Source organism: Equus asinus, chromosome 20 (genome assembly GCF_041296235.1).
Source record: "Equus asinus isolate D_3611 breed Donkey chromosome 20, EquAss-T2T_v2, whole genome shotgun sequence".
NCBI classification, from domain to species: Eukaryota; Metazoa; Chordata; class Mammalia; order Perissodactyla; family Equidae; genus Equus; species Equus asinus.
The window spans coordinates 10,708,889-10,780,977 of NC_091809.1; positions in this window are offsets into that span (position 1 = coordinate 10,708,889).

The window sequence follows — 72,089 nt, forward strand, 5'->3', positions numbered from 1 at the left end:
TGTGGCTTTCAAGCCCAGAGCGTGAAAAGGCTATATTGTCTGTTCTGCCACTTTGTCTTGAGAGGTTCACTCTTGGAACCAAACTAGCTCCTGTGGACACATGGAGAGTCCAAAAGTAGGTGATTTGGCTGATGGCCCTACTGAGGTCCCAGTCCATGACTATTATCAACCAGCAGACATCTGTGGGAAGACGTCTCCAGATGATTCCACCCCTCACTTGTTGAGTCACCCTCGGCATTTGCGTCTTCTGCTGAGGCCCCAGACATTGAGGAGCAGAGATAAGCAATCTTTGCTGTGCCCTATGCAAATTCCTGACCACAGAATCCTCGAGCATAAGAAAACGGTGGCTTTACATGTCTACATTTGGGGCACCTTGTTATGAAGCAAGAGTAGCTGGAACACCACTGTTTCTTGTATCCCAAGTGTTCATATTTCTTGATTAATTTTATTATAAGCACACCCTCAAGTTATAATTTTTCAAAGATGGTTCATTGATGATGAGTTTTAATATGTTTGATTTTTAACCTTACACTTGATATTGGATATAGAATTCTAGGCTTAAATAATTTCCCCTAAAAACTTTGAGGGCACGGTATCATGGTTTCCAGCATCCCATATTGCTAATAAGCAGTTTGATAGTAGTCAGATTTTTATTCCTTTTAAGGCAACCTATATTTTTATATTTATGAAAGTTTTGGGGATTTTTACCTTAATACTTTGAGATCAGAATCACCTGAATGTGTATCTTTTTAACTTCTCTCCCTTGGGGCACAGCTTCTCCAGGATTCTGTTTGGTCATCATTTCTGAGGAGACTCGCAAGAGGGGACCAGTGGGACAAACTATAGTTTCCCCTGCTGGGGCTGCTCAGGCCATGACTGATACTCATAATCCACCTCTCCCACCACACTTTCAGATTCCCCTCTCTTGGGGAGGCTAGCAGTTCTGCTGGTTGAGGTGGCTTGCGTGATGGGAGCTGGGAGGGAGGTAACGTAGAACTTCATTCCGGGGGTCTGAGATGTGGTTCCTGTGCCTTTAGCAGGCTGTGGTTGCTATACTTGCAGATTTACAGTTAAAACTGGGTGTGAGAGTAACAAGAGATGCCACCAGTGTATCACGTGGTTGCCAAAGTTATTCCTCCCTACCAGGATTATACTGCAGGAGTCCTTCTGCCTCATGATGGGCAGGGCCAATCACCCCTGCCATCATAGTAACTGCTTCTGTGACGTCTGGTCTCTTGGCAAGAGGAGTCCAAAGTAACCAGGTGGCAGCAGGAGCTTTAAGTTTAGTGGGACTCTGACTGTGTCCCCTTGGTGGAAGAATTTACCCCACAGGAAACAGAACCTCTAAACCCACAGAGCCTAAAGTTACATAGACAGATGCACAAACATGCCAAGGATGTTGAACAGTGTCACTCCTACTTCCATTTTTCGTGAACCATGTATCCTATCCCTTGGGGACATAACATCACAGAATGGCCACTGGTTTAAAGAGTATGCAACATTTTAAAGGATGACATACTCTTTGCAGAGTGTCATTGCTGAGCTGGTTCCTCAGCTATGCCTTTAAGAAGCTGTTCCATTGCTCTTTCACCCAGCAGCTTCTGGGTAGTGTGGCAAGTGGCAGAACCAGTGTATGCCATGGTCATGTGCCCGCCGCTGCACCATCTTTGCTGTACAGTGGATCCTGTGGTCTGAGGTGATGTTATGTGGAATCCCATGTCAGTAGATCAGATGTTCTAGGAGCCTGGCATGGCAGTACTGGCTGAGGCCCTGTGGGCAGGAAAGGCAAACCAATATCCGTAATAAATGCCATTTCCAGTCAAGATGAATCACTGTTCCTTCCCTGGTAGAAGAGGTTCAATGTAATCGACTTGCTTCCAAGTGACTGGTTAGTGTTAGTTTCTAGAACTGGCAGTTGGATATCCATCAGTGGTTGCAGCTAGATCAGCCTTGGGGAGAGGGAGCCCATGCAGTTGGTCTCGTGTAGCCTCCATTTCTGCTGTCATGGCTATTCCACTGCTCCTCCACTCATGCACCCATTGCACAAGCACACACTCGGGGCAAGGCCAGAGGCTGGCTGACATCTACTGGCTGAATCATCCTGTCCACTTGACTCTTTGGGGTCTCTTCTGCAGTGGATGCTTTCTGGTGGGTGTTAGCTAACAATGCTAAGATCCTCAGAGTCTGTGCCCACTCTCCTATGTCTATCTATGTATCTCTTTCGAGCTCTTTAGCCCTGCTTTTCCAATCTTTCTTCTTCCGAGCAATTAATTAACTAGGATCTCATGGTAAATTGATGCTGGGCCAGCCTGACTTATGACTTGGTGAGCCTGATAATCCAGCAGATGATGGGAAATTCTGGTTGTAAGGTCACTTGGTGTCCCGTGGTCAGATGCTGAGCCTCTACCAGGGCCCAGTAGCATGCCCAGAGCTCTTTTTAAGTGGTCTCTGGTTCTCTGCTGTGGATGGCGTGGCCTCGCTCCGGAGCCACAGGGTCTGCACCGCAGCTCTTCTACTGCACACGACATCCATTCCTAGGACACATCTTTAGCACCAAGGATTCTGCCAAGCAATGTGTTCTAAGCAGGGCTGCTTATTACCATAGTCTAACCATTCTGCAGATCCCTTTCTTGCATTGGGCCACTCAAAACTAGTATACTTCCATGTTACCCAATAAATGAGCCAAAGTAGTATTCACAAGCATGGTTTACGTTATTCTGAAACTTGAAGAGACCCCTAGTTATTGTGCTTTGCTCTTGGTGGTTCAGGTTCAAGGTTCAATAACTTATCCTTTGCTTTTGAGGTGATATTCCAGAATTCCCATGACCACTGGACCAAAACAGCTTCAACAAATAGCAGACCCTTGAATTTTTGTGGGTTTTGTCTCCTACTTTATAGATCATGTATCTTAATGAGGTATGCAGAATGTTTGCTGTTCTTGCTCATTAGGTCCAATTAACACGATATCATCAATATAGTGGGCCAATGTGATGACTGTGGAATGTCCCTCCAGACCACATGGTAACAGAGAGCAGGATTAGCATACCCCTACCCAGGGTAAGACTGAATGCATACTGGTGTCCACCCCATACGAATGCTAACTCTGAGCCTCTTTCATGATGGGTGTTGAGACAATGCATTTGCCAAGTCAACAGCTGCCTTGCACATATGCTATGTGTTGACATGCTCTAGTAAAGATAACACATCCAACATAGCTTTAACCAGGGCGACTACTTGTTAAATTTGTAGGGGTTTGCTATTGTCTGCTATGACTCATCCTGTTTTTGCAGGAGCCAGACTAGTGAGTTAAATGGAGACTACTACTCCTGCATCCTTTAAATCTTTGAGAGTGGCACTAATCTGCACCCTTCTCTTCAGGATGTTATATTTTGATTTTGATTTATTTTTTCGGTCAAGAGTGGGGAGACAAGGGGCAATTTCAGTGGATTCTTGGTCTTTCCTACTAGAATAGCTTTTATGCCATAAGTCAGGGAGTCGATTCGAGGGCTCTGCAGCCACTGTTTGTGCAGTGTGCATCCACTGGGTCTGCAGCCATTCCAGTGATAAATTCAGGAAGAGGGGCAGTGACCACCACGTGGACCCACTGTGAGACGGACTTGACCAGGACTGCATTTAGTTCCTCATCCCATACGCCCCTGCTCTGTATCACATTGGGGCATGATGGCATTTCAGGTCCTCAGATTCTGTCTAGGGTGATGGACACCTTGAAGCTGCTCAAGCTGTGTGAGTAGCCGAGAAGCTCATCAGAAAGTCATTCTGGGCTCGCTCCGACACATGATTTAGGCTGTTGAGTTTCTAAACTATTAAGCAGAGCTAAGACGATGTTATCCTGGAAAAATTTCAGAATAGCCATTACTATTCCCTTAACATGGCCATGGCCTTTTAATTAACTCATATTTTATTACTCAGTCTTTCTATATATCTGTCTTTGGTGCCCTTTCTCTGATTGTTTGTCTTTTTGTGAGACCGTTAACCATGCCAATCTTTTTTCTTTTTTTTTTTCCATTCCTTTTTTTTTTTTTTTTTTAAGATTGGCAACTGAGCTAACAACTGTGGCCAATCTTTTTTTTTTTTTTTTTCCCTGCTTTATCTCCCCAAATCCCCCCTGGTACACACTTGTATATCCTAGTCACGGGTCCTTCTAGTTGTGGCATATGGGACGCTGCCTCAACGTGGCCTGACGAGTGGTGCCATGTCCGCGCCCAGGATCCCAACCCTGGGCCGCCACAGCGGAGTGCGCGAACTTAACCACGCAGCCACAGAGCCGGCCCCGATGCCAATCTTTTGAAGAACTCTCAGGGTATAATTCTTCCCTTTATCTCTGTCTCTCTGTCTCTGTTTCTCTCACTCTTGCTATTGCTCTCTTTCTGTTCATCTGGTATGGTGTTGCATCCTGTTTATCTCTCAGTCCCTGGCAGTCCATGGTGCTGGGCACATATGGACTATCTAGTAAAATTTACTTCTAGTGAACACCACTTATTATTTACCAGCATTCACTGGGCACCATGAAAAATACAGAAATGAATAATATGTGGTTCCTTCCCATGAGGACCTTATAGTCCAAGGAAGGAAGTGTAAAGCAGCCTGGAAAAGGGAACTTTCCAGGGCTGCAGCTCTAGATCCCAATTTAAAGCGAAACTCAAAAGGAAAGACATGGCTGCTCCTAGGCATCCCAGTCTCTGAGCCAACAACCCACCAGGCCAAATGGGATGAAGCCCTCTGGCCAAGGGCTCCCCCACAGCTGTTGCAATGGGTCTCCCTGGCCCACTGCGTGCCTCCAGCGCTGGGTCTCAGATCTGCTGAGTCACCTTTTCCAGCAGCAGGTCAATTATCGTAAAGGCAGCTGTCTTTCTCTTGCAGCAGCTCCAGTGACCAGGCAGTCAACCAGCTATTGCTGATAGCAATCATCCTTTAACAGGTATTAAACTACCTCTGGAACCATTTTTAACAGTTTGAAACAGCACAACACATTTTTAAACAATTTTACTCAACCGTTCCTTCTCTGTATGATCTTAAAGGACTGAATTTACTTACCTTCTTTCAAAAAATTGAGCCCTTGCTCCTGAGAGAAACTGGAGATGATCATACAGCACAGTATTTGCTGACAAGCCTCAGGAGTTAGGGGGTGAGACTCCAGGGCATGTTTATCACTAATGCATGAAATTAGGAGAGGAATTTATGTTCCTCCTTCCTCTCTAGAGAAACATCAAGAAGGAAGAAAGGAAGAGGGAGTGTCGGTCCCATGTTTAAAAGTCCTCCAAAGGCTTCCCATCATAATTGGAATACATTCATGCACCGCCTAACGACAGAAATATGTTCTGAGAAATGCGTCATCAGGCGGCTTCGTCATTGTGTGAACATCACAGAGGGCACTTATGCAAACTCAGATGGTCCAGCCTACCACACACCCAGGCACGTGGTGCTGACCTTATGGGACCTTTGTCGTACATGCTGCCCAGCCTCGATGGGAACATTGCTACATGGCACGTGGCTGTAGAATCTAGACTCCTTCCCAGATCTGCTCCCTGCCTGCCTCTTTGACCTCATCTCCTAAAACTGTCACCTTTGTCTGCCCTGCTATTCTGGCTTTCTTTCTTTTTGCAGAACGGCACAGTGGTGTGCTGGAACAGCTCACACGGTTCCTGTGCATCTTTCCTGACTACATGTTCAGTGCCTTTCATTGGTAACTCAAGATGGTGGGAATATTTACACTGCAGAGAATGGCTAAGACTCCAAATCAAGCATCCCACCTTCCTCCCTCCCCCGGCACCGCCCCACCCTGTCCAGCGGGCCGTCCACATTGACCAGCACACCCCCCACCCCCTCCAGCACCGTCCACATTGACCAGCACAACCACCACCCCCTCCAGCCAGCCGTCCACATTGACCAGCACACCCCCACCCCCTCCAGCCAGCCGTCCACATTGACCAGCACACCCCTCACTGAACAAGCCAGACTCTTTTTGTCCTTAGGTCCTTTGCTCAGCTGTTTCCTCACCTGGAAGGACTCCCCCTCATTTTTACATGCCAGCTCCTTTTAGTCCTATAGCTCATGTGCTCACCTCCTCTGAGGGGCCCTCCTTGATCACTCATTCTGGAGGAGCTGCTCATTCCCCCATGATCACCTCTACTATTTTAATCCTCCGACTATGATTGTCAATGTATAATCCTAAAAATGCTAAAAACATAATTCTTACATAGTTAGATAATATGCCTGTGTCATCACTTTATTTAACTCATGAGCGACAAGGCTGGTTCAAAAGAAGAATGTGAAAAAATGGGATTTTATAGTCAGTTCAGTGGGGAAAAAAGAAATGCTAAAATAAGATTGTTAAATTAGATTAAAACTGGTTAATGTCAGTAAAAAACTAAACTTTAGGGTTATTATCTCTACTGGGGAGAAAATCATTTATTGTACCTTAACACTTCTAAGAAATTGTGAAATGTATGTGTCCTATTCAGTTGTGGAAATAGAGTGAGATGCCTCTTATTAAGGTCTAGATAATTTTTCATAAACAAAAAGAAAACATCGGCTAGTAATATGGCTTGTTATCTCTGTATGTGCTTTCTTACCTGGCTCCCAGGTTGCCTCCCAGCAGGCGTGCTTCTGGACCCCTGAAACAGCGCCTGGAGGGGAGCGGGACTCAGCACTCGCCTGTCGGGTGAAGACCCGAGAGAGGCGCTTGGGAGGAAGACCCGGGAGGGAAAGTCCGCAGCGCCCAGTGGCCAGAGCAGCTTGGGGAACAGGGCTGGTCTGAAAGCTGACCGGCCAAGCCCCCGCCGCCCCCCCCTCCAGGCCAGCTTCATGGGCTCCTCCCGTGCTGTCAGGAACTCCTTTCTCTCGCCTGCAATCCATGGGGCAGCGAGTCAGAGCTCAGCCCCATCTTATTTAACGTCTTTGTGCTTTGTTTTCCTCAGCTACGAAATAGGAGAAATAGTAGTAACTTGAGATGGAGTTGAGGAGGAGATCATGTCTGTCAAGTGCTCAGCGCAGGGCCTGGTGTGCAGCAAGCGCTCCTCGCGCGCCTTGGGCGTCCGCACTGACACGGGCTGTAAGGAAAGGAAAGCAGTGTGGGAACGGCCAGGGGTGCAGCACTCGGCGGCGGGAGGCTTGAGGAGGGAGAGATGACCTGGCCTGGAGGCCTGCTGAGCTGGAGGCGACAGCGGGGGAGGGCGTACTGGCAGGGGGCCTAAGTGTTGGCACTGAGGTGGGCCTTGCGGTGAGGGTGCTGGAGGGACTCCAGAAAGGGGTGATGTGAGAGGCTTCGTAAGATGGCTGTGGAGCTGGACTGCCCTGGTGAGCGCCGCCGCAGCCCTGCAAATTGCCAGGTATGTGACTTTGGTGGAGGGATCTGACCTTTCTGGGCCTCAGTTTCTCACGACACAATGGGGTAATGAGGACAAGTGTGACCCCATGGGATGTTTTAAGGAATCAGTGAGGTGACACGTGTAAGGCGCTGCAGAAGCGACAGCGACCAGCAACTGAGAAACACTCCTCACCTTGTTTCCTATCCCGCCACCAGAAAAGCTTGATTCGATTCAGAATGCGTGTCCTCCCACTTTTCTATTGATAATATGTTTTTGTCTTAATTTTTTTTTATTGAGGAACTGCAAGTCAGGTTACTCTTAGTTCTCGGTTCTTGTATCTGTATCTACTTGAATTTTGTTTATTAAAATTGAATTCTGATGGGACAAATATTGTCAGGAAATAAAACGCCTGCTCTGCCCCCACAGGAGGTGTTTGGATGTGACTTTGATTAGAGACAAGATCCCCAGGTGGTTCTCAGATGTGGGCCCCACGTCTCATATTTTGAGGAAATGAAGCAGCAGCTATGATAGGGACTTGCTGCTGCCGGCAGGCCGGGTCAGCGTACAGACCAGAGCTCCACGCAGCTCAAGAGATCGAGAACCCTGATGCTCTCTGCACCTGAGAGTCAGACCCCAGCATCTGAAGAGGGCAATGTGGTGACGTGTTCATTAATCAAATTCCCAGGTACCTGCCTCAGCCTGGGGTCTCCTCCTGAAGCAGAGCCGAGCTGAGGTCTTCTGTGTGAGTCATTTGCTATGGGGAGCGATCCCAAGAGACAGGAGTGTGAGGACGAAGGGGAGCAAGACAGGGAAGAAGGAAAGCCTTCTCAAATCGGGGGATTCCCAAATTGATCACCACGATGGGCAACTGGGGCTTAATTCTTCCAGGACCTTCCGAGGAACTGTGCATGTAGGATGCACAGAAGGTGTGTCCAGGGCTGCAAGAGGGCGGTTCCCATGGTTGATGGTTGTCCTTGGGTTGTAAGGACCTCTTAAGTCCAGGCTAAGGTGACTGACCTGTCCCAATTTGCCTGGGACTGTTCCAATTTTCAAGCTGAAAGCCCTGCATTCTGGGAGAACCCACAATTCTAGAAAAAACAAATGGTCTGTTATCCGGGTCCAAAATGACCTGTGTTGGTTTCTGCAGGACCCAGAACATGAACTACATCCAGGGCAGAAAATGTGCGGAACGCAGTGCAGCTGATAATGAGCTGCCAGGCCACACCTTCCCAAAGCTGGTTCCCACGGTAGTAGTTGGAGTAAAAGTTGGGCCACTGGATGTGAGGTGGGCACGAGAGGTGCCCAGAGCCCCGCAGAGAGAGGGAGAGTCTAGCGTGGAAGAGGTGAACCATCGCTCTCTAGCATGAGGACTGTCGACGAAAATAATCCATAACCAATCTATAAATGAAAATTTGGGGTGAGTTTATTCTGAGCTAAAATGTGAGGACGACGGCCCGGGGCCTTTCTTCCCGAAGGAAGAAAGGGTACCAAAGAAGTGGGGTGTACAGAGTGGTTATAGACCCCAAAGAAGATGTTTCACATAGGATTGAAATGTCCCTTTTACAAGAGTCTCGAGACTGCTGTGTCAGCACAGCAATTGAAGGAAGCAGCAGGTAGGTCTGCTGCCTCGGTGGACACAGCAGGATGGCAGGTCTGCTGTCTGCAGCTGAGTGGTGACAGGTGAGCTGGGTGGTCACAGGTGAGCACAGCAATCAGTTCCTAGCCTAAGGAAAGATGCTTATCCTCAAGTAAATGCCAATGGGGGAAGTCACACCTTTATCTTAAGGCCATTTGTTCTTGCCATAGGAAATGTTTAAAGCAGATATACAGTGCGTGCTCAATGTCCACAGTCAGGCCCTTTTGGAAAAAACAAGGTCAGGCCAAATTAGGTTTACACCAAATGGCTTCCTCATGTACTCCAATATATCCTATTGCTGCCATTTGTATTTGTCAGGACGAAGCTGTGACTCCAGAGGGCAGATCCTGGACCAGGGCTGGGCTCTCTAGGGAAGGAGATTTCTTTTTTCTTTGAAGATTGGCACCTGAGCTAACAACTGTTGCCAATCTTTTTTTTTCTTCTGCTTTTTCTCCCCCAATCCCCCCAGTACCTAGTTGTATATTTTAGCTGTGGGTCCTTCTAGTTGTGGCATGTGGGACGGCGCCTCAGTGTGACCTGATTAGCGGTGCCATGTCCGTTTCTGGGATCCAAACTGGCTAAATCCTGGGCTGCTGAAGCAGAGTGCAAGAGCTTCACCAGTCGGTCATGGGGCCAGCCCCGGGAAGGAGATTTTTGGCTCAAAATAAGAAAGAATATTTTAATAGTTTCTGAATTATCAAAACATCTCCATTGGGAAGATTGCTCCAATTCCCTCCTGACAAATGTGAGGCCCAGGACAGGAAATGATGTGTCCAAGTTCACCCAGGGGGAAGAACAGAGCCAGGACCAGAACTCCAGCAGCCCAACTAGCTTGAAGTCAGGAGATGTGAGAAAAAGAATAAGACTACTTCAGAAGGGGGTGAGTTCCCTGTTACTGGAGGCATTCAAGAAAGTCTGAACTTTTTGGCCTGGCTACTATGGGAGAGGATTCATGCTTGCTTTGGGGGACCTTAAGCTGCCCTCTCTCCCAGAATTTTGTTGTAAAATAATGCATCACAGTGGAGTTTCCAAAAGCACAAGGTCAGGAGAATGTAAGGGGGAGGTAGATGGAGAGCTAGAATGAAATAGTGAAGATTGAAGCACAGCAGATGGCACAGCCCAATGCTTATTCCTTCCACTCTCTGCATCGACTGGGTCAGTCTGTGCATGAAAAGTGCATGAAGTGTGAGCACACGTGTTTGTGTGCATGCTGGTGTGTGTGCTGGCGTGTATGCACGTGTGTATGTTTGCATGCGTGTGAATGTCACTTTGGGTACATGAGTGTGTGCATTCACAAGTGTGTGTATGCATGTACGTGTGCAAGCACTTGTGTGTGTGCGCGTGTGCATGTGCATGCATGCCTGCGTTTGTGTGTAAAGGAAGGGAACAAAATGGAAGTGCTGAACTGGGTTCAGATGGCTGAAACGATTCAAGTTCCGTCAAAGAAAAACTGAATCATTTTATATTGTAAATATTAAAGTCTAAAGGAATTTTCAATATAAGCTTAGGCCAAATGTGTGTTCACAGACCTTTTCAAAAGATGCAAATGAAACACGCATTTCAATTCTGAATTTTCACGAAGTGGATTTCAGACTCAGGCCCTGAAAACTGTGTTTCCTGCTGGGAGAGAAAGATTTTCTCTGCAGCACTTAGCAGTTCTCAAAGAAGCTTGCTCTGTTTTCGGGGCCATTGGAGAGTGAGAAATTGGCATCTTGGGGGTGAGGGAAGGGCCGGTCTCAGGGCCAGTGGGTCAGGATTCACTCATTTGTGCTCTTGTGCGTCTCTCCAATCTTTTAAAAAGGAGCAGGCAGGGGGCGGCCTGTGGCCCAGTGGTTAAGTTCACGAGCTCTGCTTCTATGGCCCAGGGTTTCACCTGTTCAAATCCTAGGCACGGACATGGCAGCGCTCATCAGGCTGATGCGGGGTCGGTGAGCCGAGGAGTCGAAAGAAAGATTTCTTAGACTCTCAAGATCTGGCAGTAGTGCTCTTTTATTTAGAGAATAGTGTGGAATAGCATGGGGACAGGACCCATGGGCAGTCAGAGCTTCTGCTGCTGCCGCTTCTGTTGCCCCTGCTGGCATGGGGACAGGGCCCATGGGCAGGCAGAGCCGCTGCTGCTGCCCCCGCTGGCATGGGGACAGGACCCATGGGCAGTCAGAGCTTCTGCTGCTGCCGCTTCTGCTGCCCCCGCTGGCATGGGGACAGAGCCCATGGGCAGGCAGAGCCGCTGCTGCTGCCCCCGCTGGCATGGGGACAGGACCCATGGGCAGGCAGAGCTGGTGCGTGGGGACAGGACCCACGGGCAGTCAGAGCTTCTGCTGCTGCCGCTTCTGCTGCCCCCGCTGGCATGGGGACAGAGCCCATGGGCAGGCAGAGCCGCTGCTGCTGCCCCCGCTGGCATGGGGACAGGACCCACGGGCAGTCAGAGCTTCTGCTGCTGCCGCTTCTGCTGCCCCCGCTGGCATGGGGACAGAGCCCATGGGCAGGCAGAGCCGCTGCTGCTGCCCCCGCTGGCATGGGGACAGGACCCACGGGCAGTCAGAGCTTCTGCTGCTGCCCCGAGTTGAGGGTTAGGACTAAATTTAAGGCATAGGTATGTGAGTCATCTCTTTACAAGACAAAGAATATGTAAAAAAGTTAAAATGGTATCAGTGCCCCTTTGGTCTGGCCATTTGGCGGTCCCACAACTTTTAGATAAGAATCAAACCGGATTGAATAAATGGCAGAAGTCACCACTTGAATTTTATCCTTGGCTAAAGACAAAGGAGGATTTGTGGGGGGGGAGGGTCAGTTACATGAGGTTGCGAGACAGTAACCAACTTAAGTTCTTGCCTCTGGCATTGACCAAGAGCTTCTAGAGATAAGACCATCCCCCCTTCTTCCTGGCACAGAGAGGGAGGCATCTTCACAGATAGAGGTTTCCCTTAGAAATGTAAATGTTTCCCAACAAAGGGGCAAACAAATTCCACTCCTTGGAGCCTGAATCTCATCTGTAGTTTTAAAACTAACCAGCCTAAAAATCCTCATCATAAGCCATTTTAAAATTAAGCAGCCTAAAAATCCTCATCAAGGCCACGCTGAGGCGGCGTCCCACATACCACAACTAGAAGGACCCATAACTAAAAATATACAACTATGTACTGGGGGGCTTTGGGGAGAAAAAGCAGGAAAACAAAAGAAGATTGGCAACAGTTGTTAGCTCAGGTGCCAGTGTTTTTAGGAAAAGAAAAAGGAGCAGGCAGCATCACATGCATGGGGTCTAATGTTACCCTCAAGGCTGCATTTCATAGCTTCTGGGGAAAGAGCTCAAGTGCTGGACTAGATGCCTGTGCTTTCGAGTTCCAGAAGTGTTACTTCTGCCGACCAGCTTTGGGCCTCGCCCAGCTGTGTGTTCTCTCTGTAAGGTGAGGATACGAAGAGAAGGCCCGACGCCCACTGCTTGGGGGCGTTAAATGTGATCATGGAAAATGGAAATCGTTTGTAACCTATAAAGTGCTCTTGGTATAAATGCCTAGTTCATCCGGGTGGACAGGCCGGAGCCCACCATTCTTCTCCCCCCATCCCCACAGCCCCCTCCTGGACTTCCATCCACTGCCCACAATGCAATGCGAGATTTTGTGCTGTTTCCTGTGAAAGCCCATCTCCACAAATGTTGGAAGAACTTTGAGTCTGGGGACAATCTTTTTCACTTAAAAAAAAAAAACAAAATTCCTCTATTCACTACTCAGCTTGTTGATTAACTCTCCCTATTTAAATACTGATGTTTATGTTTTCAATATTTACATCATTCATTCATTTTCGTGTGTTGCTAAGAGACAAGGCCACCAAAATTACTGTCACTTAAAAAACGGTATATTTGCTAACATCTCTATCTTCTGTAAAACAAGCCGTGAAAAGCCAATAGACGTTTCTCACAGGCCTCCTAATACTTCGGGCCTTTGGCAGTCAGCCACCTCACAGCGGGATCTCTCCATGGTGGGGGTGGAGCTCAGCACCTCTGGAGAGGCTGCCTGAGATGTCTGGAGCTTTGGGCAAGAGGAGAGGGTCAGGCAGCTCCTGCAGAAGGCAGGGAGAGCTGTTGGTGCAAGGAGAGGCCTTAGTGATTATTTTCTTTAGCAGGCTTCTTTATTATTCTTGGTAGGAAATTATACTGATTTGGAGCTAATTAATTTTATTCAGTTTTCATTTTCTTACTTCTTCCTTCAGAAACATCTCAAAGCCCTCTTTTACTTCATTTGCCATCAACTCTAAGTCAACATCCCCATATCAAGATCCAAGGAAAGCAGGTCAGGGAGCTTCCCGCACTGGGTTAGAATTCTGCGGCAATGGAGAGGCAGCAGAGGGAACTTAACGAGAAGCCCTAGAGAGTCCACTTTGTGGCTCATCCAGGGACACAACTCCATGTGATAAATGTCTGTCTGACTGTCTTCATGTTACAAGAAGTAGGGGAGAGAGAGGGAGAGAGCGAGTGCAAGGCCTCCCAACCCTCACAGCACAGGACGTTGAGGGCTCTGGGCAACTGGTCAGGTCTTTTCAGCAGGGTTCTTAATGAGTCAGGGACAGCTTATGATGGTCCCCAAACCAAAGCATTTCATGAGGAAAAGTGAATAGCATGTTCTGTGGCTATCCTCCCGGCCCCATCCTCCTCGAACCCCTTGCCTCTCTCCATCTTCATGTTATCCCGACCCACCCCTCCAGCACCAGGCTGTATGTACCTGGCATCTCTCAGCCCTGATGGAGGCTCACTGGAAGCTCAAGGATAGAATGTCGACGTTGTCTGTTGAGAACTGTACTCTATTTATTAATTTAAAAAAGCATTGTTGTTAAATTTTAATGTCCTTATATTAAACAGAGCATCATTTATGCTTGTGTTAAAACAGCAACATTCCTCTAACTATTTAGTATAAAGTTATGCTCTTTAAACCTACACTTCTTTCTCTTGAGTCTGTGTGTTCTTCATGCTTTTTATTCTGCCACGAATGCTCTCTTGTCATGTCCCCCGGCCTGTGAACTCTGTCCACCCTCGAGACTCAGTTTTGTTGTCACTTACTTCTGGAAGCCACCGCCCCCCCCCCCGCCCTGATCTTGCTGGCTGGATCGGTAGCCCCCAGTGCCTGGGTGCACTGTTTTATCACTCCAGTGCACATCATTTCATGCCATCTTATCTCCTTACGTGTCTGTCTCCTGCATGCTGCTGCAAGGTCAGGGCCTATGTCACATTTATTCTGGGTCCCCCGTCTCTGCACGGGCAGGCCATATAACCGCAAGTCATGAATGTTCATTAGATTGATATTGATGCAGCATTCTCAAATACAAAACGATGGATTTAAATTCATCAAATAAGAATGCTATTTATCTTCTCACAATAAGAGTATTATGGACGCTGGTTCACTGGGGAAGCCTCTGCTGAAGGCACTGCCACTCCTGCCTCCATCAAAGAGGCGAGTTTCCTAGAGTCTCACATGCGGGGCTCAGGGGAGGCTTAGGATCCTGCCACAGGTCACAGCTCTGTGATTGCGAGAGCCTTCCTTGCCTCTTGCTTTTCTCGCTAAACCTACACAGGATGACAAGAGGAACGACAACAGCTGGAGGGACGTTGTCTGTAGAAAGAGACAGAAGGCTGGAAAACATGCCACCTCCCCCTCCCGTTCAGACCACCCTGCGCCTGGAGCACACACCTGGGAACCGGATGGGGTGACGATGCTGTGTGGTGTGAAGGCATCATGTAGCCTCTGCTTTCACATCTCAGAGCAGATTATACATCCTGAAGACCTCAGCTGGATCAGAGCCTCTGTGGAAGCAGATGGCAGTGGGTGTTCCCTCTCCAGCCTGGAAGATGTGCACTGCATTCAAATCCTTGCTAAGGATGGGGACGTCTTAGTCTGAGTTCCCCCAGAAGCAGACCCCAAGGCAAGGATTTGCATGCAAGCAGCTTGTTTGGGAGGTGGAAGCGCTGATAGGGAAGTGACTTGGGGAAGGAAAGACAGCCAACAAGGGTCGGGACTGAGTTTCCACTGTGGGCAGCTGGAGCTTCATTGTGCTTGGAACTTGTATCTCAGAACTGTCTTGCCAGATGTGTGAGGAAACTGGGCTATGTATCCATCAGCTACACTAGTTGCCGTCTGACATGCCATGGGGCTCAGAGCAGGGTCCCCATAGGTGTCTACTGCAGACAGGGTGCAACGGTGGGCTCCTCGAGCCCAGCTGGCACAATGTCCTGTTCCCACCCTGACTCCTGGTTGGATCCTTGATAGGATTGCTTGCTGGAAGGGTCTCTTTCAGGCCCAAATGTAATTCTTACAAACAAATGGCTCATTTTAATCTTAATCGTCAGATCATCAGAGTTTACAAGAGCAAGGCATTAAAGCGTTCTTGAGAAGTGCTTGATAACCCAGCTTGTATTTGGGTAGTGATGACATTGGGGCTTAAAAATGTCATGGAGCTTCTCAATTGGTTTGATCTACACTACTTGAACTTTCTAAAAAATAGTTCGATAAATGAGTTGCTACAGAAGCTCCACAACATGGTACAACTGGATTGTGCAGAACCACAATGTGTGTCTCAGTGCAGTGACACAACTTCAAAGCATAGGTGTTGGAAAAGTTTGTGGGAACCAGAGGTGTCAGAGGTGGGCCCATCTGCTCTCAGCTTAAAGCATTTGCCCTACTTGTGGACATTTTTACTGAAACAACAGTGCATATTTATCAAGAACATGAAGAGAAGAGTGTGCACACAGCGCTCTCCTTGTATGTTAACCCTTCTTAACAATGAGCGTTTGGGACTAATGTGAACATGTTCAGTTGTAAATGCTACTCTGGGAGAATGTTATACTGTTGGTTAATATTTAAGCATTTGCTAGTCTTTGGGGACCAGAATGAACACTCAACGCCAATTGAAAAAAAAAAACTTCACAGTTGTATTGCACTTGCAATTAAGTGAGACAATATTTGTCAAACATGCTTTATAAACTGTGAAGTGCTCACCCTCACTCCTCGGGCTCTAAATCTTAGCTCACAGTTCAGCCCTAGATGTGAGTCACTCATGGTGGAGATTGGGGATCTGCCTATGAAGGTTCCAGGAAAAGAAATGCTGGCTTGGAGAGAGGACACTAGTCCAGATGGGGGAGTAACCTTGATCCCGGCAGGAGATCCAGAGGAGAAATGGGCTACACTTGTGTTTCCATCACTCCTGTGAGAGCTTGCCAAGTGCAGAGCCAAGGGAGCCAGCTCTGTTTCAGAGGGAGTCACTGCTCTTGTGATGTTTATGGCAGCTAAGGACACTGTAATGTATTTTTGATCATGAGCACATGCCCACAGGTCCTTGAGAGAGTGGTTGAATTTGAAATTAAAAACAAAAACCTAACAAATAGATCCAACCAGGTTTTCCTTTTTTTTTTTTGAACACATTGCTATTGCTGTGATGGCATGCTGGACAAATTGTTATATTTCTCCTCTTTGCAATCTTGTTCATCAAATTCCCTTCACTCTCATTATCTTCCACTTTGTCACCGATCACTTTCTTATAGCTCTCCTGACAATCTCTCCCAAGCCCACTGTGCAGACTTACTTTGGGGCCTTGTATTTAAAGGTAACTGAAAACTGTGCCACCCAATGCAGCTCAGGCTGTGCTTGATTTCAAGTTGAGACATCCAAGAAGGGCAGCCAACTCCCAACCCTGTGCTTGGCATGCTGGGTCTCAGGGGACCGCCTGAGGCGAGAAGGTGCAGCCTCTGCCCTCAGGAGGCTCACTTTTAGAGAGGCCAAACCAGCACCTTCCCTTTATCAGGAGGGCACCAGCTTTCCCTGAGACCCACAGCAACTCTCCCTCAGGCCACAGCTTGCCTCTAAAGGGCAAGGAGGCTAGGGAATGAAATGTTGAGTTTTCTACTCTTTAAAGATGAGAAAGACATGGGAGAAGGGGGTTAGGAATGGGTCTTGAGTAAACTAACTTACAGTATCTTCCCAAAGAGGATAATCCCTGTTTTTGAAATGAGGAAACTGAGGCTCAGGGAAATGAAGTATTTTGCTTATTGTCACATAATTGGCAAGGGAATGAGCAGGATTCACTGTGACTCTGTCTGACTAAAGAGCCTGGCTTCTAAATCAGTTCTTCTCATTCTAGACATCTGCTGACTCTGTCCCTGTACTCCCAGATTATTGCTGCTGCCCCCAGTGCATCACAGGAAAATTTCCACTTAAATACTGTGTGTTAGGTGTGACAAATAGAAACGGCAAGCAATAGGATATATTGGAGTATATGAGGAAGCCATTTGGTGTAAACATAATTCGTCCTGACCTTGTTTTTCCAAAAGGGCCTGACCTTGTCTTTTCAAAAGGGCCTGAGGGAGGCCATTGAGCATGCATTGTATATCTGCTTTAGATGTTCCCTATGGCAAGAACAAAGGCCCTTGAGATAAAGGTGCAACTTCCCACCCCCTCCCAACGTTGGCATTTCCTTAAGGATTAAGCATCTTTCCTTAGGCAAGGAACAGATTGCTGCGCTCACCTGTGACCACCCAGCTCAAGACAATAGACTTGTCTCCTGCTGTGCCTGCTGAGATAGCAGATGCACTACCTGCTGTGTCCATCAAGCACCGTGCCTACAGGGCAATCTTGTGACTATTGTGGGAGGGACATTTCCATCCTATGTGAAACACCCTCTTTGGGGGTATATAACCACTCTGTATACCTCACTTCTTTGGTGCCATTTCTTCCTTCGGGAAGAAAGGCCCCAGGCCATGGTCCTTACATTTTAGCTCAGAATAAACTCTCCCAAATTTTCATTAATAGATTGGTTATGGATTATTTTCGTCAACAGGTGCTCTGGTGTTTGGAAAAGATACTCTTCAAAGTTTTGGAATTTCTACTGTAGAGTCTTTGCCTTTTTGTTCATCCTTTCCTTCCCCCCCCTCCATCCCCCCTTCCCTCCTTCACATATTTATTGAACACCTGCCGTGTGCCAGACATTGATGTCTGCTGCTCTGCCTCAACATTCAAGAGCTTGCTGAAGAAATAAATATTTGCTGTCTGGTATAATTCTTCTGCCCCTATGGAGAGAACAATGGGTTTGTTTGTCTGAAGTAGAGGCCATTATTCTCATTTCTAAGCCTCTGTTCTGAAGGCATCAATATGGCAGTTTTTCGAATGAAAAAGAAAAAAAAAAAGCAGGTCCTTTCAGTGATATTAAACCTCTTAAATAACAAGCCTGTAATTTGTAGAGGGAAAATGATTCCCTGAACGTATCTTATATCCTGAGTTCCGAATTACAAAGTTCTCACCGAAATTGGTTTCTGCCCAGGAGGAGATAACGTCAGTCAAGAAGGTTGCTTCCTGATCAACACTGAACTTCCACAGGCACAACCTGGAGGCCCCACCCTGCCAGAGCCAAAAGAGAGAGGCTTCCAGCAATTTCCCTTTCCTGCCAGGGCCTTCAGCGAGCATTCCAAAGAGAGAAGACAACAGCGGCTGTGGAGGTTATTAAAATTCTCTGTTATTTTCAGCAAGAGTTACAAGGAAGCATTGGAGGAACTTGCAGATACTTGAGGTGCTGATGACCCTGGGGCCCAGCTCACTTGGCTAGGGCATTAGTGAGAGCCGGGCACATCAGTTACAAGGACAGAGCTTTATCTTATAAAATGAGATGATGGCTACTGACTCAGGTTAAAACAATCAGAACTGCTGATGAGCCTTGCCTAATACTGAGTCTCTCAGTAATCGTCCTAATTGTTACTCCTAGAAATCATCTCGTTGATGTTGAAGGGTTTCCATACACGAGATGGGTGGACTAAGACTATTGCTGAGTCTCTTAGCATTTGGAGAGAACCATTCTCTTGGGGAACAGGTCTCTCTTGCAACTCTGTCTGCCCTTTGTAAGCACAGCCCCTGCCATCACTGCAGCTCTCAGCAGTTTCAGTGCCCTCCAAGCCAGCAATTTCTTTGTGCCCCTGGAGGGAGCTGGAGATGGAGTCAGCTCAACTGTACTGACAAGGAAGCTGACCTCAGAGACATTGAATGGCTGGTTTCAGATCCCATTCTCATCTCCTGGGGACACAGCGGACTGGCCAGGTATGGCCCTTCTGGCTCCAGCACTCTGGGGACTGCTCAGGAAGCATCCCTGCACCTCTAACTCAGCATGCTGTGAGCACATGCAACCTCCTCAAAGAGGCAAGAGCCTCTCAGCTGCCTGGTGGCCTGGCTTGTCTGCTGCTTGTGTAGTGAAGTCACCGCGGAGAAGCCGGAGCTGAAAGCTCAGACAAGGTGCAGAGGGCACTCAGCTTGCCTTTGAGGTTGCTCTCCAACTTTAAAGCTAGGAAATATTCCAGGCTATTTTGAGAAATGACCTTTTCAACTTTTTTAAACTTTTATTTTTAAAGACCATCTCTTCTTGATGCTTTTTAGATGAAGGGAAAACACCTAGGAATGCATGCAGGAGCTTTATGTTTGCAGCTTATGAATGCGCTCAGAAAATAAAGACTTTCAATTTTAATGTTCTTTAGGGTCTACAAGAATTCTGGATTCTTCCTTGCTGTCTTTGGTTTAGCAAAATCACCTACTGTTTCTTCACACACACATCCCTCAACCTGCCTATTCTTCAATTAAAAGTCAGAGCATCACACCTCGGTGCACGGAGGATCACAGGACATTGCAGCTGGGAAGCTGCCTTGTGACAGAACAATGTAAGACATTGCTCTTCCTTCCACTGGGCTTGTTTGCATCCCAAGAAAGCAGTGCTGTCCGGACTTCTCTTGCTTTCTTGGCACCAAATAGAGTGCTTTACAGCAAACTTGTGGACTCTTCCAGGCTACCTTTCCGCCTTCAATATGTCAAATATCTCAACTTTTATGACGTGCCGGATCAGCTCTTGGTGGATCAGCTGTGGTCTTTCTTTCCTATTCTTTTAATGCATCAAAACTATACTTGTTCCAGGGCATTTTTCATGTGCTTGCTGTGCTCAGATCTCTTCTATCAGATGTTCACAGGGCTGAATCCTTTGTATCCTTTGGTCTCAACTGGTTCTTGTATTTCACTGCCTCACAGATACTGTCCATGACTGCCTGGGTCAGCTTAGGGCAGTAAACTTAACTCATACTGGCTTAAATGAGAAGGAAATCTATTGGCTCACACAGCAGGCAGCTCAGAGGCAGTGAGGGCTTCAGGACTGGTTGAACCTGCAGTTTGATCATGGCGTCAAGGACCCAGATTTTCCCCAATTCTCTGCATTTGTGGTGTTGGCATCACCTCAGGATTTAGCTCTCCCCTCAGTATCAGCCATGCTACATGCTCTTTCAGTTACATTTACTAGGAGAGAGAACCTGGTGTAGGGAGGAAGACATTTCCTCTACCCTCTCTGGGTTCTTCTGGCTGGAGAATGAATTACATTCACATGAGACAGAATAACAGGACAAAATGAAACAAAGCTTTATAACACGTATATATGGGAGAGGTTCAGGCAACCTAAGCAACTCGCCAAAATGGCAGAAGCCACCACCTTAAATACCATCCTCAGCTAAAGACAAAGGAGGATGTTGGGGCGGAGGGGGAGTCGATCATGGGAGATTACCACACAAGTGCAGTAAACAAGATGCAGATTTAAGTCCTTGCCTCTGGCATTAATTAAGAGTTTCTGGAGATAAGGTCATCCCCCTCCTTCCTGGTACAGAGAGGGAGACACCTTTACAGATAGAGATTTCCTTTACAATGTAAATGTTTCTTAACAAATGGTACCTAAACTCTGCTTTTCAGAGTTGCTTCCCTGTCTGCAGTGTTTTTAAGCAACCAGCCCAAAATAATCCTCATGCTAAAGAGACATATCTTGGGGTGGCCAATTCCATTCCCCCACACTGGCTTCTTGTACTCTCCTGAGAGCAAGAAAACAACTTGGCCCCAAATCTTTGGCAGTACTCTCCTAGTGTGACACACGTTAGCTCCTGAGCCAATCACTGTCCAGGGGATGGGATGACCTTTCAAACAATCAGGCCCATCCCTTGAGCTGACTTTAGTTTCCCACACTGTGCTCATGCTGCCCTGTGGGGAAGAGGGGGAATGGACATGGTGGCATCAGCTTCAACATGCCCTCATCAGTGGTTCTCAGGCACTGTCCCCTAGAATCACCTGGGAGCCTTAAAACGATCAGCTCCCAAGCTCCTCTCTAACCAGTTAAGTAGGAACCTTTGTGGGCGTGGGTGTGGGCCCATGGTTCCCAAACTTGGCTGCACGTTAGATGTCCTTGGGGAGTCCCACCCCCAGCAGACATTCTGATTCGATCAGCACGGGATATGACTTGGGCATTCCCAGGCAATTCTAATGTGCAGCCAAGCTTGGGTACCACTGGCCTAGGCAGTGATGCATATATGCATGCATACGTATATTTCAGCTTACCACATTTTATTTTTTAATTCTTTTTTTGGTGAGGAAGATTGGCCCTGAGTTAACATCTGTTGCCAATCTTCCTCTTTTGCTTGAGGAAGATTGTTGCTGAGCTAACATCTGTGCCAGTGTTCATCTGTTTTATACGTAGGCCACTGGAACAGCATGGCTTGATGAGCAGTATGTAGGTCCATGGGCAGGATCCAAACCCATGAACCCCAGGCTGCCAAAGTGGAGCGTGTGAACTTAACTGCTACTCCACCAGGCTGTCCCCTATGTTTTAATTCTTTAACAGCTTTATTGACATATAATTTGCTGTTGTTAGTGCCGTCAAGTCGATCCTGACTCCTGGCACCCTGTGTAGACTGGAACCCTGCTGGGTTTTTTGTTGTTGTTCCATCCTCCCATCTTCTACTGCTACATCAGGGATATAATTTATATGCCATAAAATTCACTCATTTAAAGCAGATAGTTCAATGATTTTTAGTATCTTTACAGAGTTGTACAAGCATCACCACAATCTAATTTTAGAATATTTTCATCATCTAAAAACTAAATATCTCAACAACTAACTCCCCATATCCCCCTGCCCCCATTCTAGCCCAAGGCAAACACTGATCTACCTTCTGTGTTTATAGATTTGCCTGCTCTTGACATTTCATAGAAATGGAATCATTCACTATGTGGTCCTTTGGGACTGACTTCTTTCACTTAGCATGTTTTCTAGGTTCATCCAGGTTGTAGCATGAATCAGTACATCATTCCTTTACATTACTGAATAATATTCTAGCATATGGATGCACTGCACTTTGCCCATCAACCGATGGACTTTGGGGTTATTTCTATTTTGTGGCTTTTGTGAATAATGCTGCCATGAAAATTCATGTACAAGTCTGTGTGTGGACATGTAATTTCATTTCTCTTGGGCAGATAGCCAGGAAGAGAATTTCTGGGTCATTTGGTAAGTCTATGTTTAACATTTTGAGGAATTGCCAAACTGTTTTCCAAAGCAGTTGCACTATTTTACATTCTTACCAGCAATGTGTGAGGGTTCCAATGTCTGCACACTCTTGCCAACACTTGATATTGTCTACCTTTTTGATCATAGCAATTCTAGTGGGTGTGAAATGGTTTGATATTGTGGCACACATTTCTCTAATAACTAATGACATTGGGCATCTTTTCATGTGCTTATCAGCCATTTGTATATCTTCTTTGGAGAAACGTCTGTTCAGATGCTTTGCCTTTTTTAAAATTTGTCTTGAGCTGTAAGAGTTCTTTGTATATTCTGGCTGCAAGTCCCTTATCAGATATACGACTTGCGAATATATTCTCCCATTCTGTGAGTTATCTTTTCATTTTCTTGTTTCAATTTTTTGAAAAGCAAACAATTTTAATTTTGATTAAGCCCAATTTATCAAGTTTTTCGTTTATCACTTGTGTTTCTAGTGTTGTACCTAACAAATAACTATACATTAGCATATTTTAAAAAACCTTCCCAGAGGATTCTAATACGAAGGCCAGGTTGAGAAATCTTGCCCTATGCTGCTTCTATAGCTTTCCCAACTCTCACAGCCACAAAGACAAGTGAACCAAGGTAGTTAGTAGTCTGGGAAAATATCCTGATTATTTGTTAGTATCCTTGTTTATTTTCTGTCTTCTTCTAATACAATGTCCACTCCATAAAACAAGTGTTTTGTGTGGTTCCCTGCTGTATTCCCAGCACAGGGTCTGGCACATGGAGAGCATCGGATGAATGAAAGAATGAATGGGCCCACTGAGCTGATCTTCCCTGCCACCCTCCTGTCCCTTCTTGCCCCAGCGGGCTTCCTGCCTTTTATTCCCTGTCTCTGTTGTTGTCTATCACCTTCCTCTTCATCCAAGCCAGAAGTCTGGGAGTCTTCCTCATCCTCCACATCTAATTGGTAACCAAATCCTATTGATTTCCCCTGAACAGAGAGCTGTTGTGCACACACACAGTGCCTGCGTTGCATCATTCCTGTCCTTTTCCGCCTTTCTTTGAATTTCTCGTGGGTGGAGATAGAGCCCTCCTGGCTTTCTGTCCTTAGCTCTTCACCCAGCACTGGGCACAAACAGGGGCTTAACATGGCTGCTGAACTGAACTGAACGCTTGGGATTTGGAATGTGGGCCTGTGAGCTGGACCCAGTAATCAAGGACCCTTTGTGTGGCAGCCCCAGGGCTGTTCTCTCTCTCTGATGAGAGCTGAGTGACTGAGTCTCTGATGGGGTGTCGGTGGCTGTGAAAAGGTGGAGAACTGTGTTAAGGCTGGAATGTTGAGGTAGTGGGAGACCTTCCAGCCACTGGGAGAACCGGGTGTATCTGTAAAGAAAGTAGCAAATACTCATCCAGAACGTTGGGGGAACTTCTGTGAAGTGACAGTGAGATGTGAAACTTAGCACATGAATGAAGAATGCTTCCAAAGGATCAAAATTAACCCCACCGTAAGGCTTGGCCTTCCTGCTGCACAGGAAGAATCGTGTGCACAGGTAAATTGGAAAGGCGTTCGGGGGACAGAGCCCTTCATCTTGGAAACTGCAGCATCTCAACATGTCAGGTCCCAAGGGGACCCGGGCGAAGATGAGAACAGCAGGCTCGGAATCAAAGGTCCACTTCTCCTGTTTTCAACACATTTCTTGAGGAGAATCAATCCAGCCAGAACCTCTTTGGAGCCTGAGGAGGCAGCAAGAGAGAAGCTCACTGGATCAGCTTTTTTTTGGTGATTTTTAAAATCCAGAGAAGGAATTGGCTTCATTTTGACAGGAATAAAAAGAAAAGATTTGTACCAGGCAAACTGTTGTGCATTTGCTCAGTTTCCACGGTGTGAAGCTTAATGGTCACATCTGTTCCCCACAACTCCCTCCCTGACTGTGGGAGCTGCTCTGTGACTCTGCGGTGGGGCCCGGGAGACAGGGCTGCTGTCAGCACTGCTCAGGGTCCAGTCAGCAGTGCTTCTGCAGGTGCATGCGGCTCTGCCCCCAGGGGCTTCTGAACTCGGGCGGGCCAGAGGCGCTGGGCATGAGCAGCCCCTGAGCCGCCCAAGCCCCTGGTGCCTGGGGTTTGAGAAGCCCCAGCTTCCCCATCCCTGGGGGCTGGGCTTTGAGGTTAAATGCCCCAGCTTCCTCATCCCTGGGGACGGGGGACATGGCTGAGCCATGTTCCACACAGTGCCCCAGAATTTTCCGGGGGGATTAGACCCCAGTGGCCTACAGCGGTGACCAGTGTGATAACATGCTCTCTTGTAGCTGCCTTCTTTCCCATGTCTCACTTCCACACTCCTGGTGTCACCCCGTCCTCGCCTGTCTCAGGGTTTACTTCCTGCTAAGACAACAGAGCAGGAAGTGCGCCTGCGGGTGGACTGATGTCCCTTCCCCTTGTGAAGCCCACCTTGTCCCCGCGTGTCAATGGGCTTTTCTGCTGTCCCTGGGGAGCCAGGACAAAGTCTCTGAGAGGCACAAGTCCCCCCGAGGAGATGAGGGTCATGCCGCAGGGCAGTGTAGAAGTGTGACGAGCTTGGTTTTGAAGCCATCTTGTTTCTTAGCAGGTTTCTTGAGCGAGCAAGGCCAAAAGGCGTATGCAGGTCAGCTTCAGGTGACGCGGGGAGGCAGATGCTGCGGACTCAGAAACATTGCTGGTGGGTGCTGCCAGGCCCGCAGCTGAGCCTCTGGCTTGTAATCCTGCGGCGGCTAGCTCTGGGAGGGAGCAGGCTTTTCTTGTTGAGAGACAAAAAATGAGAAACAGTGAAAGAGGCTTTCTGTTCTTACTCATTTCCCTGTGGGTCTGTTGGGTCCTGGATTTTGTCATCTGCCCTAGATGAGAGAACAGATTGTTTTTCCCTGGACCGTCAGAAAGATGTGGTAGAAAGGGCTTTTAGAGTTTAGTGCTGTCAATATCCTGACTTTTTTTAAGAGAAGCTGGAAATTTGGATTTTTACGTGAAATCTCTCCATTTTCATGTGTTGGCTCCCTTCCTTCTTTTCAAAACTGTACAGGGCAAAACAGAATTAAAACAAAACAAGTCTGTGGGCTGACTGAACACTTGGGTGACCAGTTTGTGACCTCTAATCTACAAAGTTAGGGGGAATACTGTTGAACAGCGAAGTGAAGAATGAATGGTTGACTTTTGTGTAGTGAAGAGACGCACTCCGTTCGTTCACAGATGTTTGCCATGTGTCTACTCCATGCTCATCGCTACGCCAGCCCCGGGATTCAGAAGTGAGTGTGGAGCAGTCACCCAGGCCGAGGCCTCTCCTGCAGTGGAAGGCACGGCCTCGTCAAGGTGCACGTGGTTGAGTAACAGCACTGCGTTTTCATGCGTCTTAAGCAGAAAGGAGAATTCAGTGGAAGGAACCAGCAAAACTGTGGCTCTCGTGGAATCCGTGGGCAGCCACACCTCATGGGAACCTGGAGTCAGGGCCTGCAAAATCAGCATGTTGTCTCTCTCTCTCTTTTTTTTTTTTTAAAGATTGGCACCTGAACTAACAACTGTTGCCAATCTTGTTTTTTTTTCTGCTTTTTCTCCCCAAAGTCCCCCGGTACATACTTGTATATTTTAGTTGTGGGTCCTTCTAGTTGTGGCATGTGGGATGCTGCCTCAGAGTGGCCTGACAAGCAGTGCCGTGTCCACACCCAGGATCCAAACCAGCAAAACCCTGGGCCACCGAAGGGGAGCCGGTGAACTTACCTACTTGGCCATGGGGCAGCCCCTGGACCCTGTCTCTTGAGCCCTCCTGGCTTCCTAGTCCCTCGCTCCTGGGCAGACTGGCTTTCTCCATCAGGCAGGCACATGGACAGAAGCAGGGTCTCTCCTCTTCTCTGTTCAAGTCACAGACCAGGGTGACTGCTCAAAACCCCCAAGAGCCAGTGCTGAGTGGCTCTGCCCTCTCATCCAGTTTCATTCATACGCGGCTCCCGGGGACCCAGCCCTGTGGGGGGTGGGGGAGAACAGAAAGGGGACACTGATGGGAAGGTAGGCTCCCAGGGAGGAGAGACACTTGGCTCACTCGGTGGAGCATTTTGAGCTGCAGTGAGCGGCCCGGTGTTGACCAAGCCCTGCCACAGAACCATCAATGAGATAACCACGTCCTCGGCTCCCTTCAGGGAGGCTGCATTCTCTCGAGTGGAGACACGAAGACAGAAACCGCAGGGCAATCCGACATAGGCAGAGTGTCAGGGACAGAAGGCACCTGGCTGGCGTCTAGAAAGCGACCAAGGAGGTGATGGTGGGAGAGACAGCCAGAGCAGGAGGGTGGGGAGGGGCTGTCTGAGGAGCTGGTGTTTAACTGAGATCCCACAGGTGAGAAGGAGCTGGAGGCACAAGGTCAGATTCAGGTTTTAGACAGATGGCTCTGGCAGGAGGAAGAAAGGGGTTTTCTCTCTGTGATCTAGGAAACAAAGCTCACTGAATCAACCTGCCGCCAAGCGAAGGACATTTACAGGGTCGTACACCAGGTGACCTTGTCATCTTCAATCAGCCAGACTTATGTGCATCTTTGAGCAGTAAAATTAGCCTTCCCTCGGTGGTATTTCAGCGTTTACAGTCCGCTCTCACCTTCACCAGGTGTTTGTCCTTCTTTGAGGTGGGCAGGGCAGGAACTCTCTCTCCACTTCACAAAAGAGGAGACTGGGACTAAAAGAGACTATGCCGTTTACCCCGACTAGCAGGCGTAGAACTGAGCCTTCTTCCCGCCTGCCCCCGGGTCGAGAGTGTGGGGCTGCATTACTGAAGAGAGTGACACGGGCCCAGAACTATGGTGCTCCCCGGTCACTCTGCTCCGTGGAATCAGTAGGACTGTGGGCCTGGCTGCCTTTCTTTTAATTTCTCTCAGAGCTTAGCAATGGGACCCCCAAAACCATAACACTTTCCCCCCAAAAATACCCATATGTTTGTCCAAACTTTTAAAAAATCTATTTTTAAAGACTTTTTTTCCTCCAGGATAACGGATGCTGGAAGCTCCTTCTTTCATTGCCAGGTGTCATGTGCCTGAAGCATAAGAACGGCCTCCACGTCCTCTCGTTTTCTGCACGTCCTGCTTTGGGTGCAAATGGCACTGATGAAGTTTCTCTTAACCGAGCTGTACATCAGAATCTCCTATGGAGCTCCTTGAGAACGCGCATCCTGGGTCCCCCAGACCTGCTGGGTCGGGGCTACTCCAGGAGGAACGGCGGCGCGCACGCAGGGTTTCTCCCAGGCCAGGCGGGACCCCAGAGCTGCCTTCCGCGCAGACTGCAGTTATAGGAGCAATGGCCCACAAGAGGGCAGCCAAGCTCCGTCTAACATGTGAAAGGAGCCTGTTCTGACAAAATCCGCATTGTTCCTACAACCTTCCAACAGACAGAGGCGAGAGGTGTCTTGAGCAGCGCGCCTTTTCCTAATGGGCACTGGGGTACTTTCCAGGTTCGTGTTACTACAGGCTTAGGTCTTGGCACAAAGCGCTGTTAAGAAGCCGCGAGCTGCACTTCCAAGAGCGTGTCTGAAGGACGCAAGTTCACGGGATGTTAAAGGGTGTGTGAATGAAGGGCGTGGCCACATGTATTTGGCTCTGAAAAGTCTCGCAGAAAAGACCCCAACGAATTCCTTAAACCCAGCTGGCTCAGTGTGCCTCGCGAAGCTATGGGAAGGGTGGCGTCTGCAGCGTTTCCACAGCCCCCTGAGCGTGACCTGCACCCTGGCCGGCACCGTCCAGACCGCCTGCGGGAAATGCGCTGAGTTTGTCCTGTTGAACTGCTGTGAGGGACTCGCCGTGGAGCTGCGTCCACACAGCCTGCCTGCAGCTGAACGAGTTTACGGCCCGGCATCCCTTGTATCCAAGCGTCTTGGGTCGCCCAGGGCAGACAGTGAGGACTGAGAGTGAGCTCAGGCAGGAAAAGCTCGCCCCTGCGGAAGCTCGCTGGTCCCTGAGTCTTCAGAGAGCGGGCGATGCGAGCTCCTGTAGGGCTCACCTGGCACCTTCGGCTCCCGAGTCCTGAGCGTCAGAGACTGCAGAGCGAGGGACCCCCAGCAAACGGGGGCGGTGCTCCTCCAGGAGCGTAGATTTTGGGATTTTCCAAATAGCAGTCTGGGCAGACAGAAAAAGCTGCTAACAGGAGAGGTGCCATCCTTCCTGCGGTCAGACGTGTCCTTACAAACATGGTGAGAGCAGAATAAGGAATGATGTAGAAAGCCCTGAGAGGAGGGGCCTGACATCCAAAACTGTGTCACAGGCCACTCCATCTGGGAAGAGGTCTGAGATACTCCAGAGACAGAGACAGAGACAGGGAAAGAGACAGAGAGAGGCAGGGACAGAGAGAGACAGGGACAGAGAGAGGCAGGGACAGAGAGAGACAGGGACAGAGAGAGGCAGGGACAGAGAGAGGAAGAGACAGAGAGAGACATGGACAGAGACAGAGAGGCAGGGACAGAGAGAGACAGACAGAGGCAGGGACAGAGAGAGAGGGACACAGGAAACGGCTTCTTCGAACAGCTTTTTATTTTCCAACTTGGAAAGGAAGAGATAGGACTGAAGTGGTGTTTGGGAAGCCAGTGGGATGCAAGATGCCACTGGGTAGGTAATCAGACTTCACAGCCAGAGGCAGAACTCTTACTCTGAAAAACAGAGAACAGCAAGTGGGGGCCAGGGTCCTTGGCCCAGCTTGGGAGTCAAGGGCTGGAGGAGAGTCGTCACAGAGCAGCGTAGCCCATGCAGGGCCGGGAGCCCTGGTCCAGACAGAGCGTTCCTGGTGCCGAGGCCTGCGGGCGCCCTGAGCCCGGGGTCGGGGGCTGGCCCTGTCTGTCCGGGCACCAGAGGCGGCCCTCTTCCCTACGAAGCTGACCATGCATGAACTGTCTGACCTGCTCTCTGGGTTCTTGGGAACCAGCTGCAGAAACCGCACATCACACACTGAACAAATAGTGCAACTTCCCCACGGGACCGTTCTGCCGTGGAGGGCCCACCCAACCGAGCGTGTCGGGAACGACTGCTGTCACTTGGGAGGTGGTTTTTAGGACAGACAGACAATTGTGCAGTTTTAATAGTTGTGATTTACTGTAAGGTGAATTAAAAACATATAAAACCTATGACTATGTAAGAAGTCATTAAATATATGCCTTTTTCATATGTTTCATAAAACTTTGACTTCTTTCATAAAACCTATAATTTTTTAATTAAGCCAAATCTTAAAAAAGCGGTTTGATTAAAAGTCAATTAAAAAGATTTTTTAGATAAATAACAGAAGAGGGGAAACAAAGATATGGAGGAAACTGGGAAGGCGGTTTGCAGCGGCTGAAGTTGGGGAAGCCCCAGGCTTGGGAGCCTGCCAAGCCTGATGTGTGTTAGTCGTTAGCTGTGTGACCTTGGGCAAAGTATTTAACTTCTCTGTCTCAGTTGTCACATTTGGAAACACCCAGGACTCTCTGATATCGATTTCCTGCCAAGCAGCAGGCCCCGGGGGGGGTCTCAGCTGTGCTCAGCCCCCACCTGCCCTCACAGGGCCCCCTTTCAGGTTTGACAGGATGGAGCAGGAGGCAGTGAGGCGCTGTGTCCAGGCCTGCAGACCCCAGCCCCTGCAGACACAGCCCGCGGGAGCACTGTGGCTGCCACACGTCCGTGCTCCACCATTTCGAAGCCACCATTCCGTTCGTGGGATGCAGCTCAGCTCTCCCTCTGGGTGCTCTACCTGGAAGGCCTGTGCCTCCTGTTCTCGTCCCTGAGGATGCCCACGTCCCCTCCCTCTGTGAGCAGCACGGGGCACGAGGAGGGGCGGGCCGGCGGCTTCGGGAGCCTGTTCCCTCCTGGCCTCTGCGCCATGGGTGTGAGACACAGCCAGGCAGTCAACAGCACTCCCGCCTGTGACCCTCGGGTGAGAGAAGCAGAGTTCACCTTCCAGAAAACAGGACCCCAGAAGTGACCTTCCCACGGGCAGGAAGCCGCGTGCCTGTTTTCATGCACCATCTTCTGTCCGGAAAGTGAGCTTTTAAAAATCTTTGCTAATTTGATATTATTTTGCTTTTTGTTTCTTTATATTAGAGCTGCTGATCTTTTCCCACGTGTTTTTCATTTTCATTTTCTTCTCTTTTGTGAATTATTTTCGTCCTTTGCCACCCCCCCCACCCCCAATTGGGAGTGTTTGTGTATTTCTTTCTGTTTTGTAGCGACTCTTTAAAAGGTAACTTTTTACTTTGAAAAGTTCTGCTTAACCTTGCTTATCAACATTTACATACACATATATTTAGAGAGAGAGGGGGAGGGGGGAGAGGGAGGAGCGATTTTAAAGTCCTTGTCTCTATTTGCTCTGTCATTTCTGAATCTGTTTTTGTTGAGTGATTTTTATTCTTGTCATATTTTCTTTTTGCTTTGTCTGTCTGTCCTCCAAAAGTTTATTATGAAAAAATTTAAACATATATCCACCACCTAGATTCTATAGGTCACATTTTACTGTATTTGCTTTATCACATACCTATGTTTAGTATTTTTTAAATTAGATGCTGGACATTGTGAGTTTCATATTGCTGACTGCTGGATTTTGTTGTCTTCTTTCAGAGAGTGCCCGGCATCATCCTGGCAGGGAAGTTCCTGTCCTTAGGTCACCTGGGGTTACTCTGACCCCTTTGGGACTGTGCTGCTTTGTTAGGCTGCGGTTAGAGCACCTCCCCAGGCTGGTTTTCTCCTACTGTTCTTGCGTGCCCCTTCTGGGCTCCAGCTGAAGGCCCTGGATGTTGAACAGAATCTCCCCCTCCTCCTGGTGGAGTGCGGGGGCCCCCAGCCAGAGTGTGATTCGGGAATTGTTAAGCTTACAGCTCCCTGGTCACCCTGTTCCCACCTCGTGGGCTTTCTTCCGGAGCAAAAGAACTTTAGTGTCTAGCAGCAGACGGGAGAGCACCCAGCTCAGTGTGGGGCTTTGGAATTCTTTCTTGTGTAGTTTTCTCCTTTCTGGTTCTCTGCCCTGCAGAGGAACCAGAAATTCCAAAGCTTCTGCACCCTTGAATTTGAGCTCTGGAGAGAGCAGAAGGAAAACATGGAGAATTATTAAACCTGCTTCAAAACCATTGTGTGCAGTTATGCACTGAAAACTACAGAAGTCATTCAGCGGGCTCTAGTGTCAGTGTGTAGTTCCTTCTCACTGCGGGCATCGTCAAGACCCTCAGCCTGGCGCGGTTCACCTTTGTCTAACGCTATTTTGTTCAAGCTTTGCTGCTGTTCCTCTGTGTCCTTCATTTTCTTATTGTACATGCTCTCAATTCTGAGTGTCTCCTTTTATGTTAGTGCTGTTCTTTCTATAAAATTTTTCATAGGGGCTGGCCCCGTGGCCAAGTGGTTAAGTTCACGTGCTCCACTTTGATGGCCCAGGGTGTCGCTGGTTCAGATCCTGGGCACAGACATGGCACCGCTCATCAGGCCATGCTGAGGAGGTGTCCCACACAGCACAACCAGAAGGACCTACAACTAGAATACACAACTATGTACTGGGGGGCTTTGGGGAGAAGAAGAAAGAAAAAAAAGACCAATTAAATCTGGATCTTTGGTGGTGGGACCCGGGGCTCCTTTGTCTATAAAGCTCCCCAGGCAATTGCAGTGTGCAGACAACGTACGGGACCAGTGTTCCACGGTCGCCTCACCATAGGCCTCACTGCCCTCCATTAGGGCGTGCAAAGAGCTGTCAGCCAGTCACTGCCATGAGGGATGGCAGAGTCTGGTTGTCCTTGGGGGCAGCTGTCACTCATCTCTGCTCTGTGACCGAGTGCTTCTTGCTCAGGTGTCTCTGCGTGCTATCCTTTGTTGATATGAAGGCAGGGAGAAGGATTTGTTCAGCCCTTTTTGGTGGGAACTGTCACTCCCAAATTATGTTTGGGTTATGGTAGGCGGAAACTTGGGCACCAAGAGCCTTCTTGTTTCATACAGTCAGCAGCCTCTGTGGAAGCTCAGTGCTGGTTCTCTGCTATTTTCTCCTTCTATTTTGAGTCGTGGTAACTGGGTGAGGTAGGGGTCATTTTAGGGGTGAGAGATAAGGATGCATAGCATTGGAGAACAGTGCTCAAGGTCATGTGCCCTGTTACTAGGGTCCCAGGATTTTTCCTTTTACTCCAGGGCTTTCTGTCCTACATGGCGTGTCTCCCCTGGACAGGCTCTGAGCAACGTGTGGATCCTCGAGAGAAAGCCTGGCCTGCTGCAAAGTCATTACAGCGCTCATGCAGGCACTCCGTCTGTGTGGCCATCAGTTCTCCTTATTCAGGTCTGTCTCAGTGACCCACTTGTACTGTTGGTCATGTAAGGCCTGATGAGATTTAGGGAACAAAGTCAAATAAGCTTGGAGAAAGAAGATGGCCCCATCGACATTGACAGGAGAGATGAGCCTGCTCAGCACTGCTGTGGGAGGGTAAATTCAGCCACTTTGGAAGAAAATTTGGTAGTTTCTATTAAAATGAATGGATAAGTCCTGGGACCCAGCAATTTCACTTGTAGATGTCCATTCTAGAAAAGCACTACCTGGTACCTTGGGCAGGAAGCATGAACAAGGCTGTTCATTGTTTGTAATAGTGAAAAATTTTAAACAAGTTAAATATTTCTTAACAATGGAATTATTATGCTGTTAATTACTAATACTGAATAATATTGGCATGATATTACTGTGAAATACTACACACAAGTTAACAATAAAATTTATGTGTACTAATATGGAAAGACTTCTAAGATGTGTAGAGAAAACAAAGTTGTAGAAATGAAAGCGTGATATGAAATGATTTACATAAAACAAAATGAAGAAATAAAATAACATACATATGTAAATGCATAGAAAAAGATCTGGAAGGAATAGATACCAAATTGGTAACAGCAGTTATTTCTGAAATGGAGAGAGGGGTAGGGAAAGGGTACCTTAACTGTGTGATATTACTTTAAAAATGAATGTTTTAGGTATCTAAACGATGGTGAATTGTGGTTCCCTTGAAAAGCAAGTGAGCACCCGTGAAGCCACGCTGCTCAAGAAAGAAATGGTGCAGCCTGGGAGGGGTGAGGGCTCCAGCACTGCCTCCTGAGAAGAGTGAACTCAGAGGAGCTTAACTCATCTTTCCCCTTCCCAGACCCATCATATGTTTAATTTGGTTCAAGAGCCATCAAGTGAGACCTAAGAGGATCAGGAACGATCTTGTAATTGTCTTGATTTTAGCGAAAAGTCAAGTGTGATTCAGCAGGCAAATGGCACTTGACTTTTCCAGAGTGCTGTTCGCCGGGGTTCCTGGTCCGCTCCTTGTTCTCTCAGTGGGGTGAGTGGGGGCTGCACCCCGTCCAGACCTGCAGGCCGAGCTGTGCCGTGAGGGAGCTGAGGTGCCCTTTGCGGCCTTGTGGACACCAAGGCTGGACTCACGACAGGGTCACCTGGAGAGGACTTGCTGACTCTCATCATGCCTTCTCTGCCACCTCTCTTGCTCTTCCCTCCTCCTAAAATGCTCTCCCAGCTTCTTTCTAGCTACCCAGCTCCCAAGTCTCTGCTCAGTGTGCTCATTTGTTGGTTTGAAAAATACTTAAGCTTCTTAAGAGCAGGGCATCTGATCTGTTTTGGTCATGAAAGTACTTTAAACACTTGTCACAGTGCCTGGCACAGTTGGTGCTCAGCAAACATTTGTTAAATGAATGAATGAGCTATTTATCCCATTCCTGCTGTGCATTAGACTGTGCAATGGGGGCACAATGGAGACCAATTCAGACAAATTTCCTGCCCAGGGAGTTTAGCAACACGTGAGAGAGAGATGGTGGGCAACCTGCTTCATCAGGGAGAGGAAGGCCTCCCCAAGGACATGGCATTTGTGATAGAAGCTGAAGGATGAGTAGAGTTAGCCATAAGGCAAGCTAGGAAGGGAATTCCTAGCAGGAGGAAAACCAAGCGCAAGGGCCCTGAGGCAAGTATGAGAAATAATATAAATAGAAATAAACCCAGTGGTGGGAGGAAGGGACAGGTGGCAAGAGACAAAGGTGAGGACATGGGCAGGGTTGCATCATGCAGCCTTTAAGTCTTGAATTTTGACTTCCCATAAGGTATAATAAAAGGCCTAGTACGTGCCCGCCACATGGTAGACCCAAAATGACATTTATTGTTGTGTTTAATTTCACCCCTTTTAGAAACTCTCCACTCTTACCCTAATTTATTTCAACACACAGTGATGTTTCCAGTATTCATGTCATGTGGTCTCAACCACATCATGCTGTTTATTTGTCTGCCCAGCAGACTTTTCTTTAGTGACCCTCACACTCCGCCACTCCATGTGGTTTTGGTCAGGTTGCCCTTTCTGGGGTGGGTCCGGCATTCAGAATGACCAGTCAGAGTGTCCCACAGCCCAGCTCAGTGACTCCTGGGGGGAAAAGGCAGGCAGCCCAGAGACAGCAAACCAGGATTCGTCTGGGGATTGACGTGGATGGCAGTAGTAGATGGCTCTTTCTATCCTCCAGTATTATGACTTCGCGGAAGAGCATATCCCGGCCAGTGCTTCTTTCTGCTTCTCCTTCCATTTCCCCTTCCTGCCCCCTTCCTTGAGAGCTCCATGCTCAGGAAGATTTTCTCTGTGGAGCCGTAGTGTCTTGGTGACACTGTTTGCATCTGCAGATCAGTCATGTCTGAAGCATGAAGCATGAAGTGGACCCACCGGATGTATAAGAATATAATATATTGCTCTAATTTATTTTGTGTGTGTTGGTCCTATCTCTCCAGATAGACAGTGGGCACTAATAGACAAATTCCAAGCCCACTGCTTCTTTTTTCTCATCCACAGTGCCTAGTACACTGCTAAGCATACAGCAGGTGCTCAGTAAGTGCCTATCTGGTGATTAACACAGAATCTAGGTCACTGAGCTTGGTAACAATATGATGGATCATTTCACTCCCGAATTAATGAGTGGGTTGTGAGCGATTCAAAATCCAGGGTCATGCTTCAATTTCAGAGACACTCCAAGAGCTGAAAAATCGCTTCTTGGATTGTCCGAAATACCATTTTTACCCACTCGCCAGGTAATCAGGTGAAGGTGAAGAAAGCTCAGGATGTAATGGAGTTTTGAGGCAAGCAGAGCGGGGGACGGGCATCTGGCCTCGTGCTGTGTGTGGGGTATTTCAGGTCTCCAATTCTTCCTGTTTTGGAGATGCACTTGTGTTTCAGTCTCTTTAATATATTGGAAAGAATGAGACTGGGGCAGGAGAAACTGATCACAATGTTGCCCTTCAGCGACATGCCCGTGGCCTCCTGAGATGCGCCTTGGGATGCTCTGCCCCTCCCCTCGCTGTGGCCTGGTTGTCGTTCTGTCAGTGCCACTGGCTGCTGGCCCTCAGCCTTTCCTTTATTAGAAAATCCTCGGGAAGAGGGGTTGCTGTACTTGCTTACTAGCCTTCTTGATTACTGACATTGATGTAATTTTTTTACATTGTGCATGTGAATCAAATTGTTGGAATAAATCTAAGCAGAGGGTTTTCTATGTCCAGGGAACATGTTGAACCCAGTCATGTGGGCAGTGCAGGGGCAGTGGGTTTCAATCTTACCACCCTCACCAAGCTACCTTTTTAGAGGCAAAAACCAGGCCATCATGTCAAATGGCCTTTACAGGTCATTGAGCAGAAAGCCAGGATGTTGCAAGGCAAGTGGGGCAGACTGAGGGTGGGAGACTCTTGGGTGTCTGCTCAGCTCTTGGCAGCCCCCTTCTCTGATACCCCCGTGTGGGGAAGTCGCCCAATAACCTCGTTGCTGCTGCTGCCACTTCACAACTTCTGCTCCCCCTCCTCCTCCCTCTCTGGACTGTAGGTGCAGAGGGCTGAGGTAATCCCCCTCAGTCCTCAGTGCGCCCCTCTGTGTTTGAGCACGGCCCTCTCACCTTGGGCACCTGTGCTCCCTGTGTCCTCTTCTTGCCCCGCCCCTCTCACTGCCCAGGTGTCCTCTTGAGTGTGAGATGTCTTCTGGAGGATGAGTGTCCTTGTGGAGCCGCTGCAGCCCTCTGCATGTGTTTTTAGTTTACACAGTTGAGCTGGTTCTCCAGAGCCCGGCTGCTCAAAGCGTGGTCCTGGACCAGCACATCCCCTGGGGGTCGTCAGAAACCCAGCCCCTCGGGCCTCCCCACACCTGCGGAGGCAGACACTGCAGCTTCACAGGACATTCATGCTGGGGAAGCTCTGATCTAGGTCTCATTCTGTTTCTTCCTTTCCCGGCTCAGTAACATGTGCTCTATCTGTGCTCCTCTGCGTGCATCAGTCTGTGGCTCCTAATTGCTTCATCTCCCTGACATTCCTGCACGTGCTTCTTCTCCGCTCCCCAACGACAGGCCCCATCTCTGCTGCCATAAGCATATTGCGACCCTGCCCTTCCAGCCAGAGATTGTTCTTAGTTCCAAGTTGGGACAATCAGATTCTTCCTCTAAGGAATTTGTGTCTGAGTCTGACATGTGGCCCCTCAGCCTGGAGTTGTCTCTCTTCAGAGGAAATACAAACTTAGAAGCTGTGGAATGAGCACAAGCTGGAAGAACAGAGCAAGGGAGAAGCCACAAAGAGAGGAGCAGAGATGAGAGACAAATAGAAAGTTCTGTTTCCTCCTGCAGCCTGGCTTCCAGTGGGTTCCTGGACATACTCTCATGCCCTTAAAATGTACCTTTCCACACCAGCCCCGATGGCCTGGTGGTTAAACCTCAGAGTGCTCCACTTTGGAGGCCCAGGTTTGGTTCCTTGGCATGGAACCACACTGCATGTCTGTCAGTAGTCATGCTGTGGCAGCCGCTCACATGAAAGAAAAGAAAGAGGAAGATTGGCAACAGATTTTAGCTCAGAGCAAATCTTTCCCAGGGGGGGAAAAAAAAGGTATTCTTCCCTTTTTTAATTTGAAATATTCGCCTTTTTTATTGTGATAAAATGTACATAACATAAAAACTTCTGATTTTAACCATTGTTAAGTATTCAATTTAGTGACATTAAGTACATTCACATTGTGGTACAACCATCAACACCATCCATCTCCAGAACTTTTCATCATCCCAAATCGAAATTTTCTACCTCTTCCCCTTTTCTGAGGCCAGCTTGAGTTGGTTTTTATTCTATGCAAACCATAGATCATAAATCAAACACCAGGAATCAGGAGTGCTGGGTTTGTCACAACTCGTGATGTGATCTGAAACAAGCCTGTGGATAGAGATTTCTAATCTCTAAAGAAGGAACATGTCATTGGGTCAGGAGTTCTTAACCCAGGCTCATAGACAGGCTTCAGGCAGCATAGGCACTCCCTGCAATCGGGTGAGGCGTCTGCTTTAACAGGTACATATTTTGAGGGAAAGGACCAATAATTTTCATCAGCCTTTCAAAGTGTCTCAAGAGCACAGAAACGTTGCACATTGAGGGTTTTAGGATCTCTTCCTTTATTGAGTGACATTAGCCCTGGGGACACACTGCTACCTAAAACACAGCCCCTGCCTTCAGTGAGTTCAGTTTCCAGAGGAGAAGGCTGCGGGCGGTGAGGGGAGAGGTGGGGAGTGAAGGCCGATGAAGAAGTCACTCTGGCCAGATGGGGCCTCCTTTGGGTTCTGCCCGAAGACCAGTCCAGTCTTCAATAAAAGCCCAGGGAAAGTGGGGAAGAAGGGTCAAGCTGTGTCCGGGGGACTTTCTGCAAGGCCAGCAAGGGGATCCAGCTCTGCCTGGTCTCCCTCTGACACCCGGAACCTCTCTGAAGCTCCTTGGGCTAAATGAGGAAACCCACACACAACACTCAGCAGCGGCGTTCACGTGGCAGTGCTCAGGAAGTGGGAGGTGTCATCATTAGGAGGCAAGGCAAAGGTTGAGAAAATGCAGGGTTTTTAAGCTTGACATAGTCTTTGAGAAGAGATGTCACAAGTTGGAGGATACCTAGATGAATGTCTGTGGCCAGCTGGCATGTTTTGTTTGGCCCAAAGTGTTTGGAAAATGAAAAGGTATATTTGCTTTCAACAATGAAAAATGAGAAGATTTTGCAGAGAAGTTCTGATTTTCAACTTTTAAATTTTTTTGGAAAAAAATTAGCAGGAGTGACAGCCCTGGGCTGGAGCTGAGCACGTATGACTTCCGCATGTGTCCTCTCTGTGGCCGCAGCCCGAGCTCTTTCCTGGCCTCCACTGGGCGGCTTTTCCTGCTGATGTGGCCGGCCTGGCCTCTGCAGGCTTCGCAGCTTATGACTTCTGTCCCAAAGCCCCGTGTCCAGTTTGCATTTGGGACGTGAAGACCGTGGGAGAAGGCTTGAGCAGGCAAAGGCTGAAAGGATAGAGACTCTTAAATTTAATTGAATATTATAAAAGAAACTTTCCTTGTTATTTTCTTAGATGGAAGAAAATTCAATCACCAGGCATTGGCCGCTTGTCTCAATTCCCTGCCAGAGCAGCCCTAGCAATTGCGCGGGAGGCTGTGTCACGAGACCCTGGCTGCTGCCGCCACCAGCTCTGCCACCAGCTCTGCAGACCAGGAGCGCCCCACGTATGGCATCAAGCGACAGGAGAAACAGCCAAAGCTGCACACCAGCTGGGCTAGGTCCACAGAGGCCCTGGCTTTTCCGGTGGCTGCAGGAGGAGCTGGCTAACGGTAACATTGATGGGGGGTCGGTGAGCTGAGGAGTCGAAAGAAAGATTTCTTAGACTCTTAAGATCTGGCAGTAGTGCTGTTTTATTTAGAGAGTAGAATAGCATGGGGACAGGACCCATGGGCAGTCAGAGTTTCTGCTGCTGCTGCTGCAAAGTTGGGTGGAGAGTAAGGCTAAATTTAAGGCATAGGTATGTGAGTTATCTCTTTACAAGACAAAGAATATGTAAAAAAGTTAAAATGGTATCAGTGCCTGTATGGTCTGGCCATTTGGCGGTCCCACAACTTTTAGATAAGAATTAAACTGGATTGAGTAAATGGCAGAAGTCACCACTTGAATTTTATCCTTGGCTAAAGACAAAGGAGGATTTGGGGGGGGGGGTCAGTTACATGAGGTTGCCAGACAGTAACCAACTTAAGTTCTTGCCTCTGGCATTGATTAAGAGCTTCTAGAGATAAGACCATCCCCCCTTCTTCCTAGCACAGAGAGGGAGGCATCTGCACAGATAGAGGTTTCCCTTAGAAATGTAAATGTTTCCCAACAAAGGGGCAAACAAATTCCACTCCTTGGAGCCTGAATCTCATCTGTAGTTTTAAAACTAACTAGCCTAAAAATCCTCATCATAAGCCATTTTAAAATTAAGCAGCCTAAAAATCCTCATCAACGTGACCTGTGATCTGCCAGTGTGGGCAGTCGGAGCTGACTTTGACCTGCAGAGGCAGATGGAGTCAGCAGACCTTGAGGTGCCTGTCCCGTGGGCTGTGCTGAGCCGCGGCTCCACGCGGCCTCTCAGGAGGGCGCTGAGTGACTGCGCAATCAGCTGTGTCTGCTGTGGAGCTGTCACAGCTCGCGGCTGCAGCGCTGGCTTTTGTTTCTCCTTGTCCCTGCCTCGCTGTCCTCATCCTTTCCTCCCTGCCATCACACCTCCAACAAAGCTTTAGCATTTAAGCTTTGCCACAGGCTCTGCTTTCTAGGGAAGATGGAATAAAGTGTATATCTCAGGCAACTTGTAAAATCCTGGAAAACGTTAAGAAGACAATAAAATAACTCACCCGCAATCCTCCATCCGGTGACAGCCACTGTGAAAATGCTAGAGTGTTGGAGGCTTCTCCTCCCTGGCCCTCCCTCCCCCCGCCCTTCTGTCTCTGTCATTTAAGCAGGATGGACAGAAGAACTCCAGCTGGGAAGAAATGACTTGAAAAGGTATGGCTGAGAGAGCGCTTAATACTTGTCTTGCTGTAACAAAGAAGCTTTTGTAATGAAGATGCTAAATCAAAGAGCAGTCAATTAAATAGCACGATGGGAAAGAGAGATTAGATGCACAAAAGAATCCCAAGATTGGCAGAAGCACCCTGTCCTGGAGGGGATTCCCAGAAGGAAGGCTGTGTCGTCCCCACCAACTGAGGAAAGGAAGAAAGCTCGGGGCTGGGGGACAGAAGGACAAAGGCTATGACACAAAGGTGCTCGGGGTAGCACCTTTTCTGGCAGAAGAGAAAGTACGAGAGAAACACTGGCTCAGAGGCCAAGCACTTGATGGAAAAGAAGGAGGAGACACGGGAGAAAGGGAAATAATGCAAACTGAGTTGATTGTGTTTACGAAAAACTCCTATGATTCATTGTACTTTGAATTTTCATAAGAGGTTGTTCGGCAATGGGGAGAACGAATTGTAAATAAATATGTACAATATGTAAATACATTTATAACAAGACACCTGTGAGTGTCAAACGACCCCACAGTTCTGAGGGCGTGAAGCGCTCTGTAAGGTGTAGCTGAGGACAGCAGCACGGCCCACACCAGGCTCCGCAGCGCCTCACCAGTGCTGTTTGCTCCTCACTTCTGGAGGTGACTCAGGCTGAGTGGCAATAAAACTTTTCGGGAAATGTAGTTTTGATTGACCCCAAAATGATTTTGCTTCAAAATTCAAGTCTGGTGAGCATGGTGTGGAGTTTACACTCCTCAGGAGAACTCTATAGATTTTCATATTCCATTTGCATCAATAGCAAGATAATTTATCTTGATTACAGGGAGTACTGAAGGAAGTAATTGTCATGTGCTGCTCATTACAGTGCTTCCAAATAAATTGAAAACTCCAAAGATACAGAGGGTTTAAAACCAGCCACCAGGCACGCACAATAGCATTTGCTCTGATAATCAATAGTAAATGACCCATGCATTGGAAATGCTTTCTTAGAGTGATCGTAATGGTCTTTATTTCTTTCTTTTCCAGCTCATTAACAATCGGCTTTTAAAAACACCTCTGAACTTGAGCAGCCCTTTCCCAAGAAGGGGCTGCATCTGTGTGTCTGAGCACCTAGTGCTACCGCTGGGTCCCCTGCAGAGCCCTGTGGCTGTCTCAGAGGTGGTACTCTGGGGGCCCTGTACCAGATCCAGTCCTCAGGTGTTAACACACATTTTGTGCACTGCTTTAAAAAAATTTGAATTCATTACCAATATTTAAAAATCAGGAGATTTCACATGAGAAAACAGACTTCTGGTTTCTGTTTAAAAATCAGAAAAACTGGCCATACCAGGTCTGATTTTCCCATGACAGATGCTGCTAGGCTGAGAGGGACTGTCTTTCCCCTAAGTGGGCATGAGCTCCGCAGGGAGCACGTTCCCCACCCTGCCTGCTCCACTCACTCGGGTTTCTGTCTCCTGGCCTCTGTAGGCATCTGCCCTTGGCATGGGACCATCACACCACCTCCCATCAGCTTTCACACCTTATAGCCCCACTGTTGTGGGCTGAATTGTGCCCCCCAAAACTTCCATGTGGAAGTCTTAACCCCAATAAGTCTTAACCCCTTAAGCCCTGACAATGTGACTATATTTGGAGATAGGGCCTTAAAGAGATGACTAAGGTCAAGTGAGGTCATGGGGATGGGCCCTAATCCAATGGGACTGTGTCCTTATAAGAAGAGGAGATTAGGTCACAGACAAGCACAGAGGGAGGACCCTGTGAAGACAGAGGGAGAAGACAGCCGCTTGCCAGCCAAGGAGGGAGGCCTCAGAAGAGACCCACCCTGCCGACACCTTGATCTCAGACTTCCAGCCTCCAAGACTGTGAGGAATAAATGTCCGTGTGTTCAGTCTGTGGTGGCATGTTATGGCAGCCCCAGCAAAGTAACCAGCACTCTCCACTGTGCTCAGGAGAGTGAAGGCTCCTCCTCAGGGCCGATTTTCCTAAGAAGCAGGGAGTTGTGAGTAACAAGCCATCGCCATTGTCGTCCTCCTCATCCTCGTCCTACCATCTCCTCCTCACCTGTGTTTGACCTTTGCCAAGCTCTTTGACATACTTTTTGTCAGAATATCCACTAAACATGCCCATTTCTTTAGACAGGAAGGCTGAGGCCCCAGGAACTGGCGGCTGCCCCAGGCGCTGGCGCTCGCAGCAGCAGCTTCCTGCAGGCCTGCCGCCTGCCTCCTGCCTCCGCCTGAGGTTGGGAGAAGAGGCCAGAGCCAGGTTTTGGCATTTCAGATGGCTCTAGCCAGTTGCTCCATGCCTTGGAGCCCCAAAAACTGGGGACATGGTCAGGAAATCTCACCTTCTGACAGGGATGCCTCCAGGAAACTGTGCGGAGTGGCTGAGGGAAGCCCTCTGTGGGGCAGTGAGACTTATTTGCAAAGGAAACAAGGTATTTGCCAAGTCTGCTGCAAGGCAGCCGTGGTGCTGGCCTGCCTGGGCTTGTGTTCTGGAATGTGTCTGGGGGTGGCTCTGAGCGTGGATGCAGACATCAGACAGGGGCGCTGGTAGAAAGGGGTGCCCAGAGTCCTGATCCCCAGATCCTCACCCAGCCTTGACCCAGGCTGCATCTGCCTCTGCCAGGAGGCCCGGGCTGAGATGGACAGACATCAGAGCGGCCCGCTGTGTGCCCCTTCCCTCAGCCACTCCTGGGCCTGACGACTCCGGCTTCTCTGGGCCCTGCGTCTCACTCCGTCCGTGAGGAGTGGAGAGCCGGGCAGTGTCCTGGTCATTCTGACTTAGCATTCACGCACTCTCTGGTTGTTGGTCACCTCTTGTGCCCACCTCACAACCTCTCAGCCTCGCCAGACTCCAGCCACAGCCCAGACAGACTCTTTTATGGGCTTCTCCTGCTTCACATGGGCAGTACCCCCCCTCAGACATGCACCCCTTTCTGAAGGCTTTGCAGAGACGGGGTTCTGTTATCAGGGGTGCTAGGAGACACCTGTGGCTGCCCCACGATCTGCCCAGCCACCCTTGGTCCCCCATTACTCCTTGCATCTCCATTTTCAGGCCCCTTTGCTTTGGGCTCCCTCCAGGTCTCTGACTCATTTCATTCAGAGGGCTCTCTGTCCCCCACTCCTCTGCCTGCCAGAGACTCATTTATATGACCGTTTTATCATCAATCATTCTATTATTGTATCGTTTATATGGTCTCCTGAAGACCGGCCCATCCTTTCAGCCCACCTTGTGGTAGCCAAGAACGACGAGATGCCTAGACATTTCAAATCTTTCCGTGTCTTCCTCCTCTCCAGTTTTGGGGAGGCGAAGAAGGCAGCTTAGAGATTTGATTCGGTATGTCATAAGAGGTATGCCACTTTTCCCCTTCACTCTCTAACCTCAGAAATCTTTAAACAACAGGTTGTAATTGTGTTAAAACTCACTCAGTTTCGCTTAACCTCAAGTAAATTTCACCAAGTGCCTCCTCCTTACCAGGTTTCATGCCCAGCAAGTCACAGTGAAGTAACTGAAAGTTACAGACAGCGCTGTAACGCTAACAACACTGGTGTGTGCCAAGCGCTCCGGAAGCACGGAGGAGGGAGGAAGGCTGGGGGCTGTGGAGGTGTCAGCTTGTCAGCTTAGTCCTGTCCTGGGAAGCTACCCCCTTGCCTTGGCCCTCCCCATCTCGGGAGACTCAACAGGAGTTAGTGTCACCTCATCTCCCTCCCTCCCTCCTGTCACTGTGTTTTCTGGAAGAGAGGCTGTGAGGTCTCTGCCATGCACAGCAGGCTGGCATTGGGCTCCACTTTTCCTGCTTTGTCATCCCCTGATGCTGGGGTTCCATTTTCGGGAGCCCGTGGTGGAGGTAAGTGAAGCGGGGAGAAATACTCATTTTCATTGTTTGAGGAGAGACTGTTTCTCATCCTTCGGGAGGTCGGCTGCTGTTGGAGCCTCTTGGCCTTTCTGCTTAGAAAACAGCTCCTCTGTGTGCCATGTGGGGAGTCTTCTTAGAAAACAGCTCCTCTGTGTGCAATGTGGGGAGTCTGATGAGGAAGACGATGTTCAACCCTCCCGTGGACACTGCTGAAGGCAAGGCCACTGGTGGGAGGAAAGGCCCTCCGAGCTCCACCTCTGAGGCCTTGGCTGTGTTGTGAGACCTTCTCATCAGTGTCTGGTACCTAAGAGCCCCTCGGGGGCACGGGGCAGAAGTGCCAGGCTAGCAATAGGGTTGCGCTTGATGCATCTTGAGACTCTGTGTGTAGCATCCGCGCCCGCTGAGCCTCTGCTTATCCACCATCAAACAGGGGAGAGAGAAGACTCAACTAGCAGGCTTGTGTGCTCCCATTTGGGTCCTGACGTTCCGGGCTCTTGGACAGGCTTGAAGTCAAAGATGATAGAATAAGTGAAGAGGAATAATGCAGACATGAACTGAGATGGGAGGAAGAAGGAGGGGCCAAGAGAGAGGGACAGAAGGGGAGAGACAGTGAGAACAATCAGAGAGAGAGAGCGAGCAGATGCACAATACAGAGAGGGGAAGTAAACATGAATGATTTGCTGCTTCTGTCTTCCCAGAGCTCCTGGGACTAGCGCTTTCATCATCCAGTTCATTCTGGCTCCTGCTGCCTTCCTCTCTGGATTGCAAAGTCCTTGAGGGAGATTTAGCTAGACCAGGGGTCCTTAACTCTGTTGTACCATGGACCTCTTTGCGTGAAGTTAGTGGACCCCTTCTCTGAATGACTCTTTTTTTTTTTTAAATGAGTACTTTTTTTTTAATTGACTTTTTTTTAAAGATTTTCTTTTTCCTTTTTCTCCCCAAAGCCCTCCAGTACATAGTTGTATATTCTTTGTTGTGGGTCCTTCTAGTTGTGGCATGTGGGACGCTGCCTCAGCGTGGTTTGATGAGCAGTGCCATGTCCGCGCCCAGGATTCGAAACAACGAAACACTGGGTCGCCTGCCCGGAGCGCGCGAACTTAACCACTCGGCCATGGGGCCAGCCCCTGAACAACTCTTTTAAATGCACGAAGTAATACACACAGGATCTACAAAGAAAATAAATTACTTTGAAATATCATTATCAACATAGTAAAATGCAATGTAACAGATATGCTTCTCTGTTACTGTCTTAAAGAACAGGCTGTAGCAGTGGGTCTGACAGGAATCACAGTTTCAAAGTAGTGCTCGGTGTCAATGACACAGCCTGATGTCCGCCACTCTGTGAGGGGATGTGGAACCCTCTGGGGTGTGTGTGGATGACCAAGTTGCAGTCTCTACTATTAAGGAAATCCTAAATTTCAGTTAGAGGTTAGTGAACACAAGAGTCCTTTCCTCACCCTTGTTCACAAACTCACTGGATTCTACCAATGGACCCCTTGGTGGGGGTCTTTGTTCCCCAAGTTAAGCTCCCGGTCCGCCTCCCTGCCTTCCCACCCCATCACTTGCTGCCCTCTCCCCGGCTCACTGTGCCCCAGCCCCCTAGCCTCTGGCCGTGCCTCTTTGACTCCGTCAAACTCTTCCTAAGCCAGGATCCCCACACTTGCTGCCCCTGCTGCCCGGAAGACCCCTGCAGCCCTTGGCCTCCTCACTCCTCCCACATCTCACTTCTCTTCCTCAGAGCAGCCTTCCCTAACGTCCCAGGCTGGATTTGATCTTTCCTGTTTTTCTTGCTACAGAACTCAGTGCCTTGCTTCTGTAGTACTTATCACAAGTTACAGTTGATCATCAAACCAACAAACACACAAATAAACTTATACTGTCCATGAAGACCCTAAGCTCCATGGGATAGTGACCACATCTGGTTTGCTCTTTGATATAAACCCAGCACTGGCAATGTGTGTGACCTAGCAAGAGACCAGTCAACAGCTGGAGAAGGGATGAATGAGTGAGCGAATGAATGAAGGGCTGGGACGCTGCCTCGTTTGTTTCTGTACCTTCGGTGCTTGGCCCCACGCCTGGCACCTGGTACGTATGCATTCAGTGATAGCTGAATGAATTAAAGGCTAGCTGGCCGGGTAGAAGGTTGGGGGGCTGGCGGTGAGGCCTCACAGATGTGTCGGGGCCCAGCCCAGCCCCCAAGCCAGGACACTGCCTCCCAGGCTCCAGATGTTTAACTTACTAGATATTCCTTTATTTTTTATTCTGTCCCCCTCTTTCTGGCTTCAAAGTGGCTGGTCTAGGGGAAGAGTTTTGAGCACTCTGCCCATCACCGTCAAAACCATCCCGTGGGCTGTCTCACCGTTAGACCCATCTCTTGCGAGGTTTGGTTTCTTGAGGAGCTGGGGCCGGACTGTGATGTGAGGCTGAGTCTGCTGGAGCAGCGAGCTCTGTCTCCGCTCGGGATCTCAGTGCCGGACTCAGCCATCCCCTGGCGACCTGCTCATGGTTTATTTCTGAGTTCTTTTGATTCACATTGCCTCTGACAATTCCTTGCTGCTGCTCAGTGACTGAGTCAGCTAGCTATCTCTGGGCAATGAGACAGGGAGGCTGGGTGGAGTGGTGACAGCAGGGGGAGAGAACCCAGAAGAGAGCCAGGGAGAGGAGTGGGCATGCAGGCCCAGTGCTCCGTCTCCGTCACAGTGTCTTCTTGACTAGGGCGGGAGTTTGTCTTCTTCTTAGCAGCATGCACATGATTGAGTCCTGATCTTTCCCTGCTAAGAAAAAAGACATGCCAGTGAAATTAAGGCAGAAATCTAATATTCATGAAATGCTGATTACCCACAAATAGGATAGTGTCTTAAAGTATATGGTGTCAGAATTGCAAAGGGTTTTGATAAATATGTATGTTTACGGGCCCAACAGAAGTGAAATAAAGTCTAGCTGCTGAATAATTCCACATGAAGATGTGGCAGAGAGCCTGCGACAGCCCGTTCTTCATCGGGTGTGGGTCCGGTGAGCTGTGACGCTCTGACAGTCACGCGTGGTGTGCAGCACTCCAGAGACCAGCAGATTCCCTCACCAGCCAGGGACAGGGAAGGGCTTTACTTTGAAGTAATGCAAATACCCAAATTATTATTTAGCTTATTGTAGCTCTAGTTTGAGCCCCTTTTCTAAGTGCTAATTAGGTTATTCAGAGGGACTGTGGAGGGCTGATTAGGTACCTATTGGAATTAAAAGTTTTTCTCCCAAATGAAATGAACTGGATATTGTTAAATAAAGCACTACGAACCAGAAACTGGTTGCCACTTGCATTGGGCTGGCATTTATGCTCCCCTTTGTATTCCAGGTCCTTTGGGGGAAACACCAAGGAAATACGTTTGAACAAGTCCCCCCCTCAAACGTTTTCCCCTCGTGAAACCAAATGCATTCTACCCAAGTCTTTTCCATTAATTAAATACGTCTCGTATGACTCAAGGAGAATTTAATCCACAAACTCTGGATTAATTTCCTCTTCAGACATCTGTGTGTAATGCTTCTTTAGAGGAGCTCTCTCACCTGCTTCCAAATGCTTTCCTTCAAGTGCTTTTGGCTGCAGGCGAGGAGGTCTGTAGATCCCACTCCGGCTCACCGACAGGTCTGAGCACTTTGTTGCTCCCAGTTTTCACCTTTGCTGCCACAGAATGTGTTGAGTACAGAGAAGCGAGACAGAGGAGGGGCTCTGAGCTCTCAGTGGGGGCCTGGAGTGGCCCCTGGGCACCCAGTGCACCGCTTTATCACAGCCTCCTCCTCACTGGGCTTCCTGGTTCCAGTATTTCTCTCCCTTCGATTCATCCTACCTAGACCTACTAGATGGGCATTTTTTAAGTGCGCTTTTGTTTTTTCTCTTCCAGGAGTAAAGTCTCACTCTCCAAAGTCCCCGTCCTCTTCTCTCTGGTGCTCTGGCCAAGCCTCTGCTTCCTGTGTAGAAACAGGCCAGAGACCTTCGCCCTCAGGGGCTTTGCTTGGATCCCCCACTGTCCAGAAGTGGAGGGCTTTCACTTCCGCACAGCCCCGGGCCCCAGCCTTCCAGGAACCTGCCCCAGATCCTCGCTACGGAATATGTTTCCCCTCCTTAGCGGCATGTTCTCCAGTCAGAAGCCACGGGGGAACACACGTGTGTCTGACAAGCTGGGTTTCTTACTTGATTCAGTGAGGAACAATGCCCACCATGGAAAAGGGGTGTCACAGTAAGAGCATATTAGAGTCCGGCCTTTGGTTGGGCAGTTTTGGGGAAGGACATAAGGAAGTGGATGTTCTGGATTGGGTGCTGTCAGAAAGCAGGAACGCTTTTAGGATCGGGCATCTTAATAATTCTTATTGATAGGGAGGGCAGACTGGAGCTGGGGCAACGCTCGCTTTGTGACTGCTAAGAAGTAGCAGTCACTCGTCTCAGCCAAGAGAGGGGCGTGTTAGGTGTTGTGTGGGCTGCACATCGACCCTGTTTTTGTCTAATTTTATCATCTCAGAGTGACTTTGTCTGATGCTGGTGTCCTGTGAGATTGTTCACATCCAACAGGAGACTAACATGGTCTAGCTATGAATGACAGACCAGTTCTCAGATGCCAGGATCTGCTTTGTTTCTTTCTCGTTTCCCCCAGAGCACTCAGCCAACTCTTTCCTTTTGCACCCTTCACCTCATGTTTTATGCCACAGTCTTCTATGCCATGGCTTTTTTTCTTTTTTGCTGAATTTATTAGTTCTAGCAGGGTTTTTTTTTTTTTTGAGGAAGATTAGCACTGAGCTAACTGCTGCCAATCCTCCTCTTTTTGCTGAGGAAGCCTGGCCCTGAGCTGACATTCATGCCCATCTTCCTCTACTTTATATGTGGAACGCCTACCACAGCATGGCATGCCAAGCAGTGCCGTGTCCGCACCCGGGATCCGAACCAGCGAAACCCGGGCCTCCAAAGCGGAACGTGTGCACTTAACTGCTGGACCACCAGGCCAGCCCCTATGCCATGGCTTTTTTATTCACCTGATTCCATGAGCTCCCTGAGGCCAGAGGTCAGCCTGATCCATGTCCGTCCCTTTGCAGTGCCAAGCCTGAGGCACTTCCTCTGCACAAGCAGACACCAGTGAGCATTGAATTAGAAAATGGGTGGGAAAGCTTTGAGGGCTGAAGGAGTGAGAGTCTCACCACCCCTTGAATTGCATATGGCACCTGGGACGAGTGACACAGTGAACCATTATTGCCCCTTCCCATCTTGACATGGATGGGGCTAATGGATCGTCTCTGTTTGCCTCTCACAACTGATCCACTTTCTGCTCTTCATTCTGCTGGGGTCTCAGGAAGCTGACCTGGAAAGATTTCATGAAAGGGGTTTCCTGTGCTCTAGCTTTTGGTTGGTTTTGGCCAATGGGAAGCACCAGTAGGAGACTGGAGGAGGGAACAGGAGGGGTTGGGGAATTTATTGTCCAGGGCTGGCCACAGCTGGCAGTGGTTGTGTCCTGAGGGGTGGCCCCTCACAGCTCTCTCTCCAGGTTCTAGTGGACAGTCCTTCTCCTTGCCCTTGCCTTAACCCTGCACTATCCCTGCAATCAACCCATTGGTTAAATTCTCCTGAGAATTCCATTTGCATGCCAGCTGTTTCCTGTTTCTCCTTGGTCTCAGTAAGGACCAACACAATCAAGCCTTCACGTTAGCTCAGGGGGAGAAGCCACTGGCCCAGGCCACAGAGCCCGGAAGCAGGGAAGCTGGGATGGGAGCCTCAGCCTCCTGATTCCAGTCTCACGAATTCCTCTCTGACCCTCCGATTCAGAGGGAGCCTAGCTTATCCCGTAATCAGCTCGAGTGGCTTCTTTTATTCCAGACTGGTGTTTTTCAATCTGGAGTCATGAAACTGATTTAGAGGGTCATGACCTAGAATTAAGAGAAAATAGAAGAGAAAGAGAGTGCATCCCACATAGTAAAGGTGAGTATTGTTTTACTAAACTATGGCTTTGGTTATGTTTGTTTGTGTGTGTGTGGTATTTGTATAGAGTTGCAATTTAAAATGTATCTCTTACTCTGGGCCACTGTCCAGAGAATTTGAAAGCCCTTGTACTAAAGAGAGCAGCAAAGCCCTCCCAATCCCTACGTGAGCCATGAGGCTCAGCCTCAGCAGGAGCAGAGCCCACTTCTGTGCTCCACGTGCACTGCGACCCTCCGTCGGTGAGTGCCTCCTGCAGGTTTCCTGGATGCCTGGACCCAAGAGCCCCCTTCATCCAAGGAGCAGCCTGTGGCCCTGCCATCCCGAGAGCTGTGCTTTGGGGAACACCAGCCAGGGCCTGCCCTTTGGGTGCCCCTGTGCCGATGGAGGCTAGCCAGGGAGGCAGCAGACTGGGGAGTGGGCAGGAGCAGGAGGAGGGAGAGTTGGCCGTGCGTCCCATACCCGTGTAATCAGTTCAATAGTCACTGGGGCCTCCTTCCAGAATCTTGGAATGCACACACTGATCCAGGCTTTTATTCATCCTTGTATCCCCAGCACTAGCACAGTAGGCTGCACTCAACAAATATCTGTCAAGTGAACAGATGGACCCCATCCGCTGTCCTGACCCTCTAGGGAGGCAACATGTTGTGATGGGAAGAGAACGAGCTTTGGAGTCACACCCACTGGCCAGTTTGTTGCTTTGGAATATACTCTTTCCTGTCTGAGCCATAGCTGCTCAACAGGCAAGATGCAGGCAACACTATTTTCCTCAGCATTGTTGTGGGACGTTGGATAAAGGCCAAGCAGAGGGCTTGGCACGAAACTGATGCCTTGGCAATATGATTTTCCTTCTCTCCCTTAAAGTCCTTCTCTTTCTTAAATTCCTTCTGTAGTTTGATTAATTGTTTATTGTCTATCATCTGCCTGCATGCCTCTAGGGACAAGGAGATCACTACCTTGTATTGTCAACTCTTTCTAGTTTTGGGGCTAGGGACTTGTGGTCCACATTCATTATCCCACTTTTATTCCTCTGGGCCTCTTACTACTCCTGAAGGAGACTCAGTATTAGGAAAGGGAGGAGAAGAGTGGGGCGTGAAGAGTGAGTGGTTTTTCCTCAGACCCCACCTACCCCTCTGATCATCCTGGACAGTGGCATCTGCCTGGGTCTGTTCCTGCATATCTTCCAGTTCCTTCTCCATCCAAGAGTGGTGACATGTAGCAGAGAGCCAGCACCATTTCAGGACAAGCTTCTCATTAGAATGTTGCAAGCATTGTGCGTCCCATTTGTGATTGTAATGTAAAATTTATCTTTCTGAGAATGTGGGACTTGGGGATAATAGTTAACAGTGACAATCTTTATGCTCATCTTTTTTCCTGAGAGACTGGGAAAAATCATTATGTGTTCAGTGAGCATGAAGGGGCCCTAGGCCCATAAAGAAATTTGAGGCACTGTGGTGAACGGTGTTCACAGGAATGAATGAATGAATGGACCTAGAGCCAGGAAGAGGCATTAGACAGGACCAGCAGCTTGAGTGCCCTGCTCTTCCTGAGCTCTCTTCTAGTGATTCTCAGAATTAGGGTCCTGGCCAAGCCTGGACCCCCATGGCAGCCGGAGTCAGGCGTGGAGCCCATGGCACAGTAGCTTTGCTTGCTTCTTCCTTCTTACTGAAGGTCTGCAGATATAAGCCTGGCCAAGGGTCTGGGGGCCTTGGGGGCTCTCTAGAAGAGATGTGTGCAGCTCCAAGTCCCATCTTTCATCTCTGGGAAACATCCCCAGGGCCCCTTTCAGCACCTCTGTGCTCCCATGCCCGTTGCACAATCCTCTGCTGTTCAACTGGCAGTTCCTAAGCCCAAATGCTGGTCCTATGTGTTGGTCTTACTCCGTGCCCAGCAAGCAGCAATGGCTGAGTAAATTCCTGTTGAAGGATGGACCCAGTGAACAAAGGAGTGAATAGATTCAAACAGGTCTGTGCTTCAGGTGGTGTTGGGAGTCTGAGTCTCTCTGGATCCCGTGGTCGCACAGTGACCATGCTGCATTGCGTCGTTCCCTGAAAGCCTGGGCTGTGGCTTCAGCTGAGCCCCTCTTGGAACAAAGGGCTGAGTGCCCGGATGCACGTTGTACAAAAGGCTGCTTGGGCTCCCTTTGATGTCTCCCTTTCAACCGCAGAGAATGCCACCCCTGTAAGGAAATTACCCCAGGACTTAGAAAGCTCTTTGTGAGCATCCTTGGTCTGCGTGGGACACACAGGAATCGTGGACCTAGTGAGAGCAGCGGGAACCTCTTCTGGTCCAACCTGCTGAAGCTTTTCCTTTGCGAGTGGATGGGTGCCTGAAGTCGTGATCGGCCACACCCTGCCTTAGAGGTTTTCCTCCTGTTCCTCCTGTGAGCTGCCATCTAATTTGCTGTGCCCCTTAATCTGTTCTCCTCCATGGAAAGTTTGCAGTCTTTTTCTGTTTTATTTCCCACGAGCAAGAAGAGAGAGAGCACACGTAGTATCTACCGACAGCAAATCAAATGTATCAGGGCCATGCTGACAGAAGGCTGCTTCTCATCTGCCCAGATCTGACCCCTTTGTGCTATGCCCATGTTAGATCGTTTAGGGAAACAGGGGACGTGTGTTATAAAGCTAACCAAGCTGACGCTGTGCCAGGATGGAGACAGACGGCGTGTGTTTTTGGGTGAACCGTGGCAGTCTGGGAAGACTCACCGTGGCGGGAGGGAGGGCGCCAGGGGAGGAAGCGCACTTGCAGCAATGGCTACTAGCGAAAGCGAGTGACAGCTCCCCAAACAGAGAGGAGCTGCACCTGACTCCTCCGTTACCTGTAGGGAGACTCAGTAAGTTTGGCCAGAGAAGTCTTACTTTCCAAGTGACGTTAGGTTTTCTCCTGAACCTCTGATGTTCCTGCCTAAATGCACGTGTGCGGGAAACTTACTTTAGCACCGGCAATGTGGCAACAAAGAGCTGGGCAATTGCTCTCTGCTTACACCCTCCTTTGTCTTCCCATGGCTCTCAAGGATGTGGTGTTTACCCCACACAGTCGACAGCTTCTGCAGGTCCTCACTCTGCCCATCCTCCAGGCTCACCGTGTGCTTCTGCACCCCTCTATGCACCAGCCTCCCGCTGAGGGCCTTTCCTGTATGTCTCTGCTGAAGTTCCCTCTCAGAAAGTCACACCGTGGTTCTCAGCCCTGGCTGAGCGTTAGAATCATCCGGGAAGCTTAAAAAACCCCAAAACCCAAGTTGTACCCTAGGCCAATGAAATCAGATTCTATGGGAATGGGACTGAGACATCTTTTCAAAAGCTCTCTGGTCATTCCAATGTTCAGATAAGGCTGAGAACTACCCCCTGGACATCATGGTACAGATGTTCCAAAGCTCCTCACAAAACTCACGTGACCTCTTGGACCTGTCCATGTGGAATGCAGATGGGGCAAGATTCATCACAAGCACCCCATGACTCCACACAGTGGGATCTGCATGAGGACCCTTCCTTAGTTCGCTGTCTATCTCTGCCCTAATTTGGGCAAGGGTCCCCTTGTGATGCTTTCTCTGTTATCAGCCAGAGAAGAGAAACAGCCCACAGACCAGACATCGCAGGCAGCTGAGGCCTGCCTTATAGGAAACAGGTAAAATTTCTGTTTTAATGTCGTTGAGAAAGCAGGAGAAGCAGATGTAGACACTGGAATTTTCCAATGGGAGTCTGGCAGAGCAGGAAGCAGTATGGGGCACACATTTCACTTGGAAATGCCATAATGGGCAGGACATGTACCTCTAATTTCATTTCAAACTCACTCAAGCGTTTACTCCCTTTTTATGAAAACTCCATTTCTCATTAAAATTACCAGTTTAAAATTACAATCTTCTGTCGAGCACATCTAGGAAATGACCTTTCTTCATTCTAAATGCTATAAAAATTAAGTTTTCCTGGGCTGTGGGCTGCACCCTTGGGACAGGGTTTTTTTCTTTTTTTTCTTTTTAAATGTACTGGATGTTGCTTTCAAAGTTCTCTAATTGCCTAAATTAATAGTGGCTTTTTTCTTTGGTGCCTTTAAGGGACAAATGAATTTGAGTCTCTCTCTAAAGAATAGAATCTCCGGCTATCTCACTGATGATGAATTTTTGCATTCATTATAGAATTTGAAATGATCTGCAAGGTCACCTCTTGCTGCCCGCTCCGCACCCCCTCAAGTCTTCCCCTTCCTTCCAGCCTCCAGCTCCAAGAGGTTGGTTGGAAAAAGGAAATCGGAGGAAAGTCCTTGGGCTTTTCCAGCCTCAGATTGGCCACAAACCCCCATAGACCAGACATGGCTCATTACACTGGACTTTGGGTTTTATTACAGAAAGAAATAATTCTCCTTAGGGAAATTACAAATAGACAAACAGAAATATGAGCACTTTATATTTTGTTGTTAAATGGACTACTCAGTATCAAAATACTTTTAAAGATACAGTTTTCAAAAATACCTGGCTCTTTCAAAAATGAGCATGTCATGACTAGCAGGACCCTAGCTAAAACACACAAATATATTGCTTTAAAAAGACAAAAAAGCAAACTACACAACAACAAAATTCCATCTTCAGTCTCTTCAGGAAAAGGCACAGTAAATAGGCTGACAACTTTTCTAGATGTGTAAGATGTTCATGTTAAAGGAAATAGAGTATAGCCATTTGCTTAATTCACAGATTGAATCTTTGCTAAAATGGGCAGTTACGCTGATGAAAGAAACTGACTCTTACTACTTAATGAGCAATTTCCTCTTTTTAATATAGAAATAACCAGTGCCAGCAGATAGCCTTTTTATTATTTTGAGAACTCTATAACCAAGAAATCTTTCAAATGATCATTATACAATGAATACCCTGAGGCTTTGGAAAATATTTATTTTGAAATTATCATAAGCTCAAAATGATTCACCGATGTAAAAAAGAAAAAAGAAAGCAATTAAAAGCTAGGCTGTAAGCTCTGGTAAATTTTCCCTGCTGAAAATAATTGGACAGATATATTTTTTCTTTTTTTAAGTAATAATGTCCAAAGAGATTTAATAATCATTGCTCATGGATATGGGGCTTAAATATATTTCTTAAATTTGATGTTGGGGTAACAAGATTATAGAAAATGACATAATGTGATTGGGAGAAGTATAGTTTCATTAACGTATAACATACCAAATTAAGTATTATCTAAAATTCTCTCATAATTAGCACTAGTTTCTGCATTTAAGTTTGGGTTGGCAGGAAGGGACCTTCGGTGCAGGCCACAGCTGCAGACGCCTCTCTGTGCTCTCTCAATGCCCAGCCTCCTCGCAATGGCGGGAGGGGTGCGACTGGTTCTGACCAGCAGGCTATCAGCAGAAATACCAAAGCATTTAAGAGCTGACTTACACTCCCAGCTCTCCACTCCCCTGCTGTGGTGACCTGGAAGCCAGGGTTCCAAATGGTGGCGCCCCCAGTGTGCAGGAGCCTGGATGGCTGAGTCACTGACTGGAGGACGCAATCCTGCAGGGCTGTCTGGTCAGCATCACCATTTGCACCACCAGGAAATCCACTTCTAGATTTTTAAGCCACTGAGATTTCAGGGTTAATGTGTTACCTCAGAATGCTGAGGCTATCCTGACTGACAATCTCATCATAAGGGTGCTGAGAGGAACTGACGGAGCCCAAAGTCCTCTTGGACGATGCTTTGTAGTCTTCTTGTGAAGAAAGCATTGCTCTTACTGAAGGGTCACTGGGCCTGCACAGTCAAGCAAAATATCCACTTAATGATTCCTGCAGCGAGTCCAGACGGCTACTTCCAGGAGCATCAGCCCACCCTGTGTTTCTTTTAATGGAAGACATTCATGGCGCCCCTGCCTTGGATAGGCGGCCTGCTCCGGCATGAGCAACACTCCTTAGCTGTGGCGTGTGCATCTGCAGCAAGAGGTGCTGGTGGCTTCGTCGTTGCCTCCGTCACTGCCCTCAAGGCCGCCAGAGTTCAGAGGCGAGAGAACTGCGATGGGGTGCCGGGCCCCAGGTTGCACTACCCCCGACACCGCCCATCCTGGAAAGGCCACATGGGCACTTGTTCCAACCAAAGGCCCCTTCCAACGAATTCTCTCCCAGACGACTTTCTTTTCACGTCTAAACAATTCTGTTCAATACCCTTCGCAGAGAGGAACAGAAAAACTGTTTGACTTCCCCTCTGGGGAGCAGAACACAATATATTTGCCTTCTCTTTGAATCTACATGTGTTTGGTCCAAGTCCTATGTGAATATGCATCCTTTCAACCTTCCTTCCAGTGGAGAGACTTACAGGGAGTCAGACTTCAGCTGTTAGTAACTAGGAGAAAAATTAAAGTTTATTTTCATAAGTTATTTTAAAATTTTTGCGAGGCTTAGCTCATAATTTAATATATTGCTATCATTAATACAGACATAGAGTGTTCCAGAACCAAATGATTCCTTTTGAAAGTAAAATAGTGCTAAAACTATGTTACATCCTTTTTAATTATTCTGCCCTGTTGTTAGTAACCAAACTTACAAGAATTCAGTAAACAAAGTGTGATGGTGAACAGTGCCAGCCCTGGGTCTGGGTGACATGGGTTCAAATCTGGTCCCCCCTATTTTTGCTGCATGATCTTGGCCATGTAACTCAACCTCTTTGCATCTCCGCTCTCCAACTGTTAAAGGGAGCTGATAAGAGAGCCCTCCTCAGAGAGATGCCCTTTACACATCATCTTTATAATAGACTCAGACCTGTGCCCTAAACATGGAGGAAGTGACAGCTGCTTTTATCATTATTATTATTTTGGAAAGGAAGATAAAAAGAGTATAGATGGTTTATGGTTGGTTGTTACGAGAAAAATGAGGAAGTAAAAGGTGCCCGCCCCCATTCATTTGTCATTAGTCCTTCACACTCGGATTTGTAATATTGAAGACAAAAGTGTGAGAAGCCCCCCGCTCTGCGTGTGTGCGCGTGTGCATGCGCGTACACACAAAGGGCGCTCTGCAGAGCCTGGCTGTGGCGGGGAGGAGCCGGTCTTTCTCCGTGGCTCTGAAGGCTGCTGCTGGAGTAAGAGGCAGTGATTATCTCTCCAGGAGTCCCGGGGTGGAGGGAGGGGGCGGCCGGTAAGATCTGATCATCTGCCTCCTGTTTAGATGACCCGGCCGGTATGGGTGGAGGGACAGCAGGCACCTCCGTCATTGTAAGAAGGGGAAAGGCCTCCAGCTGGTGCGAGGCAAGCTGGGGATCAGGGGACAGGAAAGGGCTCCTTCCTTGTCAGTTGCACGCGCCTTGGCACTCTGGGAGGCAGCAAGCCGAGGTCTACCCCTTGAGAAGAAGCTGCTCAGATCTCATTTCTAGTCCTTGCGGGGAGTGGACCGTGTGGGTTGGCCGTCTGGTGGGGGCTCGGCCTGGACCTGCGGGGGCTGCGCGGAAGGATGATCGCGACCGCAGCCTCATGCTGTGCTGCGATGCCGGCACGCGGCTTGCAGGGCCTGGAGGCAAAGCGCATGGCAGCCCCGGGCCAGGCGGCAGGAGCGTGCAAACCGGGCGGGCAGGGTGTTTGCCGTGTCGCGGGGAGTTGGGCAGGGACGCCTTTTCTTGCGCGCTAGACTCTGCGGCTCCGCGGGCGCACAGGGCGGGGTGCAGGCAGGCTGACGGCCGGCGGGAGGGGGACGCGTGGGCCCGTGTAGGTGGCGCGGCCAGCGGAGGGTTCCCAGCGCTGCTCTTCCGCCGCGAGGGCTTCCTCAGGGAGCTCGGCCCGGCCTGAAGCCTCAGAGGCTGTTGCTGGGAACGGGGTGACGGAACACAGACCTATCTACCCACTTTAAAAGAGCCTGCAGAGGCAACGCTCGCATTTGTGTAGCACGCGCCATTGGGAAAGGGCTTTCCTGCGAGCGCCTTGCACGCAGGACCCTCACACAGACCCAGCGGGCTCCTGGCAGCTGCGCCACGTCTGTGGCTGTCAGGAGTGCTTTGTGTGGAGGGCTGCACTTGCAGCTGGAGCATGTGACCACAGTGAGTCACTTCCTGCTCCGTGCCTCGGTTTCCACAGCTGTCAGGTCAGGGCTGGACTAGTGCTGTTTCTGGCCTGGACAATGCTTGGCTGAGGGGCCGTGCTGTTCACGGTAGGCTGTTCAGCAGCCTCCCTGGCCTCTACCCACCAGATGCCAGTAGCGCTCCCTCCTCCCGCAGTGACAACAAACACGTCTCCAGACATTGCCCCGTGCCCCAGGAGCCCCTCTGCTCTAGACAGTGCCGCGCCAATGCACTGGGCAACCTGGAGTTTTATTTTTGTACAAATCTGCCTCTGAGCGTTACTGGAGATAGACAACGGGTGTTTCAAAGATTGTCAGGCAGCCCATTTTGCTGAGCATTTTTATAAGGGTAGCTGACAGTTATGGAGTACCTACCACGTCCTTGGCACCTGCTGGGAACGTCTTATATAGACGTGGGTATTCATCTTTTGGGGGTTTTTAAATTGCCATTTTAAAGATAGGAACACAAAGACTCAGAGGAGATATGCAGTGTTATTGACGTAACCTGGGACTCGGGCCTGCATCTGGCTGTCTCTGCAGACCCTCGCCCACTTTAACAGGGGCGTCTTTAAGGGCCTGGAGTCAGAAGCCAAAGTGCCTGGGCTCAAACCCTGGCAGGTCAGCTCTGCAACCTGCTAGTTAGCTTCACACCCCCCCATGAAGTCTCTATTATTAGCTTGATTTTACTTATGAAGAAATTGAGAAACGGAGAGGTTAAGTGAATTAATGTTTGTAAAATGCTGAGAACAATACCTGGCATATGGTAAGTGCTACCTAAGCATTTATTAAAACATGCAACGAGGGCCTCTCTATTCCTGGTTCTCCTAGTACCTGGTGGAGTCAGAAAGAGAATAAAAGACCTGGTTTCCGGCTACTTGGAGCATCTAGTGAGCTGGCGGGAGGCAGGCCCTGTGGTGGTGGTGGTGCGGAGGGTGGGAGCCTCTCCCACGTCCTTCTGGGGCCTGCATCCTCCTCAGCATCTCCTTCTTCCACTTCTAACGGCCGTGCCGGGGTCTTCCCTCAGTGACCCACCTTTGGGCTTGGCTTACAGTACACGCTGCTGGCAGTGACCTTCCTGGGAGCCCCCGGCCCCCCACCCTTTGTCTATCACAATGTCACTTGTATTGATTGGGGCACGAAACTTCAGATGCTTCAATTCAAGTCCAGAGAAACTCTCAGTCACGGTCCAGGGTTGTCGGGCGGGATCTGGCAGAGAGCGGCACTGATCCTGAAGTCCTGCTTTTACTGGTTTCTCCCCACTCTGTCCTTCTTCCCCCGCTCCCCTCCTGGGTCTCCTGGGAGCACTTCCGTAACAAAGTCCTTCTACACATATCTTGCTTTGGGGGACCTCGATCTCAGACAGGCCCCAGGTTCAGAGGGAGGCCGTGAGCAGAGGGGCCCCTTCCCCACTCTCCCTGATTCATACACTTAATTCATTTGTTGAGGCTGCTCTCTAGGCGAATCTTCAACAAGCAGGATCCACCTGAAGAAGAGAGTCCTCAAGTGTGGGTGAGGCTTCCAGCACCATGGTGTCTAGAGGCAGGGGGTGTTTGGGACCAGGCTGGTGGGGGAAGGTGTGCTGGAGGACATGAGATCTGTGGGGCTGGGTCTGAGGGTTGCAGGGTGTCGACGAAAATAATCTGTAACCAATCTATAAATGAAAATTTGGGAGAGTTTATTCTGAGCTAAAATGTGAGGACCATGGCCCGGGGCCTTTCTTCCCGAAGGAAGAAAGGGCACCAAAGAAGTGAGGTATACAGAGTGGTTATATACCCCCAGAGAGGATGCTTTACATATGATTGAAATGTCCCTCCCACAATAGTTATAAGATTGCCTTGTCGGCACAGTGCTTGATGGACACAGCAGGTAGTGGGTCTGCTATCATGGTGGGCACAGCAGGAAGCAAATCTGTTGTCTCTAGCTGGGTGGTCACAGGTGAGCACAGCAATCAGTTCCTAACCTAAGGAAAGATGCTTAATCCTTAAGGAAATGCCAAATTTGGGAGGGGGAGGGAAGTGGCACTTTTATCTCAAGGGCCTTTGTTCTTGCCATAGGGAATCTCTAAAGCAGATAGACAATGCATGCTCAATGGCCTCGGTCAGGCCCTTTTGGAAAAACAAGGTCAAGCCAAATTAGGTTTACACCAAATGGCTTCCTCATATACTCCAATATATCCTATTGCTTGCCATTTCTATTTGTCAGGGGGTTGGGGCGCCAGGCAGAGGCCACTGAAAGGATCTCCTGCTCTGAGCCAGGAGCCTCTGGGGGCCTGTGAGCTGTGCTGATGCAGAAATCCAAAAGGTAGAGATCTCATCAAGGTGGCGGCGGAAGCAGACTCTGAACTCATCTCCTCCCAGGAACACAACCAGGTTACAACTATTTTTAGAAAAATTACCCTGGAGAGAAAACTGAAAACTGGATAAAAAGAACCCCCACAACAAGGGACAGTCCTGACTAAGGTGGGAGAGGCAGAAATTCCTGCTGGAGAGGAAAAAAGCTACCTTTGAGAGCAGTGGAGCTTCTCAGCTGGCCACGTGGGAGCCACCCTAAGGGACTCAGCCCTCCCTGGAGGAGTGAGGTCTGGAGCGGGGGTGATACTGCTATAAGCATCCGTCGGACTCAGCACGACTGAGACAGGGGTCTTACTGTCTGGCTTTGCTGGCTATTAACTGCAGCGAGGATACCCCTAGAAAAGCTATTGGCCGAAAGCCAAAAAGACCCGGGTCTTGAAGGGCCCATGCACAAACCCACTCATTATAGCAACCTAAAATCACCAGAGAGAAGGCTGACAGTCTTTTTGTGAAAAGAGACTCCTCTGGTGGGCTCTTGGGGCATCTTGGTGAGAGGGGGGACCTCTCCAGAGACTGAGACATTGGTGGGGGCCATTGTTCTGACCTGGTCCAGGTGTGCTGACACAGACCCTGGTGGGCGCCATTGAGGTTCATCCCTTGGCCTGTTAGCCCAGGGGTCTGCCATGCCTGCTAGAGCACAGATTTAATCCAGTTCAGCCAGGGCAGGCATTCTGCCCCAGGGACTGGCGCCACCTAATGGCAAGCCCTCAGGGTACTTTTCAGCCTGCATTGACTGGGTGCCTTGATCCTCTACAGGCAGGCAAGGGTGTCTGCCTCTGTGGGGCAGGGCCTTGTGAGGACCAGATGAACTGTGGGGGGCATTGGTGGAGAGGTGGGGGCCTCTGTAGGATGGCGTCGGGGTATGCTCCAGGGGGTTGAGAAGTGTGCACAGACCAGGACTGTGTTGATGGTGTGTGTGGTACTGTGGAGGGTGAGGCTTATCAGTGGCAGAAGACCTGTGCTTCACAAATAGCCATAAAAAGGATCAGCCCCACCTTCCAAAGCCTGAAACAACTGAGTGCTCCCTGCCTAGGGCCAGCCCCACTCAGCTGCACTCCTAAGAGAACTGACAACAGCCTTGTAGGACTGAGGCCTATCATAACTGTAAGCCCCTGAGCCTAGCAACCAGCTACACTGGGTAGCAACCCAATTAAGAGGAAAACTGCAACAGGAGTGTGCTGATAGACTTTGTAGCCAGTAGTGCTGAGGCTCCCCAAACCGGATTTACAAACAGCTGGCCAGGGAAGGAAAGACTAGACTCCCTGGGTACCTGCCTTGGGAACATCCCTGCGACAGCAGAAAGACACAAGTAGCCCACAAAGGGGTCACTCCTGGATCTTCTGGACTGGTGATGAGAGGGAAGCGCACTGCCGGGCCTCATAAGGCATCTCATACATAAGGCCACTTCTCCAAGATCAGGAGACCTAGCTGACTCATCTAACACATAGAAATAAGCACAGAGAAAGAGGCATAATGAGGAGACAAAGGAAGACTTTCCAAGCAAGGGAACAGGACAGAACCCGAGAAAAAGGACTAAATGAAATGGAAACAAGCAACCTGCTCAACAAAGAGTTCAAACAAAATATCATGAGGATGTTCAAAATATTAGGAGAAGAATGGATGAACACAGTGAGCACATCAGCAAAGAACTGGAAGATATAAAAAAAATCAGAAATGAAGAATAAAATGCAGGAAATGAGAGATTCACTAGAGGGACTCAATAGCAGAGTAGAGGATACAGAAGAATGGATCAGCGAGCTAACGAAAAACTAGAGGAAATCACCCAAGCTGAACAGAAAAAAAAAAAAAGAATTGGACAGAATGAGAACAGTCTAAGGGAACTCTGGGACAATATCAAGTGTGCTAACATTCGTATTATAGGCGTCCGAGAAGGAGAAGAGAGAGACAAAGGGGCAGAAAATTTATTGGAAGAAATAATAGATGAAAATTTTCCTAATCTGAGGAAGGAAACAGACATCCAAGTTCAGGAAACACAGAGAGGTCCAAACAAGATAAGCCCAAAGAGGCCTACACCAAGACATATTATAATTAAAATGTCCAAAATTAAAGATAAAGAGAGAATCCTAAAGGCAGCAAGAGAAAGGCCACAAGTGACATATAAAGGGAAGCCCATCAAGCTATCAGGAGACTTCTCAGCTGAAATCCTACAGGTCAGAAGAGAATGTCATGACGTATTTAAAGTGCTAAAAGGAAGATTCCTACAGCCAAGAATACTCTATCCATCAAGGTTGTCATTCAGAACGGAAGGAGAGAGAAAGAGCTTCCCAGACAAGCAAAAATTAAAGGAGTTTACCACCAAGAAACCAGTTCTACAAGAAATGCTGAAGGGAATTATTTAAGTGGGAAAGGAATGACCACAAATAGGGATAAGAAAGCTTATTATCAAAAAACAAGACAACAACAACAATAAAAACAGGCAATAAAATCACTTGTAAGGTAAAACTATAGTAAAGGTAGCAGACTACCTGTGTAGATAATATGAAGGTTAAAAGACAAATGTACCAAAATCACTTTTTTCAATGATACGAGTGTAATGGATGGACACACACTAAACAAGAGACTATATATGATTTGAAAAACATAAAATGTGGGAGGAGGGGAGTGAAAGAGTGGAGCTTTTAGAAAGAGGTCAAGCTAAAGAGTCTATCAACTCGATATAGACTGTTATATACATGAATATTAAATAGGATCCTCATGGTAATCACAAATCAAAAACCTATAATAAGCAAGCAAAAAAATAAGACAAAAGAAATCAAACATATTACTAAAGATAGCCATCAAACCACAAGGGAAGAGAGCAAGAGAAAAAGAAAGGAACAGGCAAGGACTAAAACACCCAGAAAAAAAAGTAACAAAATGGCAATAAATACATATTTATAAATACGGACTTTAAACGTCAATGGACTAAATGCTCCAATCAAGTGCCATAGGGTGGCCAATTAGATAAGAAAAGAAGACCCATGTATATACTGCATACAAGAGACACACTTCAGACCTAAAGACACTCACAAACTGAAAGTGAAAGGATGGAAAAGGATATTCCATGCAAATGTCAAAGAAAAGAAAGCAGGAGTAGCAATACTTATATCAGACAAAATAGACTTCAAAACAAAAACTGTAACAAGAGACGAAGATGGGCACTACATAATGATAAAGGGAACAATCCAACAAGAAAATATAACACTTGTAAATATCTATGCACGCAACATATGAGTACCTAAATATATAAAGCAATTATTAACAGACATAAAAGGAGAAATAGACAGTAACACAATAATAGTAGGGGACTTTAACACTCCACTTACACCAATGGATAGAGCATCCAAACAGAAGATCAATAAGGAAACACTGGCCTTAAAGGACACATTAGACCATATGGACCTAGTAGATATATACAGAACATTCCATCCAATCACCACAGAATGCACATCCTTTTCAAATGCACATGGAATATTCTCCAGGGTTGATCACATATTAGGCCACAAAACAAGTCTCAATAACTTTAAGAAGATCGAAATAAAACCATACATCTTTTCTGACCACAAAGGTATGAAACTAGAAATCAGCTACAGGAAGAAAACCAGAAAAGCCACAAAAATGTGGAGATTAAACAAAATGCTATTGAACAACGATTGGGTCAATGAAGAAATAAAAAAATTCCTGGAGACAAATGAAAATGAAAACACAACATGCCAAAATCTGTGGGAAACAGCAAAAGCGGTTCTATGAGGGAAGTTTATAGCAATTCAGGCCCACCTCAACAAAGAAGAAAAATCCAAAATAGACAATCTAAAACTGCATCCAAAGGTCCTGAAAAAAGAACAACAAACAAATCCCCAAATCAGCAGAAGAAAGGAAATAATAAAAATCAGAGCAGAAATAAACGAAAAAGACAATAGAAAAAATTAATCAAACCAAGAGGTGGTTCTTTGAAAAGATAAACAAGATTGACAAACCCTTAGCTAGACTCACCAAGAAAAAAAGAGAGAAGGCTCAAATAAGTAAAATCAGAGGCCTGCCCTGTGGCCAAGTGGTTAAGTTCCCACGCTCCGCTGCGGATGGCCCAGTGTTACATTGGTTTGAATCCTGGGTGAGGACATGGCACCACTCATTGAGCCATGCTGAGGCAGCATCCCACATGCTGCAACTAGAAGGACCCACAACTAAAAATATACAACTATGTACCACAGGGCTTTGTGGAGAAAAAGGAAAAAAACCAAAATCTTTAAAAATAAATAAATAAATAAAATCAGAAATGAAAGACGAGAGATTACAACAGACACCTCAGAAATACAAAAGATAATAAGAGAATACTATGAAAAGCTACACGGCAACAAATTGGATAATCTAGAAGAAATGGATAAATTCTTAGAAAGATACAACCTTCCAAAACTGGACCAAGAAGAAGTAGGAGATTTGAATAGACCGATCACCAGTAAGGAGAGCGAAACAGCAATCAAAAACCCAAAAAATAAAAGTCCAGGACCAGATGGCTTCCCTGGTGAATTCCACCAAACATTCAAAGAAGACTTAATACCTATCCTTCTCAAACTCTTCCAGAAAATTGAAGAGGAGGGGAGGCTTCCTAACTCATTCTACAAAGCCAACATTATCCTGATACCAAAACCAGACAAGGACAACACATAAAAAGAAAATTACAGGCCAATATCACTGATGAGCAGCAATGCAAAAATTCTCAACAAAATACTAGCAAATTGAACACAACAATACATTAAAAAGATCACACATCATGATCAAGTGAGTGTCATTCCAGGGATGCAGGGATGGTTCAACATCCACAAATCTATCAACGTGATACACCACATTAACAAAATGAAGAATAAAAATCACATGATGATCTCCATAGATGCAGAGACAGCATTTGACAAGATACAGCATCCATTTATGATAAAAACTCTAAATAAAATGGGTATAGAAGGAAAGTACTTCAACATAATTAAGGCCATATATGACAAACTCACAGCAAATATCATTTTCAATGGAGAAAAACTGAAAGCTATCCCTCTAAGAACAGGAACCAGACAAGGATGCCCACTGTCACCACTCTTATTTAACATAGCATTGGAAGTCCTAGTCAGAGCAGTCAAGCAAGAAAAAGAAATAAAAGGGATCCACACTGGAAAAGAAGAAGTGAAACTGTCACTCTTTGCAGACGATATGATTTTATATCTAGAAAACCCTAAATATTCCACTAAAAAACTTTTAGAAACAAGAAAGGAATACAGTGAAATCGCGGGATACAAAATCAACAGACAAAAATCAGTTGCGTTTCTATACACTAACAATGAAGTAGCAGAAAGAGAAATTAAGAATACAATCACATTTACAATTGCAACAAAAAGACTAAAATACCTAGGAATAAACTTAATCAAACTGTGAAAGATCTGTACACCGAAAACTATAAAACATTGTTGAAAGAAATTGAAGAAAATACAAAGAAATGGAAAGAAAGATATTCCATGCTCTTGGATTGGAAGAATTAACATCGTTAAAATGCCCATACTCCCTAAAGCAACCTATAGATTCAACACAATCCCTATCAAAGTTCCAACAACATTTTTCACAGAAATAGAACAAACAATCGTAAAATTTATATGGAACAACAAAAGACCCTGAATAGCCAAAGGATTCCTGAGAAAGAAGAACAAAGCTGGAGGTATCACACTCCCTGATTTCCAAATATACTACAAAGCCATAGTAACCAAATCAGCATGGTACTGGCGCAAAAACAGACACACAGATCAATGGAACAAAATTGAGAGCCCAGAAGTAAACGCACATGTTTATGGACAGCTAATATTCAACAAGGGAGCCAAGAGCATATGATGGAGAAAGGAGAGTCTCTTCAATAAATGGTGTTGGGAAAACTGGACAGCCATATGCAAAAGAATGAAAGTAGACCATTCCCTTACACCATGCACAAAAATCAACTCAAAATGGATTAAAGACTTGGATGTAAGACCTGAAACCATGAAACGTCTAGAAGGAAACATAGGCAGTATGCTCTTTGACATTGGTCTTAGCAGCATATTTTCAAGTACCGTGTCTGACCAGGCAAAGGAAACAAAAGAAAAAATGAACAAATGGGACTACATCAAACTAAAAAGCTTCTGCACAGCAAAGGAAACCATCAACAAAACGAAAAGACAACCTAACAATTGGGAGAAGATATTTGCAAACCATATATCAGATGAGGGGTTAATATCCAAAATATACAAAGAACTCATACAGCTCAACAACAAAAAACCCAACAACCCAATTAAAAAATGGGCACAAGATGGGAACAAAGATTTCTCCAAAGAAGATATATGGATGCCCACAGGTATATGAAAAGATGCTCAACATCATTAGCTATCAGGGAAGTGCAAATCAAAACTACGATGAGGTTATCACCTAACTCCAGTCAGAATGGCTATAATTAACAAGACCAGAAACAACAAGTGTTGGAGAGGATGTGGAGAGAAGGAAACCCTTGTACACTGCTGTTGGGAGTGCAAACTGGTGCAGCCACTATGGAAAGCAGTATGGAGTATCCTCAGAAAATTAAGAATAGATCTACCATATGATCCAGCTATCCCAGCGCTGGGTATTTACCAAAAGAACTTGAAAACGCAAAGGCGTAAAGATACCTGCACCCCAATGTTCATTGCAGCATTATTCACAATAGCCAAGACTTGGAAGCAACCTAGGTGCCCATCAAGGGACAAATGGATAAAGAAGATGTGGTATATATACACGATGGACTCAGCCATAAGAAATGATGAAATCCGGCCATTTGTGACAACATGGATGGTCCTTGAGGGTATTATGCTGAGTGAAGTAAGTCAGAGGGAGAAAGTCAAATACTGTATGATCTCACTTGTAAGTAGAAAATAACAACAACAACAAACAAACACCTAGCAACAGAGATTGGATTGGTGGTTACCATGGGGGAAGAGGGGCAAGTGCAAAAGGGGTGATTAGGCTCACATGTGAGGGGATGGACTATAGTTAGTTTTTGGGTGATGACCATGATGTAATGTACACAGAATTCAAAATATATTGTGATGTACATCTGAAAGCTATACAATGTTATAATCCAATGTTACTGCAATTAAAAATAAATAAATAAGATTAGAAAAAAAAGGAATCCAAAAGATGTGCGCCCACCCTGAGCCTCCCTCAGCTTTTGCTTAGAGCCTGTTGAGCCTGAAGTCCTATCTCCGAGCGGCTCTCTCAGAGAGCAGGGGCCGTGGTGGCGGTGGTGTTTCCCCTCTGTGAGCATTTCCGGCCCCTGGTCCTGCCCTCCCTCCCTTGGCCCAGCCCTGTCCGCCTCAGCGCCTCCTGAGGAATGGGCATACTTCACTCTCCTGGGCTCACAGGATGGATGTGAGAGGCTGCGGACACAGCACTTCAGTGCCTCGGCTTCACTGCTCCAGCTGGGAAACAAACATGGGCGCGCTCACTCTTTAAAGGAACCTGCGGTGAGCCCTTTGGAAAGATAAAAATCCATTCTTCATCTGGACGATTAAGGACAATCTGGACATTGTCAGACTCAAGCCCACAAATGGGATGGGGAAGGACCTTGAGGGTGTGCTCAAGGTCGCACCCAAATTTGTGTCTGGATTGAGAGGCCCATGTCTCCCAAATCTCAAACCATGGCTATTGCCACAGTCCTGTTTCTATTTATGTATGTACTTAAATTCCTAACATTAGCTTTCCTTAAGCTATAGCACCAAGGGCACTAAGCTCATTTTTATCTTCTTCTTTCACTCCTAAAAGCAGTACTGTGTGCCAGGTGCTGGGTAACATGGTTAGAGCTCAGTAGGAGGGCCACCCTTGGGGCCGCATCAGTGTTCAGGACTCACCTGTGAATGTGGTCTTGGACGTACACCTGTGGGTGGGGGGGGTCATAGGAAGCCTTCTGGGGAATGTCCGGCAGCCAGGCTTTCCCCAATGCATTGGTGATGAAGTAGTGGCTCGCAGAGCAGCCCCACCTGAGCTTGGCTTGGTTTGGCTCCTGCATCATTTGGAAGATTTTAAATTAGCTGCCAACTTTTATAAGTTAGGGTCTCATATAGCATCTAGATTTCCAATGTGTCTTGGAAAAACAAGTTGGTAATACTAGGCCTGTATTCCACTCTGGATCTGAGTAGGAACTGCTTTCTTCAAGTCAGAGCATGTCCATGCCAATTTACAGCAGTCCCCGCGCTCTCTGCTGTTTCACACCGGACCCGCTCACACTTTGTGTCCTACCTGGAGGCTGGAGGCAGTGCAGCACCACGGCCAAGAGTCGAGCTCGGCAGCAAGGTCGCCCTTGTTCGAATCCCTGCCTGTCTGCTTCCCTGTTGTGTGACCTCAGGCTAGTTACCTTATCTTCCTGTGCCATATTTCTCATCTGTGAAATGAGGCTGAGATAGAATCCATCAAGTTTCTTGAGAGGAAGACATGAATTATTGTTTACAAACCACTTAGGACCGTGCCTGGCACGTTGTCAGCACTCAGTCACTCTCACCTCTGATTATTATTACCCTCTTCTACCCAGGATCAGGCTGTGGTTGCAACAGGGCAGCCATCCTGCATTGTGGTCTCCTCGGGACTCTGGTAGGATCTGTAAGTAAGGACTGAGACTGTTTGAGCCCTGGGGCCAGAATGTAAGCTGTGTGAGCCTACATTCTGGGCCCTGGGGACAAAGAGAACCTTCCTGAGTTCAAGTCCCTCTCCGGGATATGAGGGCTGGCTGTGTCTTAGGGATCCCTGTCTGGATGCCCAAGGAGACTTGAAAGCATGGAACTCCCATGGGAAAGCTCAGGAAGCATCCTCAGTGAAGACCTCGGTTAAAAAAAGGGCTTCTATGGACTTGCTCTCAGAAGGATCAAAGAAAAACCTGCTTCTGGAAATGGGCAAATCCCCTTCCTTACAGAGCTGTCATCGCTTTCGGTCCTAGGAAAAAAAAAGGAAGATAAGAAAATGCAGCAGCAGCTGACGGTTTGTTGGTTGCTATTCCAGCAGTGTCTCCCCCTTATGCATTCACAGCACTTCATCCCACCCCAGTCAGGATATTTGCACCAGGCAGTGATGCAAAAACGTCTGTGTGCTCTGACTTTATTGTAGTCAGGCGGCATTCACAGGTTTGACTTTCAGCTGACCATGGCAGGAAGTCTGGATGCAATTATAACCAACACCTGCTCTTCCTGAGCCTCAGGCAGGCAGTGACGGGGCCCAGGCCTCTGGGACACGAGTGTGTTTCCTCTCAGCTCAGGATAATAACTGTGACACTCACTTCCTCACTATCTGGAGGAGCTCACAGCACTTTATTCTGAAAACCCTCAAATTATTGACATTTCTTTTCGTGAAGGTATCAAATTAGTGACTGGAAAGGAAAACGTAGAGGATGGTTATTGCTGATGCTGGAAGACAAGTTTAAGCCACCTGCACAGACCATGCCACGTAAGCATGAAGTTTTTGAGTAAACCATTGATCTAAAATGGAACAGAATCTGAATTTAGACAGACAACATTTGTGGCCACAGTTGTACCAAGGTTAAGGCTGGAGAGAGGATGTAGTTTTTGTAGCTGTGATTTCTACCCAAGATGTGTCTTGCTTTTGTACAAAATGGCTTTTGATTCTGGGCAAATCTCTGTTTCCTCTTGCTCTGGTGCTTTACGAGCTGGCTGAGGGATTCTGGGAGGACAGGGGCACTGGGGGAGGGGCTGATCTCAGGGAATCATGCGTAAAGTTCTTCTCACTTGGACGAAGGCCAGCTCCACAGCTGTTCCGTGGAATAGGGACTCCTGGGCTCTGGCTTCCGGGCCTGGGCACACCTGAGTCCTGAGAGGCAAATGAGGGTGAGAAACCCCTCAAGGAGCTCAGGGCACTTCTTGGCTACTATCCCAAGGAGCTGCGTATTATGTGGGCCCCAGTCTTACCCTCCTTCTGTTTTACACGGAGCCAAAAATGTGCCCTACAGAAGGCTAGATGGGCCACGGTCTGTTGGCGGACAGTTTGGGGCCCGACGAAGCAGGACAGCGGACAGGGTGTGAGGCTCCTGGCTGGGACAGCAAATTCTTGTGTTTCAGAGGCCAGCTCAGCTGAGCAGCAGAGTCCTTAGAGTCAGGCCTGGGAGATACCACTGAGGTTTCCCATCAGCAGGGGACACACGGCTCCTGGCCCGAGAATTTATTCTGTTACGTGTGTCCCTGAATCTCAAAATAAGAGTTGGGCTGAAAGTATTTAAGGACGAGGTAGAAACTTGGTTTGTAAATTCACTCTAATTCAGACAAAGGGCTCCTAGCCAGACGTTCAACACTCAAAGCCCAGCAGGGCCAGCGAGGCATGCCGGCTTCTCCGTGTCCCTCTTTTCTGGCTTTCATGGATCTCCAAGGGGCCACCCTGAGCTGATGCCATCTGGGTCAAGGTTAAAGATGTCCTAGTCTTGAGGGACTTGCTGTTCTTCTTTCTTTTGTAAGTAGGTGTGATTGCTTGTGACAAAATGCAGAGCACTGAGGTCTGTGGGCCTGTGTCTTTTTCCCATAACCTTTGCCCTTCTCTCTGGCTACACCATGCACCTCTGCTCACTGGTGAGTGCTGAACCGCTCATGTCCAGAGATTATTTTCCTTCCTAGCAAGAGACATCTGAACATTTTGTTAGAACCCTCTGTGTCCTGGGTTTCTGTTTTCTGCCTCTATGTGTCATGGCCTGCAAACTCCGATACCCGCAGGCCCGGGCAGTAATGTGAGGGAGCACCGAGGCTGTAAGTGGGAATAGGGTGTGGTGGGAGGATGGCCACCTGGTGAGCCGCACACACTGGGGCTGCCTCAATGAGATCGCTCCATCCCAGTGTTGCCACCCGGGAATGTGGGCCCAGTCTTGCAAGAAATCCATATTTTTATGCAAAACCTCCCAATTACACATAAAATGAATTCAATGTTATAAATACTCAGTGAGCCAAAGTTTGTTTTGTTTGTCAGATGGTCAATTTTTAATTTCTACTCTGGAAATCAAAGCCATTGAGTGCTTTAGGAAGGAGGACGTTACCTAACGGTCACAGCCTCGGCCCTGAGGGAGACTGGCGGTGAAGTGGGTTCTGCAGGGTTCCGGGAAAGAGATGGTGACAGCGAGGGCCCGGATTTGAGAGAGATTCCTGAAATAGAGTCCACAGTGCTCAGAAACTTATTGGGTTTGGAGAATGGCAAAGAGGGACAGGATGAGAATGACTCTGAGGTACAGTACTGTCTTGACCTTTGGCTCATGAATGCTTTGGGGTCGTGACCATTGGCCTGCAATCTGGCCTGCTAATACCCTCTTATCCTGCCTGGTTCTCATGCCCTTACCTAGTTCCCATAATTCATTGTTGCTGCCATTCTGGAGCAGCCACCAGACCAAAGCACTTTCTACAAAGACAAGAACACGTCTCTCTACCACCAAGAGCAGGTGGTTTCAGGATGATACATCTGAGACACTGCAGAAAGCAAATCTGTCATCTTCCCCGGTGCACAGAGCGCATTGTCACCGCTGGGACTCAGAATAATCCCTTAGTTTCCTAAATGGCTTTACTGCTGCTGCTTTAATTAAGACCCATTAGCTTGTCATATATTGATAACAGGGATGACCCTGAAATAGATGGGCAAATTAAAGCTCTCTTTCGTTCTGTGCTTTTATATGAATGTGTTAATTATTTTTGTCATTAAAGAGACTGATGGTGGGATGGAGAAGTACCAGGCGGGCTTTGACAAAGTGTTGCCATTTGCAGCTGGAAACTCAGTGCATGTCAGATACGAGCTCTCACCCTGCAATTTCACAGTCGGCACCCAG